The sequence below is a fragment of the Peromyscus leucopus genome, chromosome X, assembly GCF_004664715.2.
Source record: "Peromyscus leucopus breed LL Stock chromosome X, UCI_PerLeu_2.1, whole genome shotgun sequence".
Lineage (NCBI taxonomy): Eukaryota > Metazoa > Chordata > Mammalia > Rodentia > Cricetidae > Peromyscus > Peromyscus leucopus.
The window spans coordinates 52,224,981-52,297,069 of record NC_051083.1 but is presented as its reverse complement, the minus strand read 5'-3'; the positions used below and the strand labels follow the sequence as shown (position 1 = coordinate 52,297,069).

General features: G+C 44.1%; 2 protein-coding genes across 2 annotated transcripts in view; both read left to right on the top strand.

The window, feature by feature from the left end:
• Window positions 1-25,199: 25,199 nt before the first annotated feature.
• Window positions 25,200-53,681, top strand: LOC114701533 (melanoma-associated antigen B5-like). The gene is made up of 2 exons (XM_028881645.2): window positions 25,200-25,323; window positions 52,318-53,681. Exon 2 carries the CDS (start codon window positions 52,380-52,382, stop codon window positions 53,430-53,432), a length of 1,053 nt encoding a protein of 350 aa, XP_028737478.1. The 5' UTR covers window positions 25,200-25,323; window positions 52,318-52,379; the 3' UTR covers window positions 53,433-53,681.
• A 9,457-nt stretch (window positions 53,682-63,138) lies between these two features.
• The window catches only part of LOC119086603 (melanoma-associated antigen B4-like), an 11,007-nt gene continuing 2,056 nt past the window's right edge, over window positions 63,139-72,089 (top strand). The window contains exon 1 of the mRNA XM_037198771.1: window positions 63,139-63,262. The gene's annotated coding sequence lies outside the window, so the exon portion shown is untranslated. The remainder of the gene's footprint in view (window positions 63,263-72,089) is intronic.

The window sequence follows — 72,089 nt, the reverse complement described above, 5'->3', positions numbered from 1 at the left end:
ACTGTCACAGAATAATAAAGTATATGGACTAAGGAGTTTCGTGTACATAGATTCATTTCTTTTCATCAAAGATTATCAGCTGGTTGTAGATTCTTCCCAGACCCTGGGAGGGGACTATCGAGGGGCTGGACCCCCTTAGTCCTCGATAGTGTGTGCCAATTTTCTCATCACTAAGGAAGCACAGACAGGCATGGTCTCAATTGGCCAGCTAGTCTTTTTTTTTTTTTTTTTTTATTTTTTTTTATTTTACAACATCATTTATTTCAACATAATAGCCACAGATTCCCCTGTTCTCCCACTCTCGCCCCCCTTCCCCCTTCCCCCATCCCACCCCCATTCCCACCTCCTCCAGATCAAGGTCTCCCCCGAGGACCGGGATCGACCTGGTAGACTCAGTCCAGCCAGGACCAGTCCCCCCCTCCCAGACCGAGCCAAGTGTCCCTGCATATGTCCCACGATTCAAACAGTCAACTCATGCAACAAGCCCAGGACCCGGCACTAACACACGGCTGCCTCCCAAACAGATCAAGCCAAATGACTGTCTCACCCGTTCAGGGGGCCTGATGCAGTTGGGGCCCTCAGCCTTTGGTTCATAGATCCTGTGCTTCCATTCGTTTGGCTATTTGTCCCTGTGCTTTATCCAACCCTGGCTTCAACAATTCTCGCTCATATAAACCCTCTTCTTTCTCACTAATTAGACTCCCAGTGCTCCACCAGGGGCCCAGCCATGGATGTCTGCATCCAGATTCCTCAGACCTTCCTTGGATGGGGTTTATGGCACAACTAACAGGGTGTCTGGCCATCCCATCACCGGAGTAGGTCAGTTCCTGCCGTCTCTCGTCCATTGCCAGCAGTCTTTTCTGGCAGTATCTTTGTGGATCTCCGTGGGCCTCCCTAGTCTTATCTAATGACAAGATCCAGGCTAGTTATCAACCCTGTCTCAAAAAATAAAGTGGACAATGCCTAAGAAACTGGACCCAAGGATGATTTGGGCCTCTACATTCACACACATCAAATTACATGTGTATCCACAAACATGTGCACACATATACATATATGAACACACAACACACAGTATTACTAAACCAGAGAAAATATTTGTCATAAATGGATGGTGGCCTGGGCTACTGTTTCAATTCAGATGAAAACACAGCACTATCTTGTTTTATGCACAGCATCTCCTAAGAATTTCTGAGAAATAACGATAAAAGTATCTTGAATGAGATGCTCTTATTGGCTTGCTTCATCCTGAAGTAAGAGACACAAATCCAATGCTTTAAAAAGGACACTTTTAACTAACAAAATTTAATTTGGCAATGAAATGAGTGAAAATAAGGGTGGTTTAGATAGAAATATTAAGTAATTTGCTGATCCTTGACACAAGTTTGAGGAAACCCTGACATGTTTCCAAATAGGAAGACATCATTTCATTGAAAATTAAGTAACTTACTCTCTAATGAGGAAAACTGTATATGTATTTCCTGAAAAAAAATTATGAGGTAATTTTGACACTAATTTTCTTAGAATGTACACGCTGTCCTTAATTAAAAAACAAATAAAGTTTATCAGAGGGGAGGATGGCATTATCTGTTGTAAAAGTGGTAACTTTTATAACTGTCATTCTTCAAAGAAATAATTTCTATAATCTCTTTGCCAAGTTAATTGCTTCATATCCATTATATGCATTCCAAAAGCCCCTAGCAAAATGTAATTATAGAACTTGGAATTTTCTTTTTTTTTTCTGTCTTAAAAAAACTATTTTTGTGTTTTTTTAAGACAGGGTCTCACTATGTTGCCTCTACTGTCCTAGAACTCACTAGGGTAGCCCAACCTAGCCTGAAACATGTAAATCTTCTGCCTTCACCCACTAAGTGCTATCATGAGAGGTTTATGCCACAATTCTAGGAAGAATTTGTTGTCTTTTCTTTTTAAAATATTTTTATTCTAGAATTTCATATATGAATCTCTCATATATAAAAATATTATATGTAATATATTTTCATCATATTTATTCCCTTTCCAATTTCTCTTAAACTCCCTTCCCTGAGTTCCCCTTCTCACTTCATGTCCTCTTATTATTTTTATAACCCAGTGAATCCAATTATCACTACCTATGTGTGTGTGTGTGTGTATGGGTGTAAGACAATCCATTGAAGCTTGAGTGATGTATCAGGGGCTAGATCCCCAAAGAAAACTAACTCTACATTCACACACAGGAAATTACATGTGTATCCACAAACATATGCACACATATACATATATGAACACACAACACACAGTTCTCCAAAAATCTAGCAACTGCCAATAGTTCCTCATCTATGGGTGGGGACTCATGAGCCCCTCTCCAATCCATGCTGGAATGCCAACTAGCTTTATCTTGTATAGGTCTAGTGCAGCCAGGCATAGCTGCTGGAAGCTCATGAATGTGAAGATTCTATCATGTCCAGGAGACATTCTTTAACAGCAGTCCTTTCCAGCCTCTTCTAAACTTTCTGCCCCTCTTTCTTGGTGTTCCTTGAGCACTGTGGGGAGGTGGTATGACACAGATGTTAAATTTAGGGCTAAGAACTTCACCATCATAAAAATTTGAATATAAAACTGAACAAACTTAATTCTCAAAAAGAAATACAAGTATAAGCTCTGAGGAGAATGTGAACCAATAGGAAGGTCTGGGTAGGATATTTTGTTGACTGACTTTGTAAAAATATGCAACCATTTGTTAAGACATGACTTTTTATATTTTCATTATTACCAATAAAAATTAAATACTACTATTATTCCATGGAGGAAAATAAATTCTCATTTGCATGTGGTCTCATTTGCATGTGGTTATCAATCTTATGTAACTCCAGTTACAGTGGATCCAGTACCTTTTTATGGCCTCTACAGGAACCAGGCATGCATGCAGTGCTCATAAATGCATGCAGACACAACATTCATGCACATGTAATAAAAATTTAAAATTATTTTTAAAGTTATTTATGTGCATCTGCTGAAATGGCATTTCTAAAATTGGGAGTACTCAAGTATTTATTAACTATTTTGAAGTATTCAAGTATTCATTTACATGTCATCAAATATAGTTACTTATAACTCTATAGAATCTTGAAAGTTATTTTACAGAGAAGTGTAAACAGAACAAGAAAGAACAAGGTATACGAGACAATTGGATGAAAAGGTCATATGGTTTCATACAGAAGCCCTTCTACACTAAGAAGGGACTGTATAATAACTGAGAAGAGATTGTGACAAATTTCAGGGCTGTGGATAGAGAAAACAAGCTTGACCAATGTTGATCAGCGAGCATTTTCTTTTCATTGATCACCTGGGACAAGCAGTTCAGTTAATTATGTGCGAAGCAAAGCAAAGCAAAGGAATATTGAGAGACTGGAGTTCTATCACAGAGAAACAGGGAAGTTATCCTTGACCTTATTTTATTCATGTGAGCAACACAGGCTCACTGCAGGAAGACATTTTCTGGAACACAAAGTTGAGTCCAGGAAGAGTTCTTAATCTTTACTGTTTTCCAGTATTAGAGGGTTTAAATAAAATTAAATAATGTATAAAAGAGGTAAAAAAGATTAATACTGAAAAATTACCTATGTAAATATGATACACATTGCAGGGTAATCTGTTAAAGAGATAGCACAAACAGGAATTTCTTGCAGTTGTATAGCCAACAGTCAAACCAATTTAAATGCACATTCTTAAGATAAATGATAACTAGCTAGTCCTTACATAACAAGGACTACATGATAAGGCCCTAACACAGGAAGCAGAAGTACTGTCTGGGAAATTTTTTGGTTCTAAGATAGATTTCCACTGAACACTTATAATCTGTGTATAAGGAGGCATCAAAAAGTTCCCTGCCATGAGACTAAGTGTAGGGAATTTATCCTGGTATCTGATTTTTCTACTTTCAAAGCATGTATCATCAATGTGCACTGCTCATAAACCACCAAGACTCTAGGAAAGAACTGCATTATGCTCACTGATATCATACCACTACAGTAATATGTGTCTCGCTGTGGCCCTTCTTTGATCTGCAAGCAAAAATGGGTCTAAATATATCTATATCTATATATCTATATCTCTATATATCTATATCCATATATATATATACATAATTTGTTAAACAAAACAAATATAAAAATTTACAGTCTTGTGGAGCAACAATTTCAACAAATAAAATTCTAGCCGATATGACATCAAAAGCATGCAGGTGACTTTCCAATAAGATGTCAGATTAGAAACTGCCTTAGTGTGATGTTATAAAAGGGAAGAGTCAGGGTAATGTGAGCTTCAGAAATTAAAAAAAAATTAGGTGATAGAGAATGTGAACAGCACAGAGAAACAGAAAGGCTGTACAGTAAAAAATAAGTATGCAATCTATAGTTGGCAGGGGATGGGAAGCTGAACCTTCATCTGCAAGATAATCTGGTGGCCCTGGTTAAAAAAAAGACTCACAGTCATAACTACAGTTCTCATAAATCTAAACCCAGTTGAAAGATTTGGTATAATGATGACTCTTCTTGCTTGGCAAGTCATCATTAGAGAAGAAATTTATTTAGTTACTCTCCATATCTCTGAGTGCTATAGTTATGAACCACTTTGAGAGGTATCTACTGTCTGAGAAAGTTATTACAGGAAACTGATAATTAGGACCAAACACAAGTCAGAAAGTCTAGGATGTGGGGTCATAGGGCTTGGGTAGGTGATAGTAACATAAGGCAGTTGTGGATATAGGAAGTGCCAGATGAAAATACACTGGGCAGTCAGACAACAGAAAGCTCGGATTTTTGAGAGATTCCAGACTTTGTGGAGCCCTAATCCTGTGACAAGGAGAAAGGAAAACTCCTTTATCTTAGCATAACTGAGGAAACTAATAGGTCCATGTCCAGTGTCATTGGAGGTGTTTGGCCTCTGATGTTACCCCTTTGCAACATGGTTTTTGTAAGTGGGAACAGGGAAGTATTCAATTACAGCAGGCTCCTCCTTCTAGCAAGCAAGGAGTTGACTACTATGGAGGTCCTAAAAGCCCAGACACAAATCCTTCAGATGTCTTAACTACGAACACTCTCAAGAGACTTCAAATGGCTTGAAGTCTACACAATCCGGGTATTACTAACTAGGAAGTCTCAGAAAAGTAAGAATCTATCCCACACAGAGCTTGCTAAGTGGAGTGCACATTTAGGTGACTCAGTATGCAAGGTTGGGAATCTACTGAAGTTAATGTGCCCCTGACAAACAATTTGTCCTAGCTAAGCACTAGAATGAACAATGGGAGAAATGAGAGATTCTAACCCCAATTAACCACCTTCTCATCATGGAAAACTATAATGTTAGCATGCCTAGACAGAATTTATACCAAAATTTTGTCTTTTAAAATTTATTAATTTTTCTTATATTTGCAGGTTATTTATAACATTATTATAATTACTTGGATGATATTTTGTTCTTTAAAAAGACCTTGTCCTTATTTCTTTTCTTGTATCTATGTAAATTACTTTCTTATACTTTTTATTATGCAAGCAGAATGTTTTATCTTTCCTTTTTCTGTCTGTTTGGGTGGGAGCTCCACCTCAACCCTTGGCACCCTGGTATCCCTACACTCAAAGAGTCTGGAATATTTTGTGTGGCAGCTCCACCTCAGCTCCTGGCATCCTGGTATCCTATACCCAAAGAGTCTGGAATGTTCTGGTGCAAAATCCACCTCAACTCCCCTCCCCCATCTTTTCCCCCAAACCCGCCCCTTCAAAGCCCGTCAAACATAGCTCCTCCCCCAGAGAGGCTCAAGACCACTCCCACAGGGTATTTTAGCTGCATCCCAGAAAACAGACATGTAGTTTTCTGGTCTCTCATCCCTTTCTCCTCCGGGGGGGGCAGAGATCACCCAGGAATGCTTTACCCATTAAACCAGGGCTTTTTCTAATTCAGTCTGATTTGGATTTCTACATGGGTGGAGAGGCTTACTGGGGTGCAAAAACTTATCATGTCATTGTTAACATTATTTATGTTTGATTCTTTTACTTAATACTGCTTCATTCATTTCCTTGCCTTTGTCCTTTATTTCATGTATATACTAAATTTTACTTTTAACCTAATTAATTGCTAAATTTAGAGATTAACCTAGATTGTCTTTGAGTATTCTTTTCTATGGTATTTGGTGATGAAAGACTTGATTTCATGTAATTTTAAGCATACTTCTATATCAGGTTTGTTGGTCTGTTCTGGTGGAGTTACTGTTACAGTAATTATTCCCCTCTATGAGCAGTAGTGGGGGATGAACCTTGTAAAGAAGACTGTTTATTAAGTCTATTCAATAAAACTGGAAGATAAATACCCATAACAACAGATGGACATATAACAACACAGAAACATAAAAACCCTAGATGGCCGGGCGGTGGTGGTGCACGACTTTAATCCCAGCACTCGGGAGGCAGAGCCAGGCAGATCTCTGTGAGTTCGAGGCCAGCTGGCCTACCAAGTGAGTCCCAGGAAAGGCACAAAGCTACACAGAGAAACCCTGTCTCGAAAAACCAAAAAAAAAAAAAAAAAAAAACCCTAGATGAAATGATTTCTCTAACAGATCATAATCTCTAACAGACCCTAAAGGTACTGAAATAGTTAAAATTCTGACAAAGAATATAAACTCTAATGGTAAAAAATATGAATTGTCTCAGATAAGATACAAATTGGAGAAATCATTTCTCCTTTTATAATACATTTTTTCTATTTTCTTCTAGAAGTTTCAAAATTTAGCATACAATATTTAAAGGCAAGTTTAAATTCTCTGTGTGATTTACCTTGTGTCTCGTGTGAAGAAATGTTATAGTTGCAAGTATTACTCAGTTTTGCTAGCTAGTTGTTTGTTACATTTTAGTAAAAGGCCTGTTCTTTATTTAGTATCCTAAAAGGACATTTTGAAATTATCAGGAGTTCAAGTATAGGTGAGCCTGTTTTAGGACATTTACTCATTTCTAATGCTCTGCTTGATTACTTCTACGACTATACCTACAAGTCCTTGAATACTATAGATCTTAATTGCTCTTAATATCTACTAGGATATGACTTCATATATTTTTCTTCATCGTGAGCATATTGACACTTTCTGTACATTTAAAGTAACATTAAATTTTAAAAGCAGCATGTCAATTTTCAGACATAAAATCTATTATGTTTTGTAGCAGGAATCTTAAAAGTTCTTATTAATAAAATCAAACCTGAGGCCAGTTATTGGGGTCCATGCTGGTAGATCAGAGAGACAGAACAAGCCACAGCTATCTCACCTCGCCGGATCCTCAGCTGGTCTTGTCTCCTCAGACTGGAGGCCTCTGAGTCCTCATCCAGAATGGGTCTCAGCTGAATTACTGCTCAAAAGCCTGAATGCTTAACCAGCCAAAATCTTAACCAGCCAAATGCTTCCAGTTTCTGGTCCTCACGCCTTATATATCTTCTTGCTTTCTACCACCACTCCCTGGGATTAAAGGCTGGCTTTCTAGGATTAAAGGTGTTTCCAATGTGGCCTTGAACTCACAGAGATCCAGAGGGATTTCTATCTCTGGAATGCGAGGATTAAAGGTGTGAGTGCCACCATTTTCTAGCCTTTGTATCTAGTGGCTGTCTGTTCTCTGACCCCAGATAAATTTATTAGAGTACACAATATTTTGGGGAACACAATACCACCACAATGTTTCTTTTGAGAAAAATGAGGATTATTATACACTATAGAGTAAATTTGGGGAAAATGAGTCTATTTATAATATTGAATACTATTCCTTTGTTCAAACATACCACAATTTTCTACTCGTATTTACATTAACTTCTCTAAATAATAGCTTCATATCTTTAGAAATATCTATAAACATTCTACTGTCTATCTCTAGAAATATTAATATACATTCTAATTATCTGTTAATGGATAGTAGCTGGCTTTTAATTTTCAATCTCTATTCCTTCATTGCAGTATTTTTAGTAACTTCTTCAAAATGTTGAATAGATACTGTGATAATAGGCATCGTTTTTTTTATTTCCCAGTTTTAAAGTAAAGCATTCAAATTAAGTATGACACTATTGCTATTGATTTTGTAGATATCCTTTACTCTTTTACCACTATAGTAACCTATTCTTTCATCATTAATAAATATTGATTGTATAAAGCATTATTCTATACCATTTTAGGTATGAGGTTTTCTCTTCTACTGTGTCCATGAGACATGTTAGGCCTCGACCTAATTGCACTTATTGAGTCCATTCTTCCATTGCTTTCTTCTGTTATCAACTATAAAACTTGACCAATAACTCGTTACCCAATGAACATTTTCAAATGATGCTCTTTTGACAGGAGGGCATACTGTGTGATACACAGCAGCTTCCAGTGCCACCAGGATAAATGAAGAAATGATGGAGATATGGGAAAAACAGGAGTGACATGTTTTTCCTTTTTAAAAAATTGTTTATTTTTATCTTGTTTTCATTCATTTTTAGCCTTCCTTATGGGGAGATGCTACAGGGCATGGGGACAGATACAGAGGCATTGGAGGATGAGCAGGAGCAGGATCAGGGTGCATGAAGTGGAATTCCCAAAGGGTTAATTAAAAATAAAACAGAAAAAGCTAAAAACAAAATAAAACAAAACAAAAAATCTTCTTAACTTGCATTTTTTTTGAGACAAGGTTTCTCTGTGTAGCATTGGCTGTCCTGGAATTTGCTCTATAGGCCAGACTGGCCTCAACCTCGGAGATGCCCTGCCTCTGCCTCCACTGTCCAGCTTTAATTTGCATTTTTAATACTCTGTCTTCTTCAAAATCTGGATGTTGGTATAATCCAGCTAGTAGTTGACAACAACTGTACATTAAAGCCAAGAAGTTCTAAAAAATTTTCACCCTCCTTTATGTAGCAAGCAGGTTCTACTATATCTTTGTGGCTCCAACTTCTTCCTTATTGATCAACTATGTTTCGCCATGTGACTAACTGCAAATCCTAGTCTCAAATAACAGTATCTTTTCTCTTGGTTCTTTTATTATACAGGTAAGAGTTATGTACCATTGTGTTTATTACACTGGATTGGCTTATTAAGTAAACAACTTCTTACAATGAACTCATTAGGTACATATGTGGGAGTCTGTGTAAAAAAAGCTGTGAACTTACTGTGATCTATGAATGGAACAGAGTGTAAAATGTTCTTCCCAAAAGGTGTCCTTCTAAAAAAATTACACAGTCTATGATAAGTGGATGCACTTGAAAACAAGGACATGCAAAGAATTCCTTGACATGTCTACATTATCTCTGTGGGAAAAGTAAAGCCCGGGAGGAACATTTTTGGCTCTTTCACATGACCAAAGATAATAAGACATAACACCAAGTGTATTCCCTCTGCTGTACTTTGCATTAGTTTAAGCTAACTGTAAACATCACCTCATGTACTGCTTGCTTTAGTAATAAAAATGAGAAGTGTTCTGTTTGCACTGCTCTTGAGTCAAATGCCTTGAGCCTCCTGATTCTTCTATTCAGGTCTTTGGCATTTCCTTCAACCCATGGAGAGTTACATCACTGGCTGGTGTGGATCAATGTATTTACAGAGGACTTTGCTTCCCTGATAATCTCCATTTGACTATATATTGAACTAATTATATTGACTGTTTTTTTTTCTCATGTTCGATCTTTCAGTTCTAGAAATAAAACCAACTCTGCCATATTTATGTGTTTGGGTATATAATCTTTTCCATATGTATGCATATCACATCTATTCAAAAGTTCTGTAATATAGATACTTACCCATCTTTATAAAATTTTGAACATTTAATGTAAAGCTATACAATATGATATAAGAAAAACAGCATAAGTGTTTCCCTGAAGGATATTATGGCCTTTAATAGATTTATAAGAAAAAATGCTTGCAATATCCAAACAGTTCAAGAGTTATGAAAACAATGACATATTATACCTAAGTAATTACAAGGTAATGTTTAAGTGCAGGAGTGAATTAGATAATAAAGCCAACACATTTTGTAGGTAATATCAATTATAACAGAAAGAAGCAGAAAAGCATGGTACTAGTTAAATAAAATTAGTGTATACTAGGACTGGAGAGATGGCTCACTGGTTAAGAGTACTTGTTGCTCTTTCAGATGATCCAGGTTAGGTTCTCAGTACACACATGGTAGCTCACAACTATCTGTAACTCCACTTACAGGGTACCCAATGCTCTCTTTGGAGCTCCAATGGAACCAGACATGCAAATAATACATATACATATACATGAAGCAAAACACTCATAAATATAAAATAAATATTTAAAAATAGTAAATACATATCTTCAAGAGAATATTGATACCTATGATAGAATTGTAAATATGCTTACTTTTAAATCATATTATCAACAGTGAACCAGGGAAATGTTCTACCTATAGAATTATTATGCTAATAGATAAAAACAAATGTTAGAATTATCATTTTTTTCATGCCCCAGCAGACTAACAGAAGAGGTTGACGAACCTTAATGATTGTTAACATCAACAGAAAGGAATCACATTCTGTGTTATGGTTTGGATATAAAATAGCCCTGTTGGTGGCACTGTTGAGATGTGACTGGATGATGAGAGAAAGTCATTCTCATCTATTGATAATTTCATAGCTTAATGGCTACTAGGAAATAGGGCCTGCTTTGCAGAAGTAGATCACAGTGGCGTGGGGGGGGCACTATGCCTTTGAGGGCTATATCTTGTCCCTTGCCTCTTCCTGTCTCTCTCTTCCTCTACTCCCTTCCCCCTTGTCTGACTGCATGTTTCTTCCTCCCCTCACTCCTTCTGGATCTCATAATAGAAGTACCAAATATTATTTTAAGAATAGTCTTGCCAATAAACCCACTTTTGTCTGGCCAAGATTATAGTAGCTACTGAGAAGTATTAATGCTTGGTGCCAGGTATAGTGAGCTCATGATTATTTTGTTGTATATATTTAGGTATTTTAATAACAAAATATTTTCTTAGAAATATTATGCTATGTTTTCACATGAAAAAAAAAATCCCATGTGATATAGAAAACAACTAGCAAATAGGCTCATAAAAATAGAAGATATCATTGAACAGCATAAAGTAAAACTGTAATAAAAATTCAAGGCATCCACAAAATGCTTCCAGACTAGCCAAATTTAAGTGTTCATTATGCTAAATGGTGAAAGACAACCTAATCACCATATTAGGTAAAGTCTTCCAAACCCTATAAAAAGTGTGCAATTATTTCTCATCTGTTACAGGTTAGTTCTCCTTGATACAAACACTAGATAAGGGTGCTCCCCAAAAGAACACTATCAAACTCAGACACAGAGACTAACATCTTATTTAATAAAATAAAATATCAAATATAGTGATGAATTAATAAATTCCCTGGGCCCGAGGAATACAAAGAAATCATGTTAGAACAAAATTGTAGTTGAGCATGTTGGTTTCCATTTGTAAACCCATGACTGGGGAAGTTGAGACAGAAAAAAGCATTTGATCACAATCTAGGAAGAAAAAAGCTTTTAGTGTCAATTTAATACTAACTTGGTTGTTAACTTTCAGCAAACTTATAGGAGAATTGAATGTCCACATCACAAAATCATCAACAAACATGTAAATGTGAAATGTTTAAAAGATACTTAATAAAGCATGGAAAAACATGTGAAAACCATGCACAAACATGAAATAAATGTGAAGAATAGACAGAGGTAACAGCATCAATATAATTCTATAATCAAAATATCAAAGTGCTGTTATTTGCATGCAATATAAACTCATTCAGGTACAGCATCAAATATAAGATCATACATGATATATTCATATATATGGTACTTTCACATATAGGATATTCAGACATATATAAGTATGGTTATATTGTGTTCCCCAATATATTGTGCAAGCTAAAAAACTTATCTGGAGTCAGAGAACAGAACAGCCCCTAGACAGACATAGAGGTCAGAAAATGGTGGCACATACACCTTTAATCCTGTCACTTGGGAGACAGAAATCTATCTGAATCTCTGTCAGTTCAAAGCCACACTGGAAACAACCAGGCATGGTGAAAAACGCCTTTAATCCCAGGAAGTGATGGCAAGAAGCAGGAAGGTATATAAGGCATGAGGACCAGAAACTAGGCTGGTTAAGCTTTTAGGCTTTGAGCAGCAGTTCAGCTGAGATCCATTTGAATGAGGACTCAGAGGCTTCCAGTCTGAGGAAACAGGATCAGCTGAAAAATTGGCAAGGTGAGTTAGCTGTGGCTTGTTCTGCTTCTCTGATCTTCCAGCATTCACCCCAATAACTGGCACTGGGTTTGATTTTATCAATAAGACCTCTTAAGATTCATGCTACATATAAGTAGATACAGAAAATAAAACTAACATAGCCTAAAAAAATCATTATAGCCTAATCTATAGCCTATCCATAGCCACATATCAAGATTCCAAGTTGCTGTGTAATGTGTATGTATGTGGTGGGAGTACTCACACAAAGCCAAAACTAGTATGCAATTCAGCTTCAGTGGGCCAGCATGTGTACCCTGGTTGTGATGAATCTAGAGGAATCCAGGTGTTCTTTAGGGACTGTCATCTAGAGCTTTCAAAGGTGAGAGCCGAGAGCTGGTGGGGATCAAAATGTTACACATACCAGAGAGCTTTCTTGCTGAGCGCTACTAAGACCTATGGAAGAAACCCTAATAAACAACTCTCACCAGAAAGATGAACTCTAAGTCAGGGTGATCATGGTCTTTCTAATGGTCTGAGAAGTATACAATGCAGCCTGCATCTCAACCTCAAGGACCATGATAGGACACACCTAGAGAGAGGCTGGGAGATTTTAGCAACATTAGTAGGAACATCGTACCATCTGTACCAGCAGTTCTTTGGAAGGTGCCCAGAAATAGCTCTATCTATAGTTTGGAGCAGTGAGCTAGTGAACTGGGCAGACGCAGGCTATCATAGCAGCAGCTACTCAGCCTGAGGGCCCCTGTTGCACTCAGATGTTAACTAATATTAATAATAGACAATTTGGTTTTTTTCTATTAGTTAACTAGTGTCAACAATAACTAATGAGAACACATTACAGAAAATACGCCATTCTTGACTGTAGTAATATCTAAAATGAACCTTAACCCAATACCAACTACCTCCATCAACAAGAACTCAAGTCCACCTCCTCTCTTGTCTCTTTCAAATCACACCTGTGTTCATCTTCTGTCCAATGGCTGGACCTTGAACAGAGGTTAAGTCTCCTCTTTAAACACTGGAGACAGCACAACATCCAACTAAATCCATCTTTACCAAACTGCTAAACAAAGTTGTGGCAAAGGTGCCTTGCCTGCCCCTAAGAAGAGATACTGAAATTTACTATTTAGAAAACAACTGATTAAAGCACATAACAGAAAATATGCCATTCTTTACTGTAACAATATCTAAAATGAACCTAAAATGAAATTTCAAGATCCTTTTGTCAGTAACTATAAAAATTTACTCATAAACTTAGCAGAGTAAGCCCAAGAGCCTATGTGTATTCAAGGGAAAGTCTATTGTAAATATATCAGTTCCAAATTTACAGATACAATTCCTTATCAATAGCTTCCAAGATATCAATCAAGATTTGGCTGCTGTTTCCAATGCCCCAAACCAAATACACAAAAATTTTAAAGGAATAAATGAATAACATCATGTAGATTAACAAAATGAGAGAACCCCAAGGCACACTCAGGGTCTTTTGAATTAGTTCCTGTGTGAAGGCAAGCTCTGGAGTGGAAACAACTTTGTAACTTTAATATACACCAGATGACAGGGTCAGGTAGAAGAATAATTTTAGATTCAGCCTTGCTTCTCTTCCATTGTTCCTTGGAGGAGAAAAGTCCTACTACCCCACTGATAGAGTGTGAAGTACTTTTTAGGAGCCTATGGGAACAGGATAGGATAAACGTTTGGGTTGACCAGTCAGTATATCTAGACATTCTAATAACAACCACCTGAAAGTTCATTAGTGGCTGAATGCTGAGCACAGAATGAGGATTCTGTTACACTATTATTCTCACTTTCATAGAATACAAAGAATGGGCTAAAATGAAAGTGAATCATATGTGACAAGGGTATGAATTCATTCCTGAAACATTTGGCAATGCCCATGGTGTAAGTGAAGGAGGACTTCAGCTATAGTTTTCAGGATCCTCATTTTTCTACTCAGAATTTTGGATGCCATGGTTTAAGGAAGGATAATTAAAATCAGAAAAGGAAAATCAGAAAAAATCAGGAAGTCCAGGCCCTGTCAGCAGTCCACATGACAATAAGAGTTAAAACAGAGGGGCTCGGAAACACAAAGCAGACAGGACCCCAAAAACCTCCCAGAAGCTGTTAGGTCTTAGAGGTCCCAAAAGTAGTGACAAAATGAAGTGTATGCAATCAATTTGATATCCTAGGGTTTACAGTCTGCCTCCAGTCCTTAGAAAGAAGGTGAACAAGTTGCTAGGAAAAGTCATTTCCTACTTAATCAGAACTCACAGGGAAGAAAGAGCACTGATCTGAGATCTTTAGACTCATTTCAGAAGATGGGAAAGGCTTTGAGCAAATGATTAATCAGTTAGTATTGTGAGTTATTTGGGAACTCTCACCTTCAGGATCATAACAGGACTGATAAATCCCCATGGTTTCTGTTCCAAAGAACAGGTCTACTACATCCCAGAAATCAAAGATTCTGACTTCAGCTTTGCCTTCAGTATTATTGGTGTGGGCTCTGTTCAGCCGAATAAAACATCTTAAGTGTTGTCAGGTGAGTAGGTGTATAACCGCAAAAATCTGTGAGAATCCTTTAAAGGCCTCTGAAAATTTCTGCCTCCCAAGCTCTGAACAGATAATCACAAAGGAATAAGACTCAATGTTGTGATGATTTGGAGTCCCAACAGACCCCATAGAGCCCTAACCATAATCAGAACTGCTCCATCTCACTTCCTCATCAGGGCACTCATGGCATATGGAAATTATGAAAGCATGAGCAATCATTGTGCAAGCTCAAGCCAGACCAAATTGCAGCACAGAGAGGGAAGGTAAACATGATTTCCCACCCCTAGCAGAGGCAGTATTGACAATTCATGGCTACTGGGAGAGGGAGAATCAATTTTCTTTAAGAGTGTTGGCCCTGGAAAGTCTTTCATGCTCCACTGGAAGGCCACAGATCCAGGAATACATGGGCAGTGAAACTGAACTTGAGAAGTGGGAAAAAAGTGAGGACATGGAGTTGTGTAAGGAGGGAAGAAGGGGTGCATTTGGGCAGAGTTGGGAGGGGAGTAAAATATGATCAAGGCATACTATATGAAATTTTCAAAGGAATAATTTTAAAGGAAGTGAGATCTTTTGTCTGGGACCCATTGGCTTATTTCAAGAAGGACAAAACTCACGCTGGGCAAAATAAACACAATTTGAGTTGTTTGGCAACTCTCTTGCCTGGAATAAGAGAGAGGGCTAGCATACTTCCAACTCTGGGGTTCTAGTCAGAGGACCAAATAGATTCACAGTAAAGGGAGGAAGGGTGGACATGGTGAGACCTTGACTTCTGCTTCAGGATCCTGAGACAGTAAGACCTTGCTTCAGCTGAGAGGTACAGGCCCTGTCAGGCATGCTATCCACTGGTGTCAGATGTCTTACAGGATAATCAGAATTCAAAAGGTGTCAAAGTGAAATCCACTGTGAATCCTCCAAGAAATAATCCACCTGAAAAGGAGGCCACAAAGGCCTTGCCTCTGCTTTGGTCTCCAGAATCCCAAAACGTAACAGGCAGTTAGGCTCAGTGGCAATTGATTTCCTTGCTCTTCTCAGGAATGAAATCCTACCTGGGAAACTGTAGGGCTCAGAGAAGGGGAAAGCTCTATCCCAATTACTATAAAGTAGTAAAAATTAAGGGGTATTTCAAGCTGGGTGGGGCAGGATGGCATGCAGAACTGCACACCTCTATGGTGGCCTGATTGTGTTCAAGGGCAAGCCTATAGACTGAGTTGCCCCTGATATTTGTCATTAGAAAATCATGGAAGTGAGATACTTTTTCTGAGAAGCCTGCCATTACCTACTGGTTGAAAGGCTCATAGTGAGGGCTTTGATCATTGTTGGAACTATATTCCTGGTAACAACAGGGATCCTCAAATATCTCCCTCTTTGCCTACACTAGTAATCTGTGTTTGCTTCTGAATATTCCTATCATGCTCTTTTTAAATTTTCTTCTGTATAATACTAGGAGGCACTGCAGTGTTAACATTAGAACAGCAAAGGGATGTGTACGTATCCAGACTGTGCCAAAAACCCTTTAGCAAATGGGGATCAATATTAGTCCATACTCTTACCCAGGATGTCCCAAACCTAGTTGTCATGCACTCATCTAACTAGAATTTATTTCCTCCACAGATTTCTCAACACAAAGATTACCTAGGACAATAGGAGCAAAGTGAGTTCCCAGAAACTTGTTTAGGAAAGCAGCAGAGTGGGGACCTCGTTAAAGGAAAGTTACTCTCTAATATAGTGAAGGTATGGTGCTCACATAGTGTCATTTTGCCCCTCCAGATTTCTGCATTGCCAGGTCTCCTGCCTACATCTTGTCCTGCTGCCCTTGAACCAAGTCATCATGCTTAGGGGCTACAAGAGTAGGGGCGCTCTTATGCCAAACGTCAAAATGTAAGGGAGAAGAGTCAAAGTCCGCATGATGCTCAGCCCACTGCTGCAAAGGAGGAAGAAACATCTTCTGTTGGTCAAGGGGATCCTCCTAGCTCCCCTGACACCTACATTCCCCAGGATACTCAGGAGAATGTAGCCTCTGTTGCTGATGATTTAAGTGTGTTATCCATAGGTGCTGTAGGTGGCGAGGCTTCTGATACAAATGCTGAGTTTTCTGTTATAGATGCAGAGAGACCTTAAGTACCTCCATAATAGACTCTAGTATTGACTCTACACACAGAGATCTTATTTACAGGCAGGAAAGTATATTGATGGACTTCATCCTGGAGAGGTTTAAGGTGAAAGAGCCATTTACACAGAAAGGTATGTTGAAAGTAATTAACAAGAAGTGCAAAGAAAAGTTCACTGTTATCATTAAAAGAGTCTCTGCCTGGCTGGAGTTTGTCTTTGGCCTGGAGTTTGAAGGAAGTTGATCCCAGTTCTTAGTCATATATGCGTGTGGGCAAGCTGGGTCTCTCCACTGACGGAAGTCTGAGTAGTAATAGTGGGTTGCCAAAGACAGGGCTCCTGATGGCCCTCCTGGCTGTGATCTTCATGAGTGGCAACAGTGTCAGTGAGGGAGAAGTCTGGGAATTCCTGAAAGCACTGGGGATATATCCTGAACAGAATCATTCAATCTTTGGGGACCCTGAAAAGTTCATTAAAAAAGATCTGGTGGAAGAAAATTACCTTGAGTACTGCCAGGTGCCTAGCACTGATCCCCCCACCTATGAGTTCCTGTGGGGTCCCAGAGCCTATGCTGAAACCACCAAGATGAAAGTCCTAGAAGTTTTTACTAAGATCCATAATGATGTTCCTAGTTCCTACCCTAGTCAGTATGAGGAGGCTCTGAGTGATGAGGCTAATAGAGCAGCAAGGAGAGTTACAGCTGTGCCTGGCAATAATGTGAATTCCAGGACTCATCTCAGGTGCACAGCCCACAGATCCTCCCACAGCTAGCTGGGTTTGAGAGTTTTCCAGGTTGTTGAAGAGTAGTCAGCCTTCTATGTATTATATGCTAGAAGTAATGTAGTTTGTATCTTTTTGTACTGTTATACATGAGCAAATTAAAGATATTTTATTGTTATATTGCAAACGTTCTTTTAACGAAAGTAAATGTCTCACAGTCTATGCTTCTTAATATTTAGTCTGACATGTTTATTGCTATTTGTCTAGTTTAAGATAGAGTTTGATGATTTTAAACAACTTAGTACAGCATAAATAATTGATTTTTAACACACCACAATATAAGATGGTTTTGGAAAAGTGATTTTATTTATCTCTAGTATTAATAAAGTGCTGTAGGATGGTCTGTATGTCAAATCTGTTGCTCTGATTGGTCAATAAATAAAACACTGATTGGCCAGTGGCCAGGCAGGAAGTATAGGCGGGACTAACAGAGAGGAAAATTGAGAGAACAGGAAGGTGGGAGGAGACACTGCCAGCCACTGCCATGACAAGAGCATGTGAAGATGCCAGTAAGCCACAAGCCACGTGGCAAGGTATAGATTTATAGAAATGGATTAATATAAGATATAAGAATAGTTAGCAAGAAGCCTGCCATGGTCATACAGTCTGTAAGCAATATAAGTCTGTGTGTGTTTACTTGGTTGGGTCTGAGCTGCTGCAGGACTGGCAGGTGACAGAGATTTGTCCTGACTGTGGGACAGGCAGGACCAGAAAAACTGTAGCTACAATAAAGGTGTAACGAATATAGAATGTTCATATAATAGTTTGATGTACTTTTTTCCTTTGTTTATTGTGTTAATTGAAATAAATTTGGAATTAAGTTTTCTCCAAGTGTATGAGAGAAATTGATTTGTAATAATTCAAAACTTTCACTCTTTTCAATATTTTGTTTTTACATGAACATTAAATAAGCAACTGCTCTAAATAGCAGTCTCCCCTAATAGTACTAGAGATGGTACAAGAAAAATTATTTACCAGTCACTCAAAAATATTGAAGCCTGAACGCAAGTACATGTAAGGAAGAAGGTGAGAGAGTATGTAAGTTATGAAGACCAAGACAAAAATATGAAGAAGGGGGGACAAGTGTGTGTGTGTGTGTGTGTGTGTGTGTGTGTGTGTGTGTGTGTGTGTATGGTATATACATGTGGTATATGCACACAAGTATGTGCAGATATGTGCCTGTGCACACATAAGGAATCCAAAGGAGGGCACTGGGAACCCGCTTTATCTTTTTATGGTTTATTACTTTCATAGGAGTCTCTCACTGAGGTTGGAGCCAAGATGATGGCCAGCAAGCTTTAAGGATCCTCCTGTCTCTGTCTTTATAGAACCGGGGGAACTGGCACATATGTGACCATGTATAAATTTGTACATGGACACCAAAACTCAGGTTCATAGGCATACACAGCAGGTACCCTTACCTGTTGAGCTACCTCCTGAGCTCTCTAAAATTTACCAAGAATAATATTTTGTGGTTTTATCAATTAAAATACATTTGAATAACGTGAGGAGGGAAAGCCTGGCCTGCCAAGATTCTCTGGAATGAAGAAGACTGAGTGAGTGCTGTGTATACGAAGAGGACACTGATTTTTAGGAAGTTAGTTCTCCTTATCTCTCATATTTGCATATATCAACTGAGTATCTGCTCTTTGGGAAGTTCTGTGGTATTACTGGTGATACTCAGAAAAAGATTGAATTTCATCCCATAAAATTTCAAAAGCAAGGAAATAAAATCTTATGAGGAAAATATTGCAATGCCCTATGGGAATTACAGCAAAGTAAGAATAGATAAAAGTGAGAGTGAAGTTCCTGAGGCAAGGCACTTTGGATTTTGAAAATCTCAAGTCAATATAATGTAATATATTTTAAAGTAAGCTGCATGGTCGGTTATATGAGCCTATGATACGGAGGAACAGTATACAGGTCTCCATATGATATATCAGAATATTGAAGAGTGATTACTGAATGGAAAACTAGTTTTTAAAGAGGTTGTAAAATTAGGCGTTAATATGATACATTGCCTTGACATTTGGTGGAAACAGCAGGACATCAAATGACCTCAGCATTTGTTTACTCTGTTTCAGAATACAACCTCACATGTACGGGCATTGCAGAGGGTATTATGTTCTTCATGATTATTATTATTTTTTATCTGAATCTGTATTACGAATCTATTGCTTTATTTTTTTCATTTTTTCTTCCTTTTATTTTATTTTACAATACAATTAAGTTCTACATATCAGTCACAGATTCCCCTGTTCTCCGCCCCCCTGCCCCCCTCCCCTTCCCCCAGCCCACCCCCCATTTCCACCTCCTCCAGGGCAAAGCTTCCCCCAAGGACTGAAATCAACCTGGTAGACTCAGTCCAGGCAGGTCAAGTCTCCTCCTCCCAGACTGAGCCAAGCGTCCCTGCATAAGTCCCAGTTTTCAAACAGCCAACTCATGCACTGAGCACAGGACCTGGTACCACTGCCCAGATGCCTCGCAAACAGATCAAGCCAATCAACTGTCTCACCTATTCAGAGGGCCTGATCCAGTTGGGGACCACACAGCCTTTGGTTCATAGTTCATTTGTTTCCATTCGTTTGGCTATTTGTCCCTGTGCTTTATCCAACCTTGGTTTCAACAGTTCTCACTCATATAAACCCTCCTCTTTCTCAATAATTAGACTCCCGGAGCTCCACCTGGGGCCTAGCTGTGGATGTCTGCATCCAGATTCCTCAGTCCTTGGATGGGGTTTCTGGCACGACTATTAGGGTGTTTGGCCATCCCATCACCAGAGTAGGTCAGTTCGGGCTGTCTCACGACCATTGCCAACAGTCTATTGTGGGGGTATCTTTGTGGATTTCTGTGGGCCTCTTTAGCACTTTGTTTCTTCCTTTTCTCATGTTGTCTTCATTTACCATGGTCTCCTATTCCTTGTTCTCTCTCTCTGTTCTTGATCCAGCTGAGATCTCCTGCTCCCACAGGCTCTCTTTCCCCTGACAATTGCCCTTCATCAGGACTTCCCTTCTGGATCTTCATGATTATTATAACCTGACTTCTAGTGAACTTCTTATTTATCATATATGACCAAACCTGTGTGGCCTTGTATTTCAAGTAATACAAGACTCTCATGACTATGAGTATAATAAACATGTGAATGGTTAATCAATTTCCATCTTTTCTATATACTATCTAGTGTTGTGTGTTTATATATCACATAATTCTATTATGGAAATTCCTCTTTAACCCACATGCAGATTAAATGGATCATTAAAACATGATTATGAAGTATGTTGTGGTCAGAGACAATCCTAGTGCAGCGGAAAATTCCTGGATGGCTCAGAAACCTGAGATAGAACCAAACACAACTGAGAAAAAGCAATGAAATGATTCCCAATAATACTCTGCTACACTCATATATCAGTACCTAGCCCAATTGCCATTAGAGAGGCTTCCTCCAGAAGCTGATGGATGCAGATGCAGAGGCCCACAGCCAAACATTAGATGGAGCTCAGGAAACCCTGCGGAGGAGGTGGAGGAAGGACTGTAGGAGCCAGAGGAGTCAAGGACACAAGGAGAACATGGCCCAGAGAATCACCTAAGCTGGGCTCATAGGGTATCACAGAGACCAATCACAGAGCCTGCATGCATCTAAGTTATGCCCTCTGCACATATGTTGTGATTGTTTAGCTTGGAGTTTTTGTGGGACTCCTAAGAATGGGAATAGGAGTGTCCCTGAATCTTTTGCCTGTTTTGGGGAACATTTTCCTTCTACTGGGTTGCCTCCTCCTGACTTGATATAAGTGTTTGTGCCTTGTCTTAATGCATCTTGTTATGCCACATTCAGGTGAAATCACTGGAGGCCTGCTCTTTCTGAAGGAAAATAGAGGGGAAAGCATCTGGGGAAGAAGGGAGATGGGATGTGTGTGACTGGGATGAGTGGAGGGAAGGCAGGATGTGGTCAGAATGTATTGTATGAAAGAAGAATAAATAAATAAATATAATGGACAGGAATGAGATATATTTTGCTTCCTCCATTTACTAGAATACAATGCTCAAATAGACATTCTTTGTTTATTGCTCGATAGTTACTGAAGAGTAAGAGTAATATCCCCCTAAGGTGAGAGGTGCAGACGCCATTGTGTTACTATGATTAGCCCAGAACTGTACTGAATGTGCTTACCTATTAGACTATATTAAATGTATTTTGGCTAAACATAAGGAAATATTTTTTGTGTCCGGAAATGAATGAGAAAAAATGTAGATGGAAGGATAGTTGAGAGGCACTGAAGGTTTTGATGCTTAACAAAGCTCTAGGAGCTTTGAATTATAGCTAGGTGGAGAACAAGCCCAATATCCAAATTAAATAACATGGGTTACCATAGTGAAGAATCTAATTCTACTTGCTAAAGCAAAATTTTAGCTGTTATTTGAAAGCATTTCCTCTTCTCTCTTATAACTCATAGAAGATGGTGGTATTCTACAGTACAAAATTACTATAGTGCCATTCATAAACCACTAAACATTTGGCAGTTACCTTGAAAGGTATTTTATACATGACACATATTCAATTACTATATAAAGCTTTTAATTTATTTGGGGTCAATAACAGAATAGCATAGACGAGGTAGCTTTATAAACAACAACAAAATATTTACTACTTTATATCCTGGAGTACAGAATGTCCAAGATCAAATAGCTGGCCAGTTGGGTACCTGCTGTGCCCCTCACCCCTTCACATACTTTCTTGCTTGCTTCATACCCATATGGTGTAGATTGGGACACAATATTTCTGGTCTTTTCATATGAGGGTCATAATTTATAAAGTTTCTATACTCATTATTCAATCTAAATATAATTATTGCCAAGAGTAGTGTCACATAGCTTTAATTCTAACACTCAGAAGGCAAAGGCAGGTGGATTTCTTTGAGTTCATGGCCAGCCTGGTCTATATAGTCAGTTCCAGGCAATCCAAGGATACACAGTGAGACCCTGTTTCAAATGTAAGTAAATGAACAAACAAACAAAATCAGCTCCCTAAGGCCCTGGTCACTTCTACTGTTACATTAGCAGTTATTTTTCAACTTATGAGCTGTAGTGGTGCTCTGTAATTTAAGTTAAGGAATGCAAGTTCAAGGCCTATCTAAGCTACAAAATGACTTCACTATCAATCATCAACCTGAGCAATTTAACCTGATGCTGTCTAGAAATAAAAAAATAATAATAAAGCAAAACACTAGGGAAGTTACTCAGTGATACTGTGTTTTCCTGTTTTTCACATGTTCCTGGATACTGTACCCCTGTCTCTCTCTCTCACACACATACACAAAAAAGAAAAAATAAAGTACCACATATGAAGTTTGGAAAAAAGCCATGAATACTGAGTCCATAACAAAGTTTAATAGTCTCAATTGTATGATAAATAACCAACACAATTCTCAAGGTTCAGAACTGGAGAGACGGGTCAGCAGTTAAGAGCACTGTATGAGCGAGAATTGTTGAGACCAAGGTTGGAAAGAGCACAGAGACGAATAGCCAAACTAGTGGAAACACTTGAACTATGAACCAATAGCTGAGGAGCCCCCAAGTAGATCAGGCCCTCTGGATAAGTGAGACAGTTGATTAACTTGAACTGTTTGGGAGGCACCCAGGCAGTGGGAAGGGATCCTGTCCTTAGTGCATGAGCTGGCTATTTGGAACCTGGGGCCTATGCAGGGACACTTTGCTCAGCCTGGGAGGAGGGGACTGAACCTGCCTGGACTAAATCTTCCAGGTTTAGCTGAATCCCCAGGGGAGTCCTTACCCTGGAGGTGATGGGAATGGGGGATTGATTGGGGGGAAGGGGGAGGGAGGACAGGGGAATCTGTGGCTTATATGTAATATTAAATCAAATTATAAAAAATAAAATAAATAACGAAAAAAAAGAAAAATAAATTTTTAAAAAAGATTTTTAAAAAAAAGTGACTATTTTTTCCAGAAGCCCTTAATTTAATTTTTAACACCCACAAGGTAGTTCACAACCTTCTGTAACTCCTGTTCCAGGAGATCTGATGCCTCTAGCAGCACAACACACACAGAGGTGGTGAACATGCATACAAACAAACATGCACACACACACACACACACACACACACACACACACGCACACGCACACTATATATGAATATATACACATATATGAATATATATACATAAATATATTCAAATAAATTTAAAACATTCTCAAGATTCTTAAGGTATTAAATATTGGAGCAAGTACAGACTGTTGATCCATCTAGCATGTGCTATTCTACTCTTCCCACAGTAAAGCTGACCTTTTGGGGTTTAAGTATTATTTTTTTCACTACCTTTTTTTTGAACTTGACATCTTTTTATTGACATTCATCTATTTTTTGTTTTGTTTTGAGACGGTTTCTCTGTGTATTTTTGGTGCTTGTCCTGGAACTCATCTGTAGACCAGGCTTGGCATCGACCTCACAGAGATCTGCCTGACTCTGCTAGCTGAGTGCTGTGATTAAAGGCGTGCTCCACAGCTGCCTGACGACTTTCTTGTATTTTTAAATCATTCCATTAGTTGTAGAAGTTCATGGATATCTCAAGGTGATGGGATAGATCTCATATGTGGAAGTTTTATAACTACATAAATAAATGAAATGCAAACTATAACTATTTCCTCGGCATAGTACTAGGCTCCTCTCTCTCTCTCTCTCTCTCTCTCTCTCTCTCTCTCTCTCTCTCTCTCTCTCTCTCTCTCTCTCTCTCTCTCCTCTTTAGAAAACAAACCAAAAACTAGAATTAAAAAAAACACAACAAATACACTCCCCCCATAATAACACAAAATTGTATCCCAGATGATTTGAAAAGAGATTTTATGCTCAAAATACTGGATTGAATCCACTGACAGAGTAAAAAGAATATGAACATAAATAGAGGGTTTGATTAATAAAGGGGGAAAGTGGTAAGAATATAAATATCTCTATGTAAAGTGTAACTTCAACAGATTGGGATCTACAAACTCACATGGCTTAGTCTCTTTCCTGTACTAATCAAATACCTTGAAAACTTGAGTCTGCATAATAAAGAGAAGGAATACATATTTTCTCTTGAATTTACTTCCTCCTATTCTAAGTCCTCTACCTGATGTTCAACTTTATCTTCTCCCAACACTCTGAAGACACACTCTGCTTTTCCCAGTGTTTGAAGGGGGTTATTAGTCGTGAATATGACTTCTGCCGTGAAATTTAAAAGAGACGGGAACCATGGCAAGATCGGGATAATTACAGACATATGAAAAACAAATTGTGCAGAAACTTCCTTTCTCTGTGCTTAATCCTGAGGTTTAAAGAGAGTTCTCTCGGAGAGGGTGACTTCTGGAAGTTGGATTTTGGAGGCAGACACCCAGGAAGGTGGAGTTGCAGAAGCAACCCAGCCAGAGCGCTCGAGTATTCCCTGGCCACTCGTCTATAAGACTGAGAAGTACACCCCCCACGCCAGAGGGGGCGCCAGAGAGGCGAGGCTTCCGGCAGCGTCTCTCGGGGTTCTTCCCTCCGCGAGGGCGTGATTTCCTTCTCCACAGTTCGAGACCGGGAGGCGTGAGGAGCGCTGTCGCGGCCGCCGGCTCAACAGGACCAGGAGACAAGCCCCAGTCTGTGTCGTTCCAGGTGAGGAGGTTGAGAAAGGCATCTCAGAGTCGATTTCCCTGCTCTTGAACCCGTGCCTTTGGTCTCGGTCTCTGTCCTTGAGACTTGGCTTCGCACCAACCGCCCCCTTGTTCACCTAAAGCCCCACGTCGTCGAAGCCGAGGACCCTCTCCCCGCCCGGCCCGTGGGCCCCTAGTTGCCAGAGGTGGTCCATCTCAGAATAAAGCTCTTCACCTCCATCCGGACAGCTTTCCGCCCTCTCCCGCCACCTCCTCCCCGCCGGCCGGCTCGTGCCCCCCCCCCCTTCTCGGCTTTTCTACCGGTCGCCGCCATTTCGAAAGACCACGAGCCTGGCCGTGGCCGTGGCGGTGGCGGTGGGGCAGGCCTTTATTCGCATCACTGGGAGGCAGAGGCAGGGGCATTTAATCCTGCCACTTGGGGGCAGAGGCAGGGGGATTTAATCTCAGCACTGGAGGGCAGAGGCAGGAAATTTACTCCCAGCAATGGGAATTAGAGGCCAGGGAATTTAATCCGAGCACTGGGAGGGAAAGGCAGGAGAATTTAGTCCAAGCACTGGGAGGCAGAGTCAGGGGGATTTAATCCCAGCACTGGGAAGAAGATGGAGGGGGATTAAAACTATCACTTGGGGGCAGAAACAGAGGGATTTAATCCCATCACTTGGGAGGCAGAGCCAGTGTGATTTAATCCCAACATTGGGGGCAGAGGCAGGGACATTTAATCCCAGTACATGGAAGCAGACAGGAGAATTTAATCCCAGCACTTCAAGGGAGAGGCAAGGGGATTTAATCCTAGCACTTGGGAGGCAGAAGAAGGTGGATTAAATCCAGTCACTTTGGGGGGAGAGGCAGGGGTATTTAATCCTAACACTGGGATGCAGAGGCAAGGAAATTTAATCCTAGCTCTGGGAGGGAGATGAAGGGGGATTTAATTCCAGCACTGGGAGACAGAGGCAGGATGATTTAATCTCATCACTTGGAGGCAGAGGCAGGGGTATTTAATCCCAGTAATGGGAGGAAGAAACAGGGGCATTTAGTCCTAGCACTTGGGAGACAGAGACAGGGAAATTGAAGCCCATCGCTGTGGTGGAGATGAAGGGGGATTTATTTCCACCTCTGAGAGGCTCATGCAGGAGGATTTAATACCATCACTGAGGGACAAAGGCAGGGAGATTTAACCCCATCCCTTGGGGCCAGAGCCAGGGGCATTTAGTCCTAGCACTGGGGGGGACAGAGTCAAGGGAATTTAATCCCAGCACTGGGAGGGAAAAGAAGGGATATTAAATTCTAGCACTCGGTTTTGGTAGGCTGATGCAGGGGGATTTAATCCCAGCACTGAGAGGGAGAGCCAGAGGTAAATAATTGCAGCACTCAGGCAGAGGCAGGAGGTTTTAATCTCAGCACTGGGAGGGAGAAGCAGGGGCTTTTAATTCCAACACTTGGGAGGCTGATGCTGGGGGACTTAATCCCATCACTTGGGGGCAGAAACAGGATGATTTATTCCCATCACTTGGGGACAGAGGTAGGGGGATTTAATCCCAGCACAGGGAGGCAGAGGCAAGGGGTCAGAGCCCGGTGCAAGGGTACTTAATCCCAGCACTAGGGGCAAGAGTCAGGGGTCTTTAATCCCAGCACTGAGAGGCAGAAGCATTGTGGTTTAATCCCATCACTCTGGGGTAGAAGAAGGCGGATTTAATCCCAGTACTGGGTGGCATATGGGGGGGGAATTAATCCTAGTACTTGCAAGGAAGAGGCAGGGGGTTTTATTCACAGCACTTGGAGGCAGACACAGGGAAATTTAATTTCAGCACTTGGGAGGCTAATGCAGGGGGATTTAATCCCAGCACTGGGAGGCAGAGGCAGGAAATTTATTCCTAGCACTGGGAGTTAGATGCAATGGAATTTAATCTGAGCACTGGGAGGGAAAGGAATGGGGATTTAATTCTAGCCCTTGGGAGACTAAATCAGGGGGATTTAATGCCATCACTTGGGGACAGATGCAGGGGTATTTAATCCCAGCACAGGGAGACAGAGGCAAGAGAAATAATCCCAGTACTGGGAGGCAGAGGAAGGGACATTTAATTCTGGCACCTGAGGAGGCTAATGCAGGGGGATTTAATCACAGAATTGGGAGGGAGACAGGTGGTTTTAATTCCAACAGACATAGCCTGGTGTAGGGGTCTTTAATCCCAGCACTGAGAGGAAGAGTCATTGTGGTTTAATCCCATCACTCCGGGGTAGAAGAAGGGGGATTTAATCCCAGTACTGGGTGGCAGATGGGGGGTTGAATTAATCCTAGTACTTTTGAGGCAGAGGCCGGGGGATTTAATGCCAGCACTGGGGGCAGAGGCAGGAAATTTAATCCCAGCACTGGGAGTTAGAGGCAAGGGAATTTAATCCGAGCACTGGGAGGGAGAGGAATGGGGATTTAATTCCAGACTTGGGAGACTAATGCAATGGGATTTAATCCATCAGTTGGAGGCAGAGTCAGAGGTCTTTAACCCAAGCACTGAAAGGCAGAGTAATTGTGGTTTAATCTTGTCACTCCAGGCAGATGCAGAGGGAATTAATCCTAGCACTTGGGAGGCTGAGGCACGGGATTTTAGTCCCAGAACTGGGAGGCAGACACAGGGAAATTTAATTCAAGCACTTGGAGGCAGAACAGAGGATTTAAATTAAGAAATTGGGAGGCTGATGCAGGGGGATTTAATCCTATCAATTGGGGGGCAGAGGCAGGGGAAATTAATCCCAGCACTCGGGGACAGAGGCAGGCAGATTTAATCCTAGCACCTGGGAGGCAGATGCAGGGGGACTTAATACTAGCACTGGGGAGGCATAGTCAGGGTATTTTAGTCCCAGCACTGGGAGGCAGAGGCAGGGAAATTTAATTCAAGCACTTGGAAGAAGAAGCAGGTGGATTTAATCCCAGCACTGGGAAGCAGAGGCATAGGGATTTAATCCCAGCACTCGGGGGGCAGAGGCAAGAAAATCATTCCCAGCACTGGAAGTTAGAGACAAGGGAACTTAATCTGAGCACAGGGAGGAAGAGGAATGGGGATTTAATTCTAGCCCTTGGGAGACTAATTCAGGGGGATTTAATCCCATCAGTTGGGCGAAGAGGCAGGGGGATTTAATCCCAGCACTGGGAGAGAGAGGCAGGGGTATATAATCCCGTCACTTGGGGACAGAGGCAGGGGGGATTTAATCTCAGCACTTTGAGACAGAGGCAGGGCGATTTAATCCCAGTCCTGGGAGGAAGAGCCAGGGGGTTTTAATCGTAGCAATTGCAAGGGGGAGACAGGGAAATTTAATTCTAGTATGTGGAAACAGAAGCCAGAGGATTTAATTCCAGCACTTGGGAGGTAAAGGCAGGCGTATTTAATGCCAGCATTTGAGGTAAAGGCAGTTGGATTAAATCCAGTCACTTCGGGCAGAGGCAGGGGGATTTAAGCAAAGCTGGGGAGGCACAGGCAAGGGAATTAAATCCCATTGCTGTGGTGGAAATGAAGGGGGATTTAATTCCACCTCTGAGAGGCTGATGCAGGAGGATTTAATCCCATCACTCATGTACAGAGCCGGGGGCATTTAGTGCCAGCACTTGGGGGCAGAGTCAAGGGAATTTAATCCCACCACTGGGAGGCAGAGGCAGGGGGATTTAATCTAGTGACTCCAGGGTGGAGACAGGGGGATCCAATCCCAGCACTGGGAGTCAGAGGAGGGGGCATTTAATTCTAGCACCAGGTAGGCTGATACAGGGGGATTTAATCCCAGCACTGGCAGGGAGAGGCAGGGGGTTTTAATTCCAACAGTGCAGCCTTGTGCAGCGATATTTAATCCCAGCACTTGGGGTAAGAGTCAGAGGTCTTTAATCCCAACACTGAGAGGCAGAGACATTGTGTTTTAATCCCGTTACTCTGGGCCAGAACCGGGGATTTAATCCCAGTATGGGTGGCAGGTGCGGGGAGGAATTAATCCTAGTACTTGTGAGGCAGAGGCAGGGGGTTTTAGTCCCAGCACTGGGAGGCAGACACAGGGAAATTTAATTTCAGCACTTGGGAGGCTAATGCAGGGGGATTTAATCCCAGCACTCGGAGGGCAGAGGCAAGAAATTTATTCCCAGCACTGGGAGTTATAGGCAAGGGAATTTAATCTGAGCACTGGGAGGGAGAAGAATTGGGATTTAATTCCAGCAATTGGGAGACTAATGCAGGAGAATTTAATCCTATCAGTTGGGGGAAGAGTCAGGGGTCTTTAATCCCAGCACTGAGAGGCAGAGGCATTGTGGTTTAATCCCATTAGTCCGGGCCACAAACAGGGATTTAATCCCAGTACTCAGTGGCAGATGCAGGGTGGGGAGGTGGGAGAATTAATCTTAGTACTTGTGAGGCAGAGGTAGGGGGTTTTAGTCCCAGCACTAGGAGACAGAGGCAGGGACACTTAATTCCAGGACTTTGATGCAGAAGCCGGCGGATATAATTCCAGCACTAGGGAGGTTGATGAAGGGAGATTTAATACCAGCTTTGGGAGTGAGAACCAGAGGATTTTAACCCCAGCACTCAGAGGCAGAGGCAGGAGGATTTAATACTATCACTTGGGTGCAGAGGCAGGGAGATTTAATCTCAGCACTGTAAGGCAAAGGCAGGGGGATTTAATCCCAGCACTTGTAGAAAGAGTCAGGGGGATTTAATCTTAGCACTGGGAGGCTGAGGCATGCCGATTTAATTTCAGTACTGGGAGGCAGAGGCAGGGTTTAATGAAATCCTATCACTTGGGGACAGACTCAGAGGAACTTAATCCCAACACTGGGAGGCAGAGGCAGGGGGACTTAATCCCAGCACTGGAAATCAGAGACAGGGGGTTTTAATTCCAACAGTCAGGAGCCTGGTGCAGAAGGATTTAATCCCAGCACTGGGAGGCAAAGGCAGGGGGATTTAATCTCAGCACTGGGAAGGAGACACAGGAGGTTTTAATTCCAACCCTCAAGAGCCTGTTGCTGGGTATTTAATCCCAGCACTTGGGGGAAGAGGAAGGGGGCTTTATTCTAAGCACTATGAGGCAGAGGAAGGGTGATTTAATCCCAGCACTGGGAGGAAGACCCAGGGGGATTTAATCCTGTCACTCTTGGGAGGAGTCGGGAGGATTTAATCTGAGCACTGGGAGGCAGAGGCAGGGAAATTTAGTCTCAGCATTGAGAGATAGAGGCAGGCGGTTTTAATCTCAACACTTGGGAGCCAGGTGAAGGGAGATTTAATCTGAGCACTTGGGAGAAGAGGCAGAGGGATTTAATCTCAGCACTGGGAAACAGAGGCAGCAGGATTTAATCCCATTAATGGTAGGAAGATCAAGGGGGGTTTAATCCTAGCAATTAGGAGGCAGAGGCAGTTTATTTTAGTCCCAGCACTCGTAGGCAGAGGCAGGGAAATTTAATTCCAGCACTTGAGGCAGAATTTGGAGTATTTAATTCTAGCACTTGGGAGGTTGATGCAGGGGGATCTAATCCTAGCTTTGGGAATGAGAACCAGAGGATTTAACCCCAGCACTTGAAGGGAGAGGCAGGTGGATTAATCCTATCACTTGGGGGTAGAGGCAGGGGGATTTGATCCCAGCACTGTGAAGCAGATGCAAGGAGATATAATCTCTGCACTGAGAGGCAGAAGCAGGCAGATTTAATCCCGTCACTCAGAGGCAGAGGATTTAATACCAGCACTGGGATGCAGAGGCAGGGTGTTTAATACCAATCACTGCTTGGTAGAGTAAGGGAGATTTAATCTCAGCACTGGTAGGAGCAGGCAGGGGGTGTTAATTCCAACACTCAGGAGCCTGGTGCAGGCGGATTTAATCCCAGTACTGGGAGGCAGAGGAAGGTAGATTTAATATGAGCACTGGGAAGCAGAGGCAGCATGATTTAATCCCATCATTCAGGGTCAGTAGCAGGGGGATTTAATTTAACCACTTGGAGGCAGAGGCAGGGGGAGTTAATCCCAGTATTGGGAGAAAGAGGCAGAGAATTTAATTCTAGCGTTGCAAGGCAGAGGCATTGAAATTTAATTCCCTCACTTGGAGGCAGAGCGAGAGGATTTAATTATAGCACTCAGGGGCAGAGGCAGGGGGATTTATTCCCATCACTGGGAGGCAGAGGCAGGGGAATTTAATCCCAGCACTGGGAGGTAGAGGCAGGGTTTTTCAATTCTAATACTTGGGAGCCTGGTGCAGAGGGATTTAATCCCAGCACGTGGGGGAAAAGGCAGGGGTATTTAATCTCAGCACTGGTAGGCAGAGTCGGGGGAATTTAATCTCAGTACTGGGAGGAAGAGGCAGGGGGATTTGATCCCAGCACTGGGGGGAGATAAGAATGGACATTTAATTCTAGCACTCATTATGCTGATGGAGGTGGATTTAATTCCAGCACTGGGAGGGAGAGCCAGAGGGATTTAATCAGAGCACTGGAAAGCAGATCCAGGGGGATTTAATGCCAGCACTGGGAGGCAGAAGCTTGGGGATTTAATTCCAGCACTCAGAGGATTTAATTTCAGCAATTGGGAGGATGATGCAGTAGGATTCAATCCCAGCACTGGGAGGCTGAGGCAGGGGGATTTAATCCTGTCACTCCTTGTTGGAGTAAAGGGGATTTAATCCTAGCACTGAGAGGCATAGGTAGTGAGATTTAATCTCAGCACTGGGAGGAGGAGGAGGAGGCAGAGGGTTTTAATTCTAATACTTGGGAGCCTGGTGCAGGGGGATTTAATCCCAGCATTTGGGGGAAGAGGCAGAGGGCTTTAATCTCAGCACTGGGAGGTAGAGGCAGCATGATTTAATCGCATCACTCAGTTTCAGTGGCAGGGGGATTTAATTTCACCACTTGGAGGCAGAGGCAGGAGGAGTTAATCCCAGTACTTGGATAAAGAGGCAGGGGGATTTAATCCTAGGACTTGAGAGGCGGAGGCAGGGATATTTAATTCCAGCACTGGGAGGCAGAGGCAGGGATATTTAATTCCAGCACTGGGAGGCAGAAGATGGAGGATTTAATTCCAGCAGTCAGAGGCAGAGGACAGAGGATTTATTTTCAGCGCTTGGGAGGCTGATGCAGAGTGATATAATCCCAGCACTGGGAGGCAGAGGCAGGGGCATTTAATCCTGTCACTTGGGGGCAGATGCAGTGGGAGTTAATCCCAGCACTGGGAGGCAGAGGCAGGAGAATTTAATTCCAACATTCAGGAGGCTGGTGCAGGGGGGATTTAATGCCAACACAGGGAGGCAGAAGCTAGAGGATTTAATTTCAGCACTTGGGAGGCTGATGCAGGGGTATATAATCCCAGCACTGGGATTGAGAAGAAGGGGGATTTAACTCCAGCATTTTGAGGCAGACAAAGGGGAATTAAATCCCATCACTTGGGGGCAGAGGAAGTGGGATTTAATCCCATAATACTGGGGCAGAAGCATGGGATTTAATCCCAGAACTGGGAAGCAGAGGCAAGGGATTTAATCCCAGCACTCACAGGCAGAACCCGGAGGATTCAATCCCACCAGTCAGATCAGAAGATGGAGAATTTAATTTTAGCACTTGGGAGGATGATGAAGGGGGATATAATTCCAGTGCAGGGAGGCAGAGGCAGGGGGATTTAACCCCAGCACTTGGAGTCAGGGGCAGGGGAATTTAATCATGGCACTGGGAAGCAGAAGCTAGGGGGTTTAATTCAATCACTGAGAGGCAGAACAGAGGATTTAATTTCAGCACTTGAAGGGAGAGCCAGGGTTTTAATTCCAACACTTGGGAGGCTGATACAGGGGGAATTAATCACAGCAGAGACAGGGGCATTTAATCTCAGCACTGGGAGGCAGAAGTTGCGGAATTTAATTCCAGCACTCGGAGGCAGAACCTGGAGGATTCAAATTCAGCACTTGGGAGGCTGATGCAGGGGGATTTTATCCTAGCACTGGGAGGCAGAGAAAGAGTGATTTAATCATGTCACTCGGGGGGCAGGAAGGGGAATTTAATTCCAGCACTGGGAGGCAGATGCAGGGGGATTTAATTCCAGCACTGGGAGGCAGAGGCAGGGGGGTTTAATCCTATCACTGGGAGGCAGAGGCAGGGGGGTTTAATCCCATACCTTGGGGACAGAGGCAGGGGATTTAATTCCATCAGTCAGGGGCAGAGGCAGTGGTATTTAATCCCAGCACTGGGAGGCAGATGCAGGGGGATATAATCCCAGCACTGGGAGGCATAACCCGGAGGATTTAATTTTAGCACTTGGGGCAGAGACAGGCATATTTAAACCCAGAACTTGGGAGGCATATGCAGGGGTATTTAATCCCAGCAGTGGTAGGCAGAGTTAGGGGAATTTAATTCCAGCACTGGGAGGCAGAGGCAGGGGGATTTAATTCAATCACTTGGTGCTAGAGGCAGGAGGATTTTATGCCAGCACTGGAAGGCAGAGGCAGAGTGATTTAATCCCGGCAATGGGAGGGAGAGGAAAGGGGATTTCATTACAACACTGGGAGCTAAAGACAGGGGGATTTAATCCCACCACTTGGGGCCAGACATAGGGGGATTTTTTTCCCAGCACTGGGAAGCAGAGGCAGGGTGATTTAATCCCAGCAATGGGACCTTTAATCCCAGCACTGGGAGACATAGGCAAGGGGACTTAATCCTAGCATTTCGGAGGCAGAGGCAGAGGGTCATAATCCCAGCATTGAGAGGCTAATTCAGGGGAATTTTATCCTAGCACTCAGGAAGCAGAGGCAAGGGATTTAATCCCAGCACTCATAGGCAAAACTCGGAGTATTCAATACCACCAGTCAGAGGCATAATACAGAGACCTTAATTTCATGACTTGCAAGGATGATGAAGGGGGATTTAATTCCAGTGCTGGGGGGCAGAGGCAGGGGGATTTAATTTCAGCACTTGGGAGGTGGATTCAAGGGGATTTTATCCCAGCAATGTCATGCAGAGGCAGGGGATTAAATCCCACCACACGGAGGCGTAGGCAGTGTAGTTTAATCCCAGCACTGGGAGGCAGAGGCAGGGTGATTTAATCCCAACACTGACTGGGAGCCTGAGGCAGTTGGATGTAATCTCAGTACTGGGAGACATAGATATGGAGATTTAATCCAAGCACTGGGAGACATAGGCAAAGGGATTTAATCCTAGCATATTGCAGTCAGGGGCAGAGGGTCATAATCCCAGCACTGAGAGGCCAATGCGGGGGAATTTAATCCCAGCACTGGGAGGCAGAGGCAGGTACATTTATCCCCAGCACTTGGAGGCAGAGGCAGGGGAGTTTAATCCCAATACTGGAGACATAGGCAGGAGGATTTAATCCAAGCATTTTGGAGGCAGAGGAAGGGGTTTTTAGTCTGAGCAATGGAAGCCCAAAGCAGCAGAATTTAATCCCAGCACACAGGAAGCAGAGGCAAGGGATTTAATCCCAGCACTCAGAGTCATAACTAAGAGTATTCAATCCCAGCATTCAGAGGTACTAGATGGAGAATTTAATTTCAGCACTTGGGAGGATGATTAAGGGGGATATAATTCCAGTGCTGGGAAGCAGAGCAGGGGGATTTAACCACAGTACTTGGAGGCAGAGGCAGGGGCATTTAATCCCACCACTGGGAGGTAGAAGATGGGGGATTTAATCTAGCACTTGGAGGCAGAACCCGGAGCATTTAATTTAAGCACTTGGGAGGCTTAAGCAGGGGGATTTTATCCCAGCAATGTGATAAAAGTGGGGGGATTAAATCCTGTCACTCAGAGGCATAGGAAGTGTGGTTAATCCCAGCACTGGGAGCTAGAAGCAGGGGGATTTAATCCCACCACTTGGGGCCAGAGAGAGGGGGATTTTTTCCCAGTACTGAGAGGCAGAGACAGGTTGATTTAATCCCAGCACTGGGAGGCAGAGTCAGGGGGATTTAATCCCAGCACTGGGAGGAAGAGGGAGGGGGATTAAAACCATCACTTGGGGGCAGAAACAGAGGGATTTAATCCCATCACTTGGGAGGCAGAGCCAGGGTGATTTAATCCCATCATTGGGGGGAGAGGCAGGGGGATTTAATCCCAGCATATGAAAGCAGACAAGAGAATTTAATCCTAGCACTTCAAGGGAGAGGTAAAGGGATTTAATCCAAGCACTTGGGAGGCAGGAGAAGGTGGATTAAATCCAGTCACTTGGGGACAGAGGCAGAGGGATTTAATCCTAACACTGGAATAGAAAGGCAAGGAAATTTAATCCTAGCTCTGGAAGGGAGATGAAGGGGGATTTAATTCCAGCACTGGGAGAGAGAGGCAGGGGGATTTAATCTCATCACTTGGAGGCTGAGGCAGGGGTATTTAATCCAAGTACTGGGAGGAAAAGATAGGGGGATTTAGTCCTAGCACTTGGGAGGCAGAAGCAAGGGGATTTAGTCCTAGCACTTGGGAGGCAGAGACAGGGAAATTGAAGCCCAGCGCTGTGGTGGAGATGAAGGGGGATTTATTTCCACCTCTGAGAGGCTCATGCAGGAGGATTTAATCTGATCACTCAGGGACAAAGGCAGGGAGATTTAACCCCATCACTTGGGGCCAGAGCCAGGGGCATTTAGTCCTAGCACTGGGGGGACAGAGTCAAGGGAATTTAATCCCAGCACTGGGAGGGAAAAGAAGGGATATTAAATTCTAGCACTCGGTTTTGGTAGGCTGATGCAGGGGGATTTAATCCCAGCACTGAGAGGGGAGAGCCAGAGGTAAATAATTACAACACTCAGGCAGAGGCAGGAGGTTTTAATCTCAGCACTGGGAGGAAGAAGCAGGGGCTTTTAATTCCAACACATGGGAGGCTGATGCTGGGGGACTTAATCCCATCACTTGGGGGCAAAAGCAGGATGATTTAATTCCATCACTTAGGGACAGAGGCAGGGGGATTTAATCCCAGCACAGGGAGGCAGAGGCAAGAGAAATAATCCCAATACTGGGAGGCAGAGGAAGGGGCATTTAATTCTGGCACCTGGGGAGGCTAATGCAGTGGGATTTATCCCAACACTGGGATCGAGGCAAGAGGGATTTAATCCCATGGCTGGTAGGCAGAGGCAGGGAGATTTAATGCCAGCACTGGGAGGCAGAAGCTCGGGGATTTAATTCCAGCAGTCAGAGGCAGAGGAGATTGGATTTATTATCAGCACTTGGGAGCCTGATGAGGAGTGATATAATCCCAGCACAGGGAGGCAGAGGCAGAGGGATTTCAGCTCAACACTGGGAGGGAGAGGCAGGGGGTTTTAATTGCAAAATTTAGAGCCTGGTGCAAGGGTACTTAATCCCAGCACTAGGGGAAAAGTCAGGGGTCTTTAATCCCAGCACTGAGAGGCAGAGGCATTGTGGTTTAATCCCATTACAATGGGGCAAAATCAGGGGGATTTAATCCCAGTACTGGGTGGCAGATGGGGGGGATTAAACCTAATACTTGCAAGGCAGAGGCAGGGGGATTTAATCCCAGCACTGGGAGGCAGAGGCAGGAGGATTTAGTCCTGACACTTGGGAGGCTATGCAGGGGGATTTAATCCCAGCACAGGGAGGCAGAGGCAGTGGGATTTAATCTCAGCACTGGGGGGGGGAGAGGAAGGAAAATTATTCCCAGCACTGGGAGTTAGAGGCCAGGGAATTTAATCAGAGCACTGGGAGGGAAAGGCAGGAGAATTTAGTCCAAGCACTAGGAAGCAGAGGCAGGGGGCTTTAATCCCAGCACTGGGATGAAGAAGGAGGGGGATTAAAACCATCACTTGGGGCAGAAACAGAGGGATTTAATCCCATCACTTGGGAGGCAGAGCCAGTGTGATTTAATCCCAACATTGGGGGCAGAGGCAGGGACATTTAATCCCATCATTGGGGGCAGACAAGAGAATTTAATCCCAGCACTTCAAGGGAGAGGCAAGGGAATTTAATCCTAGCACTTGGGAGGCAGAAGAAGGTGGATTAAATCCAGTCACGTGGGGGCCAGAGGCAGGGGGATTTACTCCTAACACTGGGATGCAGAGGAAAGGTAATTTAATGCTAGCTCTGCGAGGGAGATGAGCGGGGATTTAATTTCAGCATAGGGAGACAGAGGCATAGGGATTTAATCCCAGTACTGGGAGGAGGGGCCAGGGGGATTTAATCCTAGCACGTGGGAGTCAGAGAGAGGGAAATTAAATCCCAGCGCTATGGAGGAGATGAAGAGGGATTTATTTCCACCTCTGAGAGGCTCATGCAGGAGGATTTAATCCCATCACTTGGGGCAGATGCTGGAATTTTTAATCCCATCACTCAGGCAAAAAAGCAAGGGGATTTAATCCCATCACTTGGGGACAGTAACAGGGGCATTTAGTCCTAGCACTGGGGGGCAGAGTCAAGGGAATTTAATGCCAGCACTGGGAGGGAGAAGAAGGGGCATTAAATACTAGCACTCGGTTTCGGTAGGCTGATGAATTGGGATTTAATCCCAGCACTGAGAGGGAGACTCAGAGGTAACTAATTACAACACTCAGAGGCAGAGGCAGGAGAATTTAATCTCAGCACAGGGAGGAAGAGGCAGGGGGATTTAATTCCAACAGGTGGGAGGCTGATGCAGGTGGATTTAATGCCATCACTTGGGGGCAGAATCAGGGAGATTTAATCCCATCACTTGGGGACAGAAGCAGGGGGACTTAATGCCAGCACAGGGAGTCAGATCAAGGGAAATAATCCCAGTACTGGGTGGCAGAGGAAGGTGCATTTAATTCTGCCACCTGGGGAGGCTAATAGAGTGGGATTTAATCTGAGCACTGATGGGGAGGCACAGAGGGATTTAATCCCAAAGCTGGTAGGCAGAGTCATGGATATTTAATGCCAGCACTAGGAGGCAGAAGCTCAGGGATTTAATTCCAGCAGTCAGAGGCAGAGGACAGAGGATTTGTTTTCAGCACTTGGGAGGCTGATGCAGATTGATAAAATCCCTGCACTGGGAGGTAGAAGCAGGGGAATTAAATCCTATCACTTTGGGATAGAGGCAGGAGGATTTATTCCTAGCACAGGGAGGCAGAGGCAGGTGGATTTATTCCCAGCACTGTGAGGCAGAGGCAGGGTCTTTTAATTCCTACAGTCCTAGCCTGGTGCAAGGGTATTTAATCCCAGCACTAGAGGGAAGAGTCAGGGGTCTTTAATCCCAGCACTGAGAGGCAGAGGCATTGTGGTTTAATCCTGTCACTCCAGGGCAGAAGCAGGGGATTTAATCCCAGTACTGGGTGGCAGATGCAGGGGGGAATTAATTCTAGTATTTTCCAGTCAGAGGCTGGGGGTTTGAGTCCCAGCACTGGGAGGCAGACACAGGGAAATTTAATTCAAGCACTTGGAGGCAGAACAGAGGGATTTAATTTAAGCACTTGGGAGGCTGATGCACGGGGATTTAATCCCATCAGTTGGGGGCAGAGGCAGGGGAAATTAATACCAGTACACAGGGACAGAGGCAGGCTGATTTAATCCTAGCACTTAGGAGGCAGATGCAGGGGAACTTAATCCTAGCACTTGGGAGGCATAGTCAGGGTATTTTAGTCCCAGCACTGGGAGGCAGTGGCAGGGAAATTTAATTCCAGCACTTGTAAGAAGAAGCAGGTGGATATAATTCCAACACTTGGGAGTCTGATGCAGGGGGATTTAATCCCAGCACTGGGAAGCAGAGACCAGGGAATTTTATAAATGCACTGGTAGGGAGAAGAAGGGGCATTTAAATTCATGCATTCGGTATCAGTAGGCTGATGCAGGGGGAATTAATCCCATCACTTGGGGACAGAAGCAGGGGAATTTAACCTGAGCACTGGGAGGGAGAGGAAGCAGGATTTAATTCCAGCACTTGGGAGACTAATGAATGAGGATTTAATCCCATCAGTTGGGAGCAGAGTCAGGGGTCTTTATCTCCCTGCACTGAGACGGAGCAGCATTGTGGTTTAATCTCGTCAATCCAGGCCAGAGGCGCAGGATTTAATCCCATCAGTTGTGGGCAGAGGCAGGGGAAATTAATCCCAGCACTCGGAGACAGAGGCAGGGAGATTTTATCCAAGTGCTCGGTGGCAGATGCAGGGGGAATTAATCCTAGCACTTGGGAGTTAGAGGCAGGAGGTTTTATTCCAAGCACTGGGAGGCAGACGCAGGGAAATTTAATTTCAGCACTTGGAGGCAGAGCCAGGAGATTAAATTTCAGCACTTGGGAGGCTGATGCAGGGGGAATTAATCCCAGCACAGGGACACAGAGGCAAGGGAATTTAATAAAGGCACTGGGAGGGAGAGGAAGGGGCATTAAATTCAAGCATTCAGTATCAGTAGGCTGATGCAGGGGGATTTAATCCCAGCACTGGGAGGCAGAGGAAGGGGCATTTTATTCTAGCACCCAGTAGGCTGATACAGGGGGATATAATCCAAGTACTGCGAGGGAGATGCAGGTTGATTTAATCCCAACACTGGGAGACAGGGGCAGGTGGATTTAATTCCAGCAGTCAGAGGCAGAGGACAGAGGATTTATTTTCAGCATTTGGGAGGCTGATGCAGGGTGATATAAACCCAGCACTAGGAGACAGAGGAAGGGGGATTTATTCCCAGCACTGGGAGGGAGAGGCACGTGGTATTAATTCCAGCAGTCAGAGCCTGGTATGGGGGTATTTAATCCCAACAGTTGGGGGAAGATTCAGGGGTCTTTAATCTGAGCACCCAGAGGCAGAGGCATTGTGGTTTAATCCTATCACTCCAGGGCAGAAGCAGGGGGATTTAATCCCAGTACTGGGTGGCAGATGGGGGGGGGAATTAATCCTAGTACTTGCAAGGCAGAGGCAGGGGTTTTTAGTCCCAGCACTGTGAGGCAGAGTCAGGGGAATTTAATCCCAGCACTGGGGGCAGAGGCAGGAAATTTAATCCCACCACTGGGAGGTAGAGGCCAGGGAATTGAATCCAAGCAGTGGGAGAGAGAAGAAGCGGGATTTAATTCCAGCACTTGGGAGACTAATGCAGTGGGATTTAATCCATCAGTTGGGGGCAGAGTCATTGTGGTTTAATCCTGTCACTCCGGGCAGATGCAGGGGATTTTATCCCAGTCCTGGGTGGCAGATGCAGAGGGAATTAATCCTAGCACTTGAGAGGCAGAGGCAGGGGATTTTAGTCCTAGCACTGGGAGGCAGACACAGGGAAAGTTAATTTCAGCACTTAGAGGCAGAGCTGGAGGATTTAATTTCAGCACTTGGGGGGCTGATTCAGGGGGATTTATTCCTATCAATTGGGGGCAGAGGCAGGGGAAATTAATCCGAGCACTGTGGGACAGAGGCAGGCTGATTTAATCCTAGCACCTGGGAGGTAGATGCTGGGGGACTTAATACTAGCATTCGGGAGGCATAGTCAGGATATTTTAGTCCCAACACTAGGAGGCAGAGGCAGGGAAATTTAATTCAAGCACTTGGAAGAAGCAGGTGAATTTAATTCCAGCACTTGGGAGGCTGATGCAGGGGGATTTAATCCGAGCACTGGGAAGCAGAGGCATAGGGATTTAATCCCAGCACTCGGAGACAGAGGCAAGAAAATCATTCCCAGCACTGGCAGTTAGAGAAAGGGAATTTAATCTGAGCACTGGGAGGGAGAGGAATGGGGATTTAATTCTAGCCCTTGGGAGACTAATTCAGGGGGATTTAATCCTGTCCCTTGGAGGCAGAGGCTGGGGGATTTAATCTCATCACTTGGAGGCAGGGGCAGTGCGTTTTATTCCCAGTACTGGGAGGAAGAACCAGGGGGATTTAAACGTAGGAATTTCGAGAGGAGACAGGGAAATTTAATTCCAGTATGTGGAAGCAGAAGCCAAATGATTTAATTCCAGCACTTGGGAGGTGGAGGCAGGCAGATTTAATGCCAGCATTTGAGTCAGAGGCAGTTGGATTAAATCCAGTCACTTAGGGCAGAGGCAGGGGGATTTAAGCAAAGCACGGGGAGGCACAGGCAAGGGAATTAAATCCCATTGCTGTGGTGGAAATGAAGGGAGATTTAATTCCACCTCTGAGAGGCTGATGCAGGAGGATTTAATCCCATCACTTGCAGACAGATAGAGGGAGTTTTAATCCTATCACTCAGGGACAAAGGCATGAAGATTTATTCCCATCACTTGGGGACAGAGCCGGGGCATCTAGTCCTAGCACTAGGAGGCAGTGGCAAGGGAATTAAATGCCAGCACTGGGAGGGAGAAGAAGGAGCATTAAATTCTAGCACTCAGTTTCGGTAGGCTGATGCAGGGGGATTTAATCCCAGCACTGAGAGGGAGAGCCAGAGGTAAATAATCACAAGACTCGGAGGCAGAGGCAGGAGGATTTAATCTCAGCACTGGGGGGCAGAGGCAGGAAATTTATTTCCAGCATTGGGAGTTAGAGGCCAGGGAATTTAATCTGAGCACTGGGAGGGAAAGGCAGGAGAATTTAGTCCAAGCACTAGGAAGCAGAGGCAGAGTGATTTAATCCCAGCACTGGGATAAAGAAGGAGGGGGATTAAAACCATCACTTGAGGGCAGAAACAGAGGGATTTAATCCCATCACTTGGGAGGCAGAGCCAGGGTGATTTGATCCCATCATTGGGGGCAGAGGCAGGGGGATTTAATCCCAGCATATAGAAGCAGACAAGAGAATTTAATCCCACCACTTCAAGGGAGAGGTAAGGGGATTTAATCCAAGCACTTGGGAGGCAGGAGAAGGTGGATTAAATCCAGTCACTTGGGGACAGAGGCAGAGGGATTTAATCCTAACACTGAAATAGAGAGGCAAGGAAATTTAATCCTAGCTCTGGAAGGGAGATGAAGGGGGATTTAATTCCAGCACTGGGAGAGAGAGGCAGGGGGATTTAATCTCATCACTTGGAGGCTGAGGCAGGGGTATTTAATCCCAGTACTGGGAGGAAAAGACAGGGGGATTTAGTCCTAGCACTTGGGAGGCAGAAGCAAGGGGATTTAATCCTAGCACTTGGGAGGCAGAGACAGGGAAATTTAATTCCAGCGCTGTGGTGGAGATGAAGGGGGATTTATTTCCACCTCTGAGAGGCTCATGCAGGAGGATTTAATACCATCACTCAAGGACAAAGGCAGGGAGATTTAACCCCATCACTTGGGCTAGAGCCAGGGGCATTTAGTCCTAGCACTGTGGAGACAGAGTCAAGGGAATTTAATCCCAGCACTGAGAGGGAGAGCCAGAGGTAAATAATTACAACACTCAGACAGAGGCAGGAGGTTTTAATCTCAGCACTGGGAGGAAGAAGCAGGGGCTTTTAATTCCAACACTTGGGAGGCTGATGCTGTGGGACTTAATCCTATCACTTGGGGGCAGAAGCAGGATGATTTAATTCCATCACTTAGGGACAGAGACAGGGGGATTTAATCCCAGCACAGGGAGGCAGAGGCAAGGGAAATAATCCCAGTACTGGGAGGCAGAGGAAGGGGCATTTAATTCTGGCACCTGGGAAGGCTAATGCAGTGGGATTTAATCCCAACACTGGTATCAAAGCAAGAGGGATTTAATCCCATGTCTGGTAGGCAGAGGCAGGGAGATTTAATGCCAGCACTGGAGGCAGAGGCAGGGGGATTAAATCCTATCACTTTGGGGTAGAGGCAGGGAGATTTAATCCTAGCACAGGGAGGCAGAGGCAGAGGGATTTCACCTCAACACTGGGAGGGAGAGGCAGGGGGTTTTAATTGTTAAAGTCAGAGCCTGGTGCAAGGGTACTTAATCCCAGCACTAGGGGAAAAGTCAGGGGTCTTTAATCCCAGCACTGAGAGGCAGAGGCATTGTGGTTTAATCCTGTCACTCCAGGGCAAAATCAGGGGGATTTAATCCCAGTACTGTGTGGCAGATGGGGGCATTAATCCTAGTACTTGCAAGGCAGAGGCAGGGGGATTTAATCCCAGCACTGGGAGGCAGAGGCAGGAGGATTTAGTCCTGACACTTGGGAGGCTATGCAGGGGGATTTAATCCCAGCACAGGGAGGCATAGGCAGTGGGATTTAATCTCAGCACTGGGGGTGCAGAGGAAGGAATTTTATTCCCAGCACTCGGAGTTAGAGGCCAGGGAATTTAATCAGAGAACTGGGAGGGAAAGGAAGGAAAATTTAGTCCAAGCACTGGGAATCAGAGGCAGGGGGATTTAATCCCAGCACTGGGAGGAAGAAGGAGGGGGATTAAAACCATCACTTGGGGCAGAAACAGAGGGATTTAATCCCATCACTTGGGAGGCAGATCCAGGGTGATTTAATCCCATCATTGGGGGCGGAGGCAGGGGGATTTAATCCTAACACTGGGATGCAGAGGAAAGGTAATTTAATCCTAGCTCTGTGAGGGAGAAGAGGGGGGATTTAATTCCAGCAATAGGAGACAGAGGCAGGGGGATTTAATCCCAGTACTGGGAGGAAGAGCCAGGGGATTTAATCCTAGCACGTGGGAGGCAGAGAGAGGGAAATTGAATCCCAGCGCTGTGGTGGAGATGAAGGGGGATTTATTTCCACCTCTGAGAGGCTCATGCAGGAGGATTTAATCCCATCACTTGGGGGCAGATGCATGGAGATTTAATCCCATCACTCAGGCACAAAGGCAGGGGGATTTAATCCCATCACTTGGGGACAGTAACAGGGGCATTTAGTCCTAGCACTGGGGGGCAGAGTCAAGGGAATTTAATGCCAGCACTGGGAGGGAGAAGAAGGGGCATTAAATTCTAGCACTCGGTTTCGGTAAGCTAATGCAGGGGAATTTAATCCCAGCACTGAGAGGGAGAGCCAGAGTTAAATAATCACAAGACTCAGAGGCAGAGGCAGGAGGATTTAATCTCAGCACAGGGAGGAAGAGGCAGGGGGATTTAATTCCAACAGGTGGGAGGCTGATGCAGGTGGATTTAGTGCCATCACTTGGGGGCAGAATCAGGGAGATTTAATCCCATTACTTGGGGACAGAGGGAGGGTAATTTAATCCCATCACTTGGGGACAGAAGCAGGGGGACTTAATGCCAGCACAGGGAGGCAGATCAAGGGAAATAATCCCAGTACTGGGTGGCAGAGGAAGGGGCATTTAATTCTGCCACCTGGGGATGCTAATGCAGTGGGATTTAATCTGAGCACTGGGAGGTAGGCACAGAGGGATTTAATCCCAAGGCTGGTAGGCAGAGTCATGGATATTTCATGCCAGTACTGGGAGGCAGAAGCTCAGGGATTTAATTCCAGCAGTCAGAGGCAGAGGACAGAGGATTTATTTTTAGCACTTGGGAGGCTGATGCAGAGTGATAAAATCCCTGCACTGGGAGGTAGAGGCAGGGGAATTAAATCCTATCAATTTGGGGTAGAGGCAGGAGGATTTAATCCTAGCACAGGGAGGCAGGGGCAGGTGGATTTATTCCCAGCCCTGGGAGGCAAAGGCAGGAGGATTTAATCTCAGCACTGTGAGGGAAAGGCAGGGGGTTTTAATTCCTACAGTCCTAGCCTGGTGCAAGGGTATTTAATTCCAGCACTAGAGGGAAGAGTCAGGGGTCTTTAATCCCAGCACTGAGAGGCAGAGGCATTGTGGTTTAATACTGTCACTCCAGGGCAGAAGCAGGGGATTTAATCCCAGTACTGGGTGGCAGATGCAGGGGGGAATTAATTCTAGTATTTTCCATTCAGAGATTGGGGGTTTGAATCCCAGCACTTGGAGGCAGACCCAGGGAAATTTAATTTCAGCACTTGGGAGGCTGATGCAGGGGGATTTAATCCCAGCACTGGGAGGCAGAGGCAGGGGGATTTAATGCCAGCACTGGGAGGCAGAAGATTGGGGATTTAATTCCAGCAGTCAGAGGCAGAGGACAGAGGATTTATTTTCAGCACTTGGGAGGCTGATGCCTGCGAGTGATATAATCCCATAACTGGGAGTCAGAGGCAAGGGAATTAAATCCTATCACTTTGGGGCATAGGCAGTGGGATTTATTCCCAGCACTTGGAGGCAGAGTCAGGGGTCTTTAACCCCAGCACTGAGAAGCAGCATCATTGTGGTTTAATCCTGTCACTCCAGGGCAGAGGCAGGAGGATTTAATCGCAGTACTGGGTAGCAGATGCAGAAGGCATTAATCCTAGCAATTGGGAGGCAGAGGCAGGGGATTTTAGTCCCATCACTGGGAGGCAGACACAGGGAAATTTAATTCAAGCACTTAGAGGCAGAACAGAGGATTTTATTTAAGCACTTGGGAGGCTGATGCATGGGGATTTAATCCCATCAGTTGGGGGCAGAAGCAGGGGAAATTAATACCAGTACACAGGGACAGAGGCAGGCTGATTTAATCCTAGCACTTAGGAGGCAGATGCAGAGGGACTTAATCCTAGCACTTGGGAGGCATAGTCAGGGTATTTTAGTCCCAGCACTGGGAGGCAGTGGCAGGGAAATTTAATTCCAGCACTTGTAAGAAGAAGCAGGTGGATTTAATTCCAACCACTGGAGAGGCTGATGCAGTGGGATTTAATTTCAGCACTGGGAGGCAGAGGCCAGGGAATTTAATAAATGGACTGGGAGGGAGAAGAAGGGGCATTAAATTCAAGTATTCGGTATCAGTAGGCTGAAGCATGTGGATTTAATCCCAGCACTGGGAGTTAGAGCCAAGGGAATTTAACCTGAGCACTGGGAGGGAGAGGAAGCAGGATTTAATTCCAGCATTTGGGAGACTAATGCAGTGGGATTTAATCCATCAGTTGTGGGCAGAGTCAGGGGTCTTTAACCCCAGCACTGAGAGGGAGAGGCATTGTTTTTTAATCCTGTCACTCCGGGCAGATGCAGGGGATTTCATCCCTTTCCTGGGTGGCAGATGCAGAGGGAAATAATCCTAGCACTTTGGAGGCAAAGGCAGGGGATATTTTTCCCAGCACTGGGAGGCAGACACAGGGAAATTTAATTTCAGCACTTAGAAGCAGAGCTGGAGGATTTAATTTCAGCCTTGGGCAGCTGATTCAGGGGGATTTAATCCCAGCACTGGGAGGCAGAGGAAGGGGCATTTAATTTGATACCTTGGGAGGCTAATGCAGGGGTATTTAATCCCAGCACTTGGGGGAAGATTTAGGGGTCTTTAATCCCAGCACTGCGAGGCATAGGCTTTTTGGTTTAATCCTGTCACGCCAGGGCAGAAGCAGGGGATTTAATCCCAGTACTGGGTGGCAGATGCAGGGGGGAATTAATTCTAGTACTTTCCAGTCAGAGGCTGGTGGTTTTAGTCCCAGCACTTGGAGGCAGACCCAGGGAAATTTAATTTCAGCACTTGGGGGCAGAAACAGAGGGATTTAATCCCATCACTTGGAGGTAGAGCCAGTGTGATTTAATCCCAACATTGGGGGCAGAGGCAGGGACATTTAATCCCAGCATATGGAAGCAGATAGGAGAATTTAATCCCATTACTTCAAGGGAGAGGCAAGGGATTTTAATGCTAGCACTTGAGAGGCAGAAGAAGGTGGATTAAATCCAGTCACTTGGGGGGCTGAGGCAGGCGGATTTAATCCTAACACTGGAATGCAAAGGCAAGGTTATTTAATCCTAGCTCTGTGAGGGAGATGAGAGATTTAATTCCAGCACTGGCAGACAGAGACAGGGGGATTTAATCCAAGCACTGGGAGGAAGAAGGAGGGGGATTAAAACCATCACTTGGGGGCAGAAACAGAGGGATTTAATCTCATCACTTGGGAGGCAGATCCAGGGTGATTTAATCCCATCATTGGGGGCAGAGGCAGGGTCATTTAATCCCATCATTGGGGGCAGACAAGAGAATTTAATCCCAGCACTTCAAGGGAGAGGCAAGGGGATTTAATCCTAGCACTTGGGAGGCAGAAGAAGGTGGATTAAATCCAGTCACTTGGGGGGCAGAGGCAGGGGGATTTTATCTTAACACTGGGATGCAGAGGCAAGGTAATTTAATCCTAGTTCTGTGAGGGAGAGGAGGGGGGATTTAATTCCAGCACTGGGAGGAAGAGCCAGGGGGATTTAGTCCTAGGACTTGGGAGGCAGAAGCAAGGGGATTTAATCCTAGCACTTGGGGGCAGAGACAGGGAAATTGAATCCCAGCGCTGTGGTGAAGATGAAGGGGGATTTATTTCCACCTCTGAGAGGCTCTGCAGGAGGATTTAATCCCATCACTTGGGGGCAGATGAAGGGAGATTTAATCCCATCACTCAGGCAAAAAGGCAGGGGGATTTAATCCCATCACTTGGGGACAGTAGCAGGAGCATTTAGTCCTAGCATTGGGGGGCAGAGGCAAGGGAAATAATCACAGTACTGGGAGGCAGAGGAAGAGGCATATAATTCTGGCACCTGGGGAGGCTAATGCAGAGGGATTTAATCCCAGCACTGGGATTGAGGCACAGAGGGATTTAATCCCATGGCTGGTAGGCAGAGGCAGGGAGATTTAATGCCACAACTGGGAGGCAGAAGCTCAGGGATTTAATTCCAGCAGTCAGAGGCAGAGGACAGAGGATTTATTTTCAGCACTTGGGAGGCTGATGCAGAGTGATATAATTCCAGCACTGGGAAGCAGAGGTAGGGGAATTAAATCCTATCACTATGGGGTAGAGGCAGGGGGATTTAATCCCAGCACAGGGAGGCAGAGGCAAGGGAAATAATCCCAGTACTGGGAGGCAGAGGAAGGGACATTTAATTCTGGCACCTGAGGAGGCTAATGCAGTGGGATTTAATCCAGCACTTGGAGGAAGAGGCAGGGGATTTTAATTCCAAAACTTGGGAGGATGATGTAGAGGGACTTAATCCCATCACCTGGGAGCAGAAGCAGGGAGATGTAATCCCATTACTTGGGGACAGAGGGATGGGGATTTAATCCCAGCACAGAGAGGCAAGGGCAAGGCAAATAATCCCAGTACTGGGAGGCAGAGGAAGGGGCATTTAATTCTGGTACCTGGGAAGGCTAAATCAGTGGCATTTAATCCCAACACTGGGATCGAGGCACAAAGAGATTTAATCCCATGGCTGGTAGGCAGAGACAGGGAGATATAATGCCAGCACTGGGAGGCAGAAGATCAGGGATTTAATTCCAGCAGTCAGAGGCAGAGGACAGTGGATTTATTTTCAGCACTTGGGAGGCTCATGTCGGGTGATATAATCCCAGCACTTGGAGGCAGAGGCAGGGAAATTTAATTTCAGCACTTGGGAGGCTGATGCAAGGGGATTTAATCCCAGCACTGGGAGGCAGAGGCAGGGGGATTTAATCCCAGCACTCCGGGGCAGAGGCAGGAAATTAATTCACAGCACTGGGAGTTAGAGGCAATGGAATTTAATCTGAGCACTGGGAGGGAGAGGAAGCCATATTTAATTCCAGCAATTGAGAGACTAATGCAGGGCAATTTAATCCATCAGTTTGGGGCAGAATCAGGGGTCTTTAACTCCAGCACTGAGAAGCAGCAGCATTGTGGTTTAATCCCGTCATTCCAGGGCAAAGGCAGGGGGATTTATCCCAGTACTGGGTGGCAGATGCAGAAGGCATTAATTCTAGCAATTGGGAGGCAGGGCAGGGGATTTTAGTCCCAGCACTGGGAGGCAGAAGCAGGGGGATTTAATACCAGTACCGGGAGGAAGAGCCAAGGTGATTTAATCGTAGCAATTGCGAGGAGGAGACAGGGAAATTTAATTCCAGTATGTGTAAGCAGTAGCCAGAAGATTTAATTCCAGCACTTGGGAGGTAGAGGCAGGCAGATTTAATGCCAGCATTTGAGGCAGAGGCAGTTGGATTAAATCCAGTCACTTGGGGCAGAGGCAGGGGGATTTAAGCAAAGCATGGGGAGGCACAGGCAAGGGAATTAAATCCCATTGCTGTGTTGGAGTTGAAGGGGGATTTAATTCCACCTCTGAGAGGCTGATGCAGGAGGATTTAATCCCATCACTCAGGTACAGAGCCAGGACATTTAGTGGGAGCACTGGGGGGCAGAGTCAAGGAATTTAATCCCAGCACTGGGAGGGAGAAGAAGGGGCATTAAATTCTAGCACTCGGTTTCGGTAGGCTGATGCAGGGGGATTTAATCCCAGCACTGAGAGGGAGAGCCAGAGGTAAATAATCACAAGACTCAGAGGCAGAGGCAGGAGGATTTAATCTCAGCACTGGGAAGAAGAGGCAGGGGGTTTTAATTCCAACATGTGGGAGGCTGATGCAGGTGGATTTAATCCTATCACTTGGGGGCAGAAACAGGGAGATTTAATCCTATCACTCAGGGAGAGAGGCAGGGGGATTTAATCCCATCACTTGGGGACAGAAGCAGGGGGATTTAATCCCAGCACAGGGAGGCAGATCAAGGGAAATAATCCAAGTACTGGGAGGCAGAGAAAGGGCATTTAATTCTGGCACCTGGGGAGGTTAATGCAAAGGGATTTAATCCCAGCACTGGGAGGGAGGCACAGTGGGATTTAATCCCATAGCTGGTAGGCAGAGGCAGGGAGATTAAATGCCAACACTGGGAGGCAGAAGCTTGGGGATTTAATTCCAGCACTCAGAGGATTTAATTTTAGCAATTGGGAGGTTGATGCAGTGGGATTCAATCCCAGCACTGGGAGGCTGAGGCAGGGGATATAATCCTGTCATTCCTTGTTGGAGTAAAGGGGGTTTAATCCTAGCACTGAGAGGCAAAGGTAGTAGGATTTAATCTCAGCACTGGGAGGAGGAGGCTGGGGGTTTTAATTCTAATACTTGGGAGCCTGGTGCAGGGGGATTTAATCCCAGCATTTGGGGGAAGAGGCAGGGCTCTTTAATCTCAGCACTGGGAGTTAAAGGCAGCATGAATTAATCCCATCACTCAGTGTCAGTGGTAGGGGGATTTAATTTCACCACTTAGAGGCAGAGGCAGGAGGAGTTAATCTCAGTACTGGGAGAAAGAGGCAGGGGGATTTAATCCTAGGACTTGAGAGGCAGAGGCAGGGATATTTAATTCCAGCACTTGGAGGGAGAAGCTGGAGGAATTAATTCCAGCACTTGGGAGGCTGATGCAATGGGATTTAATCCCAGCACTAGGATGTAGAGGCAGGGAGATTTAATCTCAGCACTGGGAGGTAAAGGCAGGGTTTTTTAATTCTAATACTTGGGAGCCTGGTGCAGGGGATTTAATCCCAGCATCGGGGGGAAAAGGCAGGGGGCTTTAATCCCAGTACTGGGAAGCAGAGCCAGCATGATTTAATCCCTTCACTCTGGGGCAGAGACAGCAGGATTCAATCTCAGCACTGGATGTAGAGGTAGGGGAATTTAATCCCAGCACTGGGATGTAGAGACAGGGAGATTTAATCTCAGTACTGGGAGGTAAAGGCAGGGTTTTTTATTCTTATGCTTGGGAGCCTGGTTCAGGGGGATTTAATCCCAGCACTTGGGGGAAGAGGCTGGGGGATTTAAGCTCAGCACTGGGAGGGAGAGGCAGGTGGATTTAATCCCAGAACTGGGAGGAAGATGTAGGGGATTTTAATCCTAGCACTTGGGAGGCAGAGGCAGGGTGTTTTATTCGAGCACTGGGAGGCAGAGGAGGAGAAATTTAATCTAGCACTTGGAGGCAGAATTTGGAGTATTTAATTATAGCATTTGGGAGGCTGATGCAGGGGGATTTTTTCCCAGCTTTGGGAGTGAGAACCAGAGGGATTTAACCCCATCACTGGGAGGCAGAGGCAAGTGGATTAAATCCTTTCTCTTGGGGTCAGAGGCATGGGATTTAATCCCAGCACTTGGGAGGCAGATGCAGGGAGATTTAATCCTAGCACTTGGGAGGCAGATGCAGTGGATTTTAGTCCCAGCACTAGGAGGCAGAGGCAGGGTGACAGACCCCAGACCCAGGGTGCTACCTTCTCGGTTGTGTGCCTTAAGAACCCAGACTCCAGTCAAGTTGATGCAAACAGCAAGAGGTTTATTGATGCGTCTGTACAGTTGGGCTACTCTCCTCCCCAGAGCAAGAGTCGTGCCCACTGCAGCTACATGGCTACTTATAAAGGAAACCCCACAAAAGCCATACCATTATAATTCCCATACAATTTCATTTCAATTGATTCATGGCTAGAGGCTAATTTCACAAGATCATGGCCTGATTACAAGGTGGGTACATTCACATCCACATTCTTCCTGAAACCTCAAGGTGGGTATCTGGGTGGGAGTGAAATTTTCACAAAGGTTATAGTGGTCTTTCCTGGAGCACTTGCAGTTATCCCAGTCACAGTTGAGCTCATCTCTTAATAGAAATCTCTTTACATTGTAACATTGTGGCGGGGTAGTTGAGTAATGGCTGAGTCAGTTTGCCCTTGGAAATAGCTTTTTAGTTCCTCATAGGGCCATTCAAGGGAAATTTAATTCCAGAACTTAGGAGGCTGATTCAGGGGGATTTAATCCCAGTGGTGGGAGGGAGAAGAATGGGGATTTAATTCCAGCACTTGGAGGTTGATGCAGGGGGATTTAATCCCATCACTTGGGGGCAGAGGCAGGATTAATTAATCGCAGCACTGGACAGCAGAGGCAGGTTGATTTAATCCAAGCACTGGGAGGCAGACAGGGGGATTAAATCTCAGCACTGATAGAGAGAGGCAGGGGTTTTTAATTCTAACACTAGGAGGAAGAGGCAAGGGAATTTAATTCCTGAACTGACAGGGAGAGGAAAGGGTAAAGGATGTTGGTTAGAGGACATGGCCTACATTGATGTTTAAGTAATGTCTGAGGAAAACACCTACAACAGAGTATATCACAGGGGGACAATTGACAAGTGGTAGAGGAGAGAAGTTCAGGATTTCTAAAAACTTGCTTGAAGATTCTCACTGGAAACTGAGAGGGCTCCCACAACTCTCAGGAGCTAGAAAGCATGAGTGCCAGCCTGCTGCATTCAGCCAAGTAGACTTAATCTGCTTCTTCCTTAGGGAACAGGCAGTTGAGAACAGGCCAGTAGGTTCCTAAAATCGGTGCTCTCATGGAAACATACAGAGGTTATGTTAGATAAATAAACAAAGGGTGGATTCCCCTGGATAAAAGGGCTCACATAATTTCATTTTCCCCTTGGCAGGTGTCTGCATCACCAGCATCCTGCCCACACATCTTGCTGTTGTCCCTAGCTGAAGAGTCATCATGCCTCGTGGTCATAAGAATAAGCGCCATGCCCGGAAGAAACGCCACCAGGCCCGAGGTGAGGCTCAGGCTTGTGGAGGTGTTCAGGAAACAGTAGAGGAACCACAAGAGGCAGCAGAAAAGTCCTCTGCTGCTTCCCAGACCCAGCCTGAGGCTGAGTCTTCCAGCACTCCCGAGGCTCCTCAGAAAGCAACACCATCTGCCTCAAGCACTCTGAGTATTTCTTCCTCTGAATCACGTGAGAATTCCTGTGGGGAAAGTGAAGAATTCCAGGAAAAGGAATCCCCCGTTGAGGACCAGCCCTGCACCATCCGTCCTCACCAAGATATGGTAGCAAGAAAGGTAATAGTGCTCTTACAGCACCTGCTCCACAACTTCAATTTGAGGCAGCTTACTACTAAGGAAGGCATGCTGAAGGTTATCACCAAGAAGTATGAAGACGACTTCCCTGAGATCTTCAGGAAAGCCTCTCAGAAGCTCGAAGATGCCTTTGCAGTGGAAGTGAGAGAAGTCAACTCCAGTGAGCCCTCATACAACCTCATCAGCAAGCTGAAGCTCCCCAACAATGGGAGGATTCGTGCTGGCAAAGGCTTTCCCAAGACTGCTTTTGTGATGTGTGTCTTAGGTATTATCCTCATTAGGGGCAATTGTGCCAGTGAAGAAGACATCTGGAAAGTCCTGAAGAAGAAGCGAATCTATCCAGGAAAGAAGCACCGCATCTTTGGTGAGCCCCGGAAGCTCCTGACCCACTATTTGGTGAAGCTGCAGTACCTGGAGTACAGGCAGGTGGCCGGCAGTGTTCCTCCACGCTATGAGTTCCTGTGGGGTCCCCAAGCCTATGCTGAAACAAGCAAGATGAAAGTCCTGGAATATTTGGCCAAGATAAACCAAACAACACCTAGTGCCATCTCTGCCATTTACGAAGAGGCTTTGAAAAATGACCAAGGACAAACAGAAGCCAGAGATGAAGATGACTCTGATGCCACTGACCAAACTAGTGAAGATCCCTCAGTAAAATTACCAGCAAATTCCACTGTCCCCGTTGACCCTTAAGGTTTTCCTGTCATTGAGATAAGGACATAAAGCATGAAAAAAAAAGGTTTTCTTGAAAATATGAAATAATCTTAGAGTTAGTAGGTCAGTACACTGGGAATAGCAGGGGATTAGAACACAGTTAAGTCTAGTTTCCTTTAATTGCATTCATTATGTGGTTTGGTAAAGTTAAATGCAATAAATGTAATTAAATATTTCCCCTGGTTTGTAAAACAAAAGTCAATAAAAGTCAAATGTTTATGAATTAGACTTTGTGTTTATTTACTGATATTGTACAAATCTATATCAAATATATTCTCTTTAGAAGTCCATGTGAAAGTATTAGAACGGTAATATAATATTTCAGCCTCCAATTTTAGAAATTTTGAGCCAGTATCTGCAGTTTTACCAGTAAGTTTGGATTTCCTCTTTTTGACTTAAGGTAATGTAAAGAGGAATAAAGACAATGGTGTTTTCTTATGAGAGCAATCTTGTTGAAATTGATTGAGCAAGGCATGTGGAAAAGTCAAATTCCCTAAACTTGGAAAACAGATGCAATTTTCATTCATTGATCATGAAATTGTTGGGCTAACTGGACTTTAAAAGTAATGAATAAATGCCATCTCCTTAGATGGTATGCTTTACAGTTTATGGGGGAAATTCCTGTAAGTCTATGATAGGAACACAGAGAAAATACACACTGGAGGTTGGGGTCGGATGGAGATGTGTATCACCTTAATTGTGGTTTAATTTTTATAGTTATGGATGCTGAAAATTGAAAGATGAAGATTACAGCTTGACCCAGTTCTAAATAATGCTATTCTTATTTAAAACTTTGAGAGAGGAAAAGAACAGGGGAGTAAGGGATGGACAAAGGTAAAGGAAAGGCAAAGTGAAGACAGGGAAAGGTATAAGTGATTGGGTTGGTGGGCAAATGGAACAAAAATCTCCATTTGGGCAGGAAGGAAAGGTGTCCTAGATTCTCTTTCCAGTGCAGGTAAGTCAGACTGAAAATCAGGTGATTGGTGCACATTCTGTCAACATTTTGAGAGATCCCTCAAATAAGATGAGATCCATAGAAACCTCTACATCATCACCATTTGACTAGCACTGAAAAGTAGATCCTAACTGATGAGAAGAGCATTTCATGTTGTTATCTTAATTTTCATTTCACAAACATTTATCAAGGGCTACATTTTGTTAAGGCAATAATGACTAAAATGAGACAGCTGGACAGAAGGACATCATGGGGGCAGTGGAATTTGACCTTATAACAAATTCTAAGACCTTGAATTTTAGTCATCTGGGACAGCCCCCCCACACACACACTCAAATTAGAGCTGTCATGTTGAAATGTAAAATAGTGGTACTCATTACTTTTGCCCTGTGTACTATAATTTTTATGAGACTATTTTATATGCTCTAATACTTTCAAGATATGAGAACAAGATGTATGACAAGTGGATGTATCACCTGTGACCAATATAATAACAGTAACTTTTCAAAGACTGAGCATTTTTTTTCCAGCTGTGTAATCCCACCAGATAGAGCCCACACAAGACTCACTTGGTTGGTGTTGAGCTTGTTTCTTTTTAAGGCTGGTAAAATAGTAAGACTAAATCCTGATATACATTTGTCTGGTGCACTCTTCCACTCCTACCACTTGAATATGCTCTGCCTCTAATTCAGTATTTTTTCTCTCACTATTCTAAACTGGCTCTCAGACAAAAAAAAAATGAGCAACCATTCATAGTAACGAAAACAAGTCTATAAAGGGCAAGTGGATAGATTAAAAAAAATCTTTAGATAGTGGCCCTAGGCTTTTGTTTCCTGAAAGGCAACATGATACAGGAGCTGGTATTTCTGCTATGAGAAACCTGGGCCTGCAGGTCTTAGCAAAGTACTGCACCCTTTGCCAGACTCTTCCCAGTATATACTCCTTTCACTTCTGCAGCCTGACCATATCATAGTTTGTTCATAACATAGTTTTATATACATTTTATCCTTTGCTTATTATGTTAATTGAATTTGGAATTAAGTGTTCTCCAAGTGTATGAGAGAAATTGATTTGTAATAATTCAGAATTATAACTCTTTTTAATACTTTGTTTTTACATGAACATTAATTAAGCAGCTGCTCTAAATAGCAGTCTCCCTTAATAGTACTAGAGATGGTACAAGAAAAATTATCTACCAGTCACTCAAAAATATTGAAGCCAGACAGCATGTACATGTAAGGAAGAAGGTGAGATAGTATATAAGCTATGAAGACCAAGAAAAAACATGAAGAAGGGGGGACAAGAGTGTTTGTGTATGTTGGGCCATGACATCAGTTAAGTCCTTTATTTCTCTGTTAAGTTTCGATTTGGGAGATCTGTCCAGTGGTGAAAGTGGGGTGTTGAGATCTCCCACTATTAATGTGTGGGGTTTTATATGTGGTTTAAGCTTTAGTAATGTTTCTTTTACATATGTGGGTGCCCTTGTGTTTGGGGCATAAATGTTCAGAATTGAAACTTCATCTTGGTGGATCTTTCCTGTGATGAGGATGTAATGTCCTTCTTGATCTCTTTTGATTGATTTTAGTTTGAAGTCTATTTTGTTGGATATCAGGATGGCTACCCCTGCTTGTTTCTTAAGACCATTTGATTGGAAAGTCTTTTCCCAGCCTTTTATTCTTAGGTAGTGTCTGTCTTTGAATTTGAGATGTGTTTCTTGTATGCAGCAGAAAGATGGGTCCTGCTTTCGTATCCATTCTGTAAGTCTATGTCTTTTTATAGGTGAATTAAGTCCATTGATATTAAGGGATATTAATGACCAGTGATTCTTCATCCCTGTTATTTTTGGTGGTAGTGTGTGTGTACTTCTCTTCTTTGGGGTTTACTACTGTGGCATTATCTATTGCCTGTGTTTTCGAGTGTGTATCTGACTTCCTTCAGTTGGAATTTTCCTTCTAGTGTTTTCTGTAGGGATGAGTTTGTGGATAGGTATTGTTTAAATCTGGCTTTGTCTTCGAATGTCTTGTTCCTTCCGTCTATGATGATTGAAAGTTTTGCTGGATATATTAGTCTGGGCTGACATCCATGGTCTCTTAGTGTCTGCATCCAAGGACTGAGGAATCTGGATGCAGACATCCACGGCTGGGCCCCTGGTGGAGCACTGGGAGTCTAATTAGTGAGAAAGAAGAGGGTTTATATGAGCGAGAATAGTTGAAGCCAAGGTTGGATAAAGCAGAGGGACAAATAACCAAATGAAGGGAAGCACAGGATCTATGAACCAAAGGCTGAGGGGCCCTCAACTGGATCAGGCCCCCTGAATGGGTGAGACAGTCATTTGGCTTGATCTGTTTGGGAGGCAGCTGTGCGTTGGTGCCGGGTCCTGGGCTTGTTGCATGAGTTGGCTGTTTGAATCCTGGGACTTATGCAGGGACACTTGGCTCGGTCTGGGAGGGGGGGAATGGACATGCCTGGACTGAGTCTACCAGGTTGATCCCGGTCCTCGGGGGAGACCTTGATCTGGAGGAGGTGGGAATGGGGGTGGACTGGAGGGAGGGGGAGGGGGGCAAGAGGGGGAGAACAGGGGAATCTGTGGCTATTATGTTGAACTGAATGGTGTTGTAAAAAAAAAGTGTTTGTGTGTATTATATATATATATATATATATCTGACATATATATCTCTGATATATATCTGGTATATATATACATATACATACACACACACACATATATATATATATGTATATATGTATATATATATATATATATATATATATATATGTAGTATATGCCCACCAGTATGTGCAGATATGTGCCTGTGGACACATGAGGAATCCAGAGGAGGGCACTGGGAACCCGCTTTATCTTTTTATGGTTTATTACTTTCATAGGAGTCTCTCACTGAGGTTGGAGCCAAGATGATGACCAGCAAGCTTTAAGGATCCTCCTGTCTCTGTCTTTATAGAACCGGGGGAACTGGCACATATGTGACCATGTATAAATTTGTACATGGACACCAAAACTCAGGTTCATTGGCATACACAGCAAGTACCCTTACCTGTTGAGCTACCTCCTGAGCTCTCTAAAATTTACCAAGAATAATATTTTGTGGTTTTATCAGTTAAAATACATTTGAATAACGTGAGGAGGGAAAGCCTGGCCTGCCAAGATTCTCTGGAATGAAGAAGACTGAGTGAGTGCTGTGTATACGAAGAGGACACTGATTTTTAGGAAGTTAGTTCTCCTTATCTCTCATATTTGCATATATCAACTGAGTATCTGCTCTTTGGGAAGTTCTGTGGTATTACTGGTGATACTCAGAAAAAGATTGAATTTCATCCCATAAAATTTCAAAAGCAAGGAAATAAAATCTTATGAGGAAAATATTGCAATGCCCTATGGGAATTACAGCAAAGTAAGAATAGATAAAAGTGAGAGTGAAGTTCCTGAGGCAAGGCACTTTGGATTTTGAAAATCTCAAGTCAATATAATGTAATATATTTTAAAGTAAGCTGCATGGTCGGTTATATGAGCCTATGATACGGAGGAACAGTATACAGGTCTCCATATGATATATCAGAATATTGAAGAATGATTACTGAATGGAAAACTAGTTTTTAAAGAGGTTGTAAAATTAGGCGTTAATATGATACACTGCCTTGACATTTAGTGGAACCAGCAGGACATCAAATGACCTCAGCATTTGTTTACTCTGTTTCAGAATACAACCTTACATGTACTGGCAATGCATAGAGTATGATGTTCTTGATTATTATAACCTGACTTCTAATGACCTTGCTTATTTATCATGTATGACCAACCCTATGTGGCCTTGTATTTCAAGTAATACAAGACTCTCATGACTATGAATACAATAAACATGTGAATAGTATTGTGTTTAAATATCACATAATCCTATTATGGAAATTCCTCTTTAACCCACATGCAGATTAAATGGGCTGTTAAAACATGATTATGAAGTATGTTGTGGTCATAAGCAATCTAGAAAGAATATTATGCAAAAATCTGTAAACTTATGTAGGATACTATGAAAATGCCACATTGACTTAAACAGGATAAATGTATTTATTTTCTCACAATTCTGGAAGCCAGAAGTCCAATATTGAGATGTCAGCAGATTTGATTTCCTATGAGGCTTCTGTCATCAACCTAAGTGGCATCTTCTTGCTGTCTATTCAAAGGACAGGTTATCTACATGGGCAGAGTGGGAATTCAATAAAAATTATAATGGGCCAGTGGATTATGATTACCCTTTACTTAACAGCTAAGATACAGCTATAAGTGAATACATATAATGTTAGTCTTTCTAGGTCTGGGTTGCCTCACTCAGAAAGGCTAAGTAACAAGGAGGGCTTGAGGGTTGGCACATGGTTCTTTCTAGGATGGGGAAATAGAATTGATTTTGGGGGTGGGTGGAGATGGGATTAGGAGAGAGTGGGGTTAGAGGCAGCTGGAATTGGTGGCAGGCAGAGCACAATGTGGAAATCTAATGCAGCGGAAAATTCCTGGATGGTTCAGAAACCTAGGGTAGAATAAAACTGACAAAAAGCAATGAAATGATTCCCAATAATACTCTGCTACACTCATATATCAGTACCTAGCCCAATTGCCATTAGAGAGGCTTCCTCCAGAAGCTGATGGATGCAGATGCAGAGGCCCACAGCCAAATATTAGATGGAGCTCAGGAAACCCTGCGGAGGAGGTGGAGGAAGGACTGTAGGAGCCAGAGGAGTCAAGGACACAAGGAGAACATGGCCCAGAGAATCACCTAAGCTGGGCTCATAGGGTATCACAGAGACCAATCACAGAGCCTGCATGCATCTAAGTTATGCCCTCTGCACATATGTTGTGATTGTTTAGCTTGGAGTTTTTGTGGGACTCCTAAGAATGGGAATAGGAGTGTCCCTGAATCTTTTGCCTGTTTTGGGGAACATTTTCCTTCTACTGGGTTGCCTCCTCCTGACTTGATATAAGTGTTTGTGCCTTGTCTTAATGCATCTTGTTATGCCACATTCAGGTGAAATCACTGGAGGCCTGCTCTTTCTGAAGGAAAATAGAGGGGAAAGCATCTGGGGAAGAAGGGAGATGGGGTGTGTGTGACTGGGATGAGTGGAGGGAAGGCAGGCTGTGGTCAGAATGTATTGTATGAAAGAAGAATAAATAAATAAATATAATGGACAGGAATGAGATATATTTTGCTTCCTTCATTTACTAGAATACAATGCTCAAATAGACATTCTTTGTTTATTGCTGGATAGTTACTGAAGAGTAAGAGTAATATCCCCCTAAGGTGAGAGGTGCAGACGCCATTGTGTTACTATGATTAGCCCAGAACTGTACTGAATGTGCTTACCTATTAGACTATATCAAATGTATTTTGGCTAAACATAAGGGAATTTTTTTGTGTCCGGAAATGAATGAGAAAAAATGTAGATGGAAGGATAGTTGAGAGGCACTGAAGGTTTTGATGCTTAACAAAGCTCTAGGAGCTTTGAATTATAGCTAGGTGGAGAACAAGCCCAATATCCAAATTAAATAACATGGGTTACCATAGTGAAGAATCTAATTCTACTTGCTAAAGCAAAATTTTAGCTGTTATTTGAAAGCATTTCCTCTTCTCTCTTATAACTCATAGAAGATGGTGGTATTCTACAGTACAAAATTACTATAGTGCCATTCATAAACCACTAAACATTTGGCAGTTACCTTGACAGGTATTTTATACATGACACATATTCAATTACTATATAAAGCTTTTAATTTATTTGGGGTCAATAACAGAATAGCATAGACGAGGTAGCTTTAAAAACAACAACAAAATATTTACTACTTTAAATCCTGGAGTACAGAATGTCCAAGATCAAATAGCTGGCCAGTTGGGTACCTGCTGTGCCCCTCACCCCTTCACACACATTCTTGCTTGCTTCATACCCATATGGTGTAGATTGGGACACGGTATTTCTGGTCTTTTCATATGAGGATCATAGTTTATAAAGTTTCTATACTCATTATTCAATCTAAATATAATTATTGCCAAGAGTAGTGTCACATAGCTTTAATTCTAACACTCAGAAGGCAAAGGCAGGTGGATTTCTTTGAGTTCATGGCCAGCCTGGTCTATATAGTCAGTTCCAGGCAATCCAAGGATACACAGTGAGACCCTGTTTCAAATGTAAGTAAATGAACAAACAAACAAAATCAGCTCCCTAAGGCCCTGGTCACTTCTACTGTTACATTAGCAGTTATTTTTCAACTTATGAGCTGTAGTGGTGCTCTGTAATTTAAGTTAAGGAATCCAAGTTCAAGGCCTATCTAAGCTACAAAATGACTTCACTATCAATCATCAACCTGAGCAATTTAACCTGATGCTGTCTAGAAATAAAAAAATAATAATAAAGCAAAACACTAGGGAAGTTACTCAGTGATACTGTGTTTTCCTGTTTTTCACATGTTCCTGGATACTGTACCCCTGTCTCTCTCTCACACACACATACACAAAAAAGAAAAAATAAAGTACCACATATGAAGTTTGGAAAAAAGCCATGAATACTGAGTCCATAACAAAGTTTAATAGTCTCAATTGTATGATAAATAACCAACACAATTCTCAAGGTTCAGAATTGGAGAGACGGCTCAGCAGTTAAGAGCACTGTATGAGCGAGAATTGTTGAGACCAAGGTTGGAAAGAGCACAGGGACGAATAGCCAAACTAGTGGAAACACTTGAACTATGAACCAATAGCTGAGGAGCCCCCAAGTAGATCAGGCCCTCTGGATAAGTGAGACAGTTGATTAACTTGAACTGTTTGGGAGGCACCCAGGCAGTGGGAAGGGGTCCTGTCCTTAGTGCATGAGCTGGCTATTTGGAACCTGGGGCCTATGCAGGGACACTTTGCTCAGCCTGGGAGGAGGGGACTGAACCTGCCTGGACTGAATCTTCCAGGTTTAGCTAAATCCCCAGGGGAGTCCTTACCCCTGGAGGTGATGGGAATGGGGGATTGATTGGGGGGAAGGGGGGAGGGAGGACAGGGGAATCTGTGGCTGATATGCAATATTAAATTAAATTATAAAAAATAAATTAAAATAACGAAAAAAAAGAAAAAGAAATTTAAAAAAAGATTTTTAAAAAAGTGACTATTTTTTCCAGAAGCCCTGGATTCACTTTTTAACACCCACAAGGTAGTTCACAACCTTCTGTAACTCCTGTTCCAGGAGATCTGATGCCTCTAGCAGCACAACACACACAGAGGTGGTGAACATGCATACAAACAAACATGCACACACACACACACACACACACGCACATGCACACGCACATGCACACGCACACTATATATGAATATATACACATATATGAATATATATACATAAATATATTCAAATAAATTTAAAACATTCTCAAGATTCTTAAGGTATTAAATATTGGAGCAAGTACAGACTGTTGATCCATCTAGCATGTGCTATTCTACTCTTCCCCACAGTAAAGCTGACCTTTTGGGGTTTAAGCATTATTTTTTTCACTACCTTTTTTTGAACTTGACATCTTTTTATTGACATTCATCTATTTTTTGTTTTGTTTTGAGATGGTTTCTCTGTGTATTTTTGGTGCTTGTCCTGGAACTCACTCTGTAGACCAGGCTTGGCATCGACCTCACAGAGCCTGGCTCTGCCTGCTGAGTGCTGGGATTAAAGGCGTGCGCCACAGCTGCCTGACGACTTTCTTGTATTTTTAAATCATTCCATTAGTTGTAGAAGTTCATGGAGATAATCTCAAGGTGATGGGATAGATCTCATATGTGGAAGTTTTATAACTACATAAATAAATGAAATGCAAACTATAACTATTTCCTCGGCATAGTACTAGGCTCCTCTCTCTCTCTCTCTCTCTCTCTCTCTCTCTCTCTCTCTCTCTCTCTCTCTCTCTCTCTCTCTCTCTCTCTCTCCTCTTTAGAAAACAAACCAAAAACTAGAATTAAAAAAACACAACAAATACACTCCCCCCATAACAACACAAAATTGTATCCCAGATGATTTGAAAAGAGATTTTATGCTCAAAATACTGGATTGAATCCACTGACAGAGTAAAAAGAATATGAACATAAATAGAGGGTTTGATTAATAAAGGGGGAAAGTGGTAAGAATATAAATATCTCTATGTAAAGTATAACTTCAACAGATTGGGATCTACAAACTCACATGGCTTAGTCTCTTTCCTGTACTAATCAAATACCTTGAAAATTTGAGTCTGCATAATAAAGAGAAGGAATACATATTTTCTCTTGAATTTACTTCCTCCTATTCTAAGTCCTCTACCTGATGTTCAACTTTATCTTCTCCCAACACTCTGAAGACACACCCCTGCTTTTCCCAGTGTTTGAAGGGGGTTATTAGTCGTGAATATGACTTCTGCCATGAAATTTAAAAGAGACGGGAACCATGGCAGAGATCGGGATAATTACAGACATATGAAAAACAAATTGTGCAGAAACTTCCTTTCTCCGTGCTTAATCCTGAGGTTTAAAGAGAGTTCTCTCGGAGAGGGTGACTTCTGGAAGTTGGATTTTGGAGGCAGACACCCAGGAAGGTGGAGTTGCAGAAGCAACCCAGCCAGAGCGCTCGAGTATTCCCTGGCCACTCGTCTATAAGACTGAGAAGTACACCCCCCACGCCAGAGGGGGCGCCAGAGAGGCGAGGCTTCCGGCAGCGTCTCTCGGGGTTCTTCCCTCCGCGAGGGCGTGATTTCCTTCTCCACAGTTCGAGACCGGGAGGCGTGAGGAGCGCTGTCGCGGCCGCCGGCTCAACAGGACCAGGAGACAAGCCCCAGTCTGTGTCGTTCCAGGTGAGGAGGTTGAGAAAGGCATCTCAGAGTCGATTTCCCTGCTCTTGAACCCGTGCCTTTGGTCTCGGTCTCTGTCCTTGAGACTTGGCTTCGCACCAACCGCCCCCTTGTTCACCTAAAGCCCCACGTCGTCGAAGCCAAGGACCCTCTCCCCGCCCGGCCCGTGGGCCCCTAGTTGCCAGAGGTGGTCCATCTCAGAATAAAGCTCTTCACCTCCATCCGGACAGCTTTCCGCCCTCTCCCCGCCACCTCCTCCCCGCCGGCCGGCTCGTGCCCCCCCCCCCCCCTTCTCGGCTTTTCTACCGGTCGCCGCCATTTCGAAAGACCACGAGCCTGGCCGTGGCCGTGGCGGTGGCGGTGGGGCAGGCCTTTATTCGCATCACTGGGAGGCAGAGGCAGGGGCATTTAATCCTGCCACTTGGGGGCAGAGGCAGGGGGATTTAATCTCAGCACTGGAGGGCAGAGGCAGGAAATTTACTCCCAGCAATGGGAATTAGAGGCCAGGGAATTTAATCCGAGCACTGGGAGGGAAAGGCAGGAGAATTTAGTCCAAGCACTGGGAGGCAGAGTCAGGGGGATTTAATCCCAGCACTGGGAAGAAGAGGGAGGGGGATTAAAACCATCACTTGGGGGCAGAAACACAGGGATTTAATCCCATCACTTGGGAGGCAGAGCCAGGGTGATTTGATCCCATCATTGGGGGCAGAGGCAGGGGGATTTAATCCCAGCATATGGAAGCAGACAAGAGAATTTAATCCCACCACTTCAAGGAGAGGCAAGGGGATTTAATACAAGCACTTGGGAGGCAGAAGGTAGATTAAATCCAGTCACTTGGGGACAGAGGCAGGGGGATTTAATCCTAACACTGGAATGCAGAGGCAAGGAAATTTAATCCTAGCTCTGGAAGGGAGATGAAGGGGGATTTAATTCCAGCACTGGGACAGAGAGGCAGGGGGATTTAATCTCATCACTTGGAGGCTGAGGCAGGGGTATTTAATCCCAATACTGGGAGGAAAAGACAGGGGGATTTAGTCCTAGCACTTGGGAGGCAGAAGCAAGGGGATTTAATCCTAGGACTTGGGAGGCAAAGACAGGGAAATTTAATTCCAGCGCTGTGATGGAGATGAAGGGGGATTTATTTCCACCTCTGAGAGGCTCATGCAGGAGGATTTAATACCATCACTCAGGGACAAAGGCAGGGAGATTTAACCCCATCCCTTGGGGCCAGAGCCAGGGGCATTTAGTCCTAGCACTGTGGAGACAGAGTCAAGGGAATTTAATCCCAGCACTGGGAGGGAGAAGAAGGGGCATTAAATTCTAGGTAGGCTGATGCAGGGGAATTTAATCCCAGCACTGAGAGGGAGAGCCAGAGGTAAAATATTACAACACTCAGAGGCAGAGGCAGGAGGATTTAATCTCAGCACAGGGAGGAAGAGGCAGGGGGTTTTAATTCCAACAGGTGGGAGGCTGATGCAGGTGGATTTAATCCCATCACTTGAGGACAGAATCAGGGAGATTTAATCCCATTACTTGGGGATGGAGGGAGGGTAATTTAATTCCATCACTTGGGGACAGAAGCAGGGGGACTTAATGCCAGCAAAGGGAGGCAGATCAAGGGAAATAATCCCAGTACTGGGAGGCAGAGGAAGGGGCATTTAATTCTGCCACCTGGGGAGGCTAATGCAGTGGGATTTAATCTGAGCACTGGGAGGGAAGCACAGAGGGATTTAATCCCAAGGCTGGTAGGCAGAGGCAGGGAGATTTAATGCCAGCACTGGGAGGCAGAAGCTCGGGGATTTAATTCGTGCAGAGGCAGAGGACAGAGGATTTATTTTCAGCACTTGGGAGGCTGATGCCAGTGATATAATCCCTGTACTGGGAGGTAGAGGCAGGGGAATTAAATCCTATCACTTTGGGGTAGAGGCAGGAGGATTTAATCTTAGCACAGGGAGGCAGAGGCAGGTGGATTTATTCCCAGCACTGTGAGGCAGAGGCAGGGTCTTTTAATTCCTACAGTCCTAGCCTGGTGCAAGGGTATTTAATCCCAGCACTAGGGGAAGAGTCAGGGGTCTTTAATCCCAGCACTGAGAGGCAGAGGCATTGTGGTTTAATCCTGTCACTCCAGGGCAGAAGCAGGGGATTTAATCCCAGTACTGGGTGGCAGATGCAGGGGGAATTAATTCTAGTATTTTCCAGTCAGAGGCTGGGGGTTTGAGTCCCAGCACTTGGAGGCAGACCCAGGGAAATTTAATTTCAGCACTTGGGAGGCTGATGCAGGGTATTTTAGTCCCAGCACTGGGAGGCAGAGGCAGGGAAATTTAATTCCACCACTTGGAAAAAGAAGCAGGTGGATTTAATTCCAACCACTGGAGAGGCTGATGCAGTGGGATTTAATTTCAGCACTGGGAGGCAGATGCCATGGAATTTAGTAAATGCACTGGGAGGGAGAAGAAGGGGCATTAAATTCAAGCATTCGGTATCAGTAGGCTGATGCAGGTGGATTTAATCCCAGCACTGGGAGTTAGAGCCAAGGGAATTTAACCTGAGCACTGGGAGGGAGAGGAAGCAGGATTTAATTCCAGCATTTGGGAGACTAATGCAGTGGGATTTAATCCATCAGTTGTGGGCAGAGTCAGGGGTCTTTAACCCCAGCACTGAGAGGGAGAGGCATTGTTTTTTAATCCTGTCACTCCGGGCAGATGCAGGGGATTTCATCCCATTCCTGGGTGGCAGATGTAGAGGGAAGTAATCCTAGCTCTTTGGAGGCAAAGGCAGGGGATATTTTTCCCAGCACTGGGAGGCAGACACAGGGAAATTTAATTTCGGCACTTAGAAGCAGAGCTGGAGGATTTAATTTCAGCACTTGGGCAGCTGATTCAGGGGGATTTATTCCTATCAATTGGGGGCAGAGGCAGGGGAAATTAATCCCAGCACTGTGGGACAGAGGCAGGCAGATTTAATCCTAGCACCTGGGAGGTAGATGCAGGGGGACTTAATACTAGCATTCGGGAGGCATAGTCAGGATATTTTAGTCCCAACACTAGGAGGCAGAGGCAGGGAAATTTAATTCAAGCACTTGGAAGAAGCAGGTGATTTAATTCCAACACTTGGGAGGCTGATGCAGGGGGATTTAATCCGAGCACTGGGAGGCAGAGGCATAGGGATTTAATCCCAGCACTCGGAGGCAGAGGCAAGAAAATCATTCCCAGCACTGGCAGTTAGAGGCAAGGGAATTTAATCTGAGCAACTGGGAAGGAGAGGAATGGGGATTTAATTCTAGCCCTTGGGAGACTAATTCAGGGGGATTTAATCCTGTCCCTTAGGGGCAGAGACTTGGGGATTTAATCTCATCACTTGGAGGCAGGCGCAGTGCGTTTTATTCCCAGTACTGGGAGGAAGACCAGGGAAATTTAATTCCAGTATGTGGAAGCAGAAGCCAAAGTATTTAATTCCAGCACTTGGGAGGTAGAGGCAGGCAGTTTTAATGCCAGGATTTGTGGCAGAGGCAGTTGGATTAAATCCAGTCACTTGGGGCAGATGCAGGGGGATTTAAGCAAATCATGGGGAGGCACAGGCAAGGGAATTAAATCCCATTGCTGTGGTGGAGATGAAGGGGGATTTAATTCCACCTCTGAGAGGCTGATGCAGGAGGATTTAATCCCATCACTTGCAGACAGATAGAGGGAGTTTTAATCCTATCACTCAGGGACAAAGGCATGAAGATTTATTCCCATCACTTGGGGACAGAGCCGGGGCATCTAGTCCTAGCACTGGGAGGCAGTGACAAGGGAATTTAATGCCAGGACTGGGAGGGAGAAGAAGGGGCATTAAATTCTAGCACTCAGTTTCAGTAGGCTGATGCAGGGGGATTTAATCCCAGCACTGAGAGGGAGAGCCAGAGGTAAATAATCACAAGACTCAGAGGCAGAGGCAGGAGGATTTAATCTCAGCACTGGGAGGAAGAGGCAGGGGGTTTTAATTCCAACAGGTGGGAGGCTGATGCAGGGGGATTTAATCCCATCACTTGGGGGCAGATGCAGGGAGATTTAATCCCTTCACTCAGGGACAAAGGCAGGAGGATTTTATCCCATCCCTTGGAGACAGAAGCAGGGTGACTTAATGCCAGCACTGGGAGGCAGATCAAGAGAAATAATCCTAGTACTGGGTGGCAGAGGAAGGGGCATTTAATTCTGCCACCTGGGGAGGCTAATGCAGTGGGATTTAATCCGAGCACTGGGAGGGAGGCACAGAGGGATTTAATCCCTTGGCTGGTAGGCAGAGGCAGGGAGATTTAATGCCAGCACTGGGAGGCAGAAGATCGGGGATTTAATTCCAGCAGTCAGAGGCAGAGGACAGAGGATTTATTTTCAGCACTTGGGAGGCTGATGCCCAGTGATATAATCCCAGCACTGGGAGGCAGAGGCAGGGGAATTAAATCCTATCACTTTGGGGCAGAGGCAGTGGGATTTATTCCCAACACTGGGAGGCAGAATCAGGGGTCTTTAACCCCAGCACTGAGAAGCAGCATCATTGTGGTTTAATCCTGTCATTCCAGGGCAGAGGCAGGGGGATTTAATCCCAGTACTGGGTAGCAGATGCAGAAGGCATTAATCCTAGCAATTGGGAGGCAGGGGCAGGTGATTTTAGTCCCAGCACTGGGAGGCAGAGGCATGGGGTTTAATACCAGTACCGGAGGAAGAACCAAGGAGATTTAATCTTAGCAATTGGGAGGAGGAGACAGGGAAATTTAATTCCAGTATGTGGAAGCAGTAGCCAGAGGATTTAATTCCAGCACTTGGGAGGTAGAGGCAGGCAGATTTAATGCCAGCATTTGAGGCAGAGGCAGTTGGATTAAATCCAGTCACTTGGGGCAGAGGCAGGGGGATTTAAGCAAAGCATGGGGAGGCACAGGCAAGGGAATTAAATCCCATTGCTGTGGTGGAGATGAAGGGGGATTTAATTCCTCCTCTGAGAGGCTGATGCAGGAGGATTTAATCCCATCACTCGGGTACAGAGCCACGGTATTTAGTCCCAGCACTGGGGGGCAGAGTCAAGGGAATTTAACCCCAGCACTGGGAGGGAGAAGAAGGGGCATTAAATTCTAGCACTCGGTTTCAGTAGGCTGATTCAGGGGGATTTAATCCCAGCACTGAGAGGGAGAGCCAGAGGTAAATAATCACAGCACTTAGAGGCAGAGGCAGGTGGATTTAATCTCAGCACTGGGAAGAAGAGGTATGGGATTTTAATTCCAACACTGCTGAGGCTGATGCTGGGGGATTTAATCCCATCACTTGGGGCATAAGCAGGGAGATTTAATCCCATCACTCAAGGAGAGAGGCAGGGGGATTTAATCCCATACCTTAGGGACCGAGGCAACGGGATTTAATCCCAGCACTGGGAGGCAGAGGAAGGGGCATTTAATTCTGTCACCTGGGGAGGCTAATGCAGTGGAATTTAATCCCAACACTGGGATGGAGGCACAGAGGGATTTAATCCCATGGCTGGTCGGCAGAGGCAGGGAGATTTAATGCCAGCACTGGGAGGCAGAGGCAGGGAAATTAAATCCTATCACATTGGGGCAGAGGCAGGGGGATTTAATCCCAGCACTAGGAGGCAGAGGCAGGGGGATTTCATCTCAGCACTGGGAAGGAGAGGCAGGTGGTTTTAATTCCAACAGTCAGAGCCTGGTATAGGGGTATTTAATCCCAGCACTTTGGAGAAGATTCAGGGGTCTTTAATCTGAGCACTGAGAGGCAGATGCATTGTGGTTTAATCCTTTCATTCGGGGCAGAAGCAGGGGATTTAATCCTAGCACTGTTTGGCAGATCAGGGGGGGAATTAATCCTAGTACTTTCGAGACAGAGGCAGGGGGTTTTATTCACAGCAGTGGGAGGCAGCCCAGTGAAATTTAATTCCAGCACTGGAGGCAGAGCCGGTGGATTTAATTTCAGCCCTTGGGAGGCTGATGCAGGGGGATTTAATCCCAGCACTGAGAGTTAGAGGTAAGGGGATTTAATCCCAGCGCTGGGAGTGAGAAGAAGGACATTTAATTCCAGCACTCGGGAGACTAATGCAGCTGGATTTATTCCCATTAGTTGGGAGCAGAGGCAGGGGGATTTAGTCCCAGAACTCCCAGTCAGATTTAGGCAGATCTTCATGAGTACAAGGCCATTCTGGTCTACAGAACATCTTCCAGGACAGGCTCCAAAGCTACACAGAGAAATCCTTATTGAAACAACCTGGAAAAAAAACAAAAAACAAAAAACAAACAAACAAACAAAAACAACACCCAAATCATTGTTCTTGGTCTCTAAACTAACCAAAGTGGTTAACACCATTCTCACCCTACTGGAAACCCTTTATTTCAGTCTTGTCCCATCTCAAAAAATAGCCAAGTCCTACAAAGCATGTCCTGAGTGGCATTCTCTCCTAACCATAAAGAAGCATCCCACTCCCGTAGGAAACTGTTCCCCTTTTAACAGCTTTGGTCCAACTCAGAGGAGCACCTCCATCTCAAATAATAGAGCTTGTTTTCTATTTTAGCCATTGCAGAAGACATCTACCTTTACCTCAATAACCACCATTTTTATGTTGATATTTTTAAAATAATTTTATTTATTGCGATTTAACTATCATGGATTCCATCTTTTCCACATTTCCTTTTCCTCTTTCCAAACCATGTACCTACCTTGCTCACCTTTAAATTCCTAGTCTCTTTTTCTTTAATTGTTGGTGGTGGTTGTGGTGGTGGAGTAGGTGGCAGTGTTGGTGGTGGTGGTGGTTGTTGTGGTAGTGTGTGTGTGTATGTGTGTAGTGTTACATGCATACATGTTTTCATGGTGACTGGAGTCCAAACAAGACAGGGACAGGGAGGACAGCAATCAGCATGTTCATGTGGTGGGAGGCAAGCTCATGAGGTAAGGCAGTCTTTAAGAGAGCCAGCTCCAAGACTACATCCAGGTTATACAAAAAAAAAAAAATCCATGAATTTGGTGAGGGCTTAGGAAAAATTCTTATCCACTTGAGGGTTAGACTTTATCTGAGGGGCAAAATAAGGAAACATATATGCTTTCTGATGGTAACTTATTCTTTTACTTTGTCTTAAAAAATCTCTTTTTCTGAAAATCTGTCTCCCAGTTGTATAGCTTGATCTGCTTAAGAGGCCCCCTAGCAATAGGGTCAGAATCCATCCCTGGTGCATGAGCTGGCTTTCTGGAGCCCACTACCTATGGTGGGACACCTGGCACAGCCTTGAGTCGGGGGAAGGGGGCTTAGACATGCCTCAACTTAATATACCTTCCCAGAGGAGGCCTTACCTTCTTGTAGGAGTGATTGGGGTTGTGTTGGGAGGGGGTCGCAGGAGGGGTGGGAGGAGGGAAGAGGGGGATCTTTGATTGCTATATAAAATAAATAAAAATATTTCTTAATAAAAACCAAACATAAAAGGAAAATCTGACTCCATATAGTTATATCTCTCTTCTCTCTCTCTCTCTCTCTCTCTCTCTCTCTCTATATATATATATATATATATATATATATATATATATATATATATATATATATTTCTCTTTTTGAAAGTCTCTCTTGTTCTCACTCTCCTGCCTAGTTTCATTCTCTTTCCTCAGCTCCCTCTGCATACCCACATACATGTTCACACATTGCCTCATTCCTCTTTCTTCCTCTCATGGCCAAATTCTGCAAAATTATATGTTACATTTTCAGGGTCTGACCCATTCTCATAACACATAAGTCACATAGTTTTTCTCAGGCTAGGAAGGTTGCACTGACTGGCTAGTGGGTAACACTTGGCCAAGCATGTAGCCTGAATGGTTAGTGTTCCCAGACATAGAATGAGATTGAAATTCAGGACTTAACAATAACAGTAGTTGGCTAAACCTTGAATGGTTGGATGTTGATTCAGTTCTGATCTTGATTTAGCAATTAAAACAAATGGAATTTATGTCTGTGTGCTATCTGCAAGGGCAGTTAGTCTGTTTTGAATTTGTCCTGAAATCTAAACTTAGCTGTCTTTTGTGAATGAGAAAATTATTACTTTCCTGTCTCAGTTATGAAAAATATTCCAGTACTGTTCTTATTGATCAGAATTACACAGTGTAGCAGGAATCTTAAAAGTTCTTATTAATAAAATCAAACCTGAGGCGAGTTATTGGGGTCCATGCTGGTAGATCAGAGAGACAGAACAAGCCACAGCTATCTCACCTTGCCGGATCCTCAGCTGGTCTTGTCTCCTCAGACTGGAGGCCTCTGAGTCCTCATCCGGAATGGGTCTCAGCTGAATTACTGCTCAAAAGCCTGAAGCTTAACCAGGCCAAATGCTTAACCAGCCAAATGCTTCTAGTTTCTGGTCCTCACGCCTTATATATCTTTCTGCTTTCTACCACCACTCCCTGGGATTAAAGGCTGGCTTTCTGGGACTAAAGGTGTGTGTCACCATGCTTGGCTATTTCCAATGTGGCCTTGAACTCACAGAGATCCAGAGGGATTTCTATCTCTGGAATGCTAGGATTAAAGGTGTGAGTGCCACCATTTTCTAGCCTTTGTATTTAGTGGCTGTCTGTTCTCTGACCCCAGATAAATTTATTAGAGTACACAATATTTTGGGGAACACAATACCACCACAACACAGATTAAACAGACTTTCTGACCATGCATAGCTATATGTGCCCAAAGATAGAATTTATTTTTTACGAGATAAACACATAAGCAGTGGGGAAAATACCCATAACTGTTATTAGGGAAGAAATGAAGTGGCACATGAGAAAAATTACAGACAGAAACAACCAGGCTTTTACAACCAGGCTTTTAC

Excerpts from the sequence above, each read along its gene's own strand:
- LOC114701533 (XM_028881645.2), top strand. The coding sequence starts at position 52,380 with ATGCCTCGTGGTCATAAGAATAAGCGCCATGCCCGGAAGAAACGCCAC.